Genomic DNA, 60531 nt, shown 5'->3' with positions numbered 1-60531 from the left:
AAATAATCCATTTACAACGGTTGGGTTTCTTGGTAGTAGAATCGTTAAGTGATTTCAACTTGTGAAGACCATTCAAAAAACAAAATATTTCTAGTGGAAAAGTAGAATGACATCTAAATTTCTAACCATATTATAGAGAAAAAATATTATTTACTAATTTTAGAAAAATTATTTACTCTTTTTTGGTTATAAGTTTACAACTACTCAAGTAATCTATTTTGCCTGTTATAAAAAAAAAAAAAAAAAAATTAGAAATTAGGCATTTAATACTTTAAAAATTTATAAAATTATCCTTTTAACATTAATTTTATATTTTATTTACTTTTTGGGTATGCTTAATTAATGTTCCGGGACACTTTTTAACACGACCCATAGTAATTTTATATGTACTAAAATAAATAACATTATAGTTGGTTTAGTGGTAATTGGCGCTGAACTTGGTAGGGAATACCACGGTTCGATCCCCCGCAACTGTATTTGGGAAGAACTGAAATCATTTGATGCCAGAACTCGCCCCGAACTCTGGAATACTAGGACCCCTTCCCCTAAGAACCTGAGGGTGAAAACAAAAATAAAATAAAATAAATAACATTAAGACGATTTCGCAACTAAAAAGGAATGCAGTGACCAATGGTGGTGGTTGATGGTGGTGACCAATATTGGTTTTCAATGGTTGGAGTAGTCGGTGGTGGTGCTAACAGTGGTTTTCAGTGGTAAGAGTATTAGTCAACATTGTTAGGATTGGTAATCAGTGGTGGTTGAAATGGTGGTTGGCGAGGGTTGGTAGTGGCTAAATTGGTGATCAGAGGTCGATGTAGTGGTACACTTTTGTATTTTGAACGTTCTCTTAGTTTTTGCGTTTTATATATTATTTGCCATTAAAAAAAAAGTGATTGATAGTGTGGTAGGAGTAGGAGGAGTGTGTTCACCGTTCAATTTTATCACTTTTAAGGCAAAAACTCATCCAATTCTATTAAAATTACTCGTAGTTCGATTTCAAATTTAGATGGCTAATTAAAAAGATCTGATCCGATCCAATTTTGTGCGGTCTAATTTGGATCGGTAATTAAAAAGCTTTGTAATTTTTTTAATTCAAAATTAATTTTACAAAGAAAGGGTGAAATAATGTGTTAGATGTAAAATATGAAATATAATATATTAAAAATTAATATTTTGAAATGACAATTATCAATAATTAAAACATATGAAATAGTAAAAATAAATATATTAAATTCAGCTTCTAAGTATTATTAAAAAATTAAAAACAACAAATACAATGTTAATGCAATATATATCATTAAAAAAGAAGTTAATTAAGTATAAAAAATATTTATGCAATTTGGACAAAAAGATAAAATCTGATCTAGTGATTTTCACAAAATGTCATATAAACACATGTAAAAATATTTGATTTTTTGCAGTTTCCGATTTTTTTTGGATCGATTTACATTTTTAATTTGCATTGGAAATAATTAATATTTAATTTGAAAAAAATAAATTAAAGTGACTCATTTTTTATATATTTTTTAGTATCGAAGTGACTCATTTTTTATATATTTTTTAGTATCGAAGTGACTCATTTTAATATAGAGGGATTATTTATTTGACTACCAATTTAGTAAATGAAATATTTTGGTCATTATAGCTACTAATTTAGCATAGTGATAGGCAGAAAGAAAATGTTTTCTAATTTTTGAGGAGCCTTGGCTCTGGCTATTTTGTATTCACAATTTTCTATCTTTTTTTCTTGCATTTAGAATTCAATTTCCATTCCTTTTTTCAATAATTCTCTCAACTCTGCTCTGTTCATTGATCCGACCAACTGTACATTCATGCCACCCAAAATGACTGACAAAGTCCTTGCCGTGGAATTATATTGACCGGAATTTAGACGCGGAAGGAAGCATTGTTGGGAGAGATTATTAATGGCTCGCTTGATGAGTAGCCCAGCTTGAGGAATGTTTTTAATTGTGACAATCCCTTAGGAGATTATTTTAAACGTATATCGATCCAAAGAGATTAATTAGTGTTCAACTAACAATGCTCGGCTTGGAAGATCAGACATTCATTGGTTTAATTTCAGGAAGGACTTGACAGAGTTGCTTACTTTTGATAATCTGAAGGAGGATGTTTGGATTATGCGTTCAGAAACTTATTTCAAACATATATTTGAAGAGGTTCTTAATGAACTAACAAAACTAAGCATTCAAACGTATGATTCTAACATAACACTTTCGGTGTATTTTCAGGCTCAATCTCAAATCTGCTAATACTCAGGAACAAATATATGATTAAAAGAAACAAGCTCAAGTTATCAAAGAAGCAAAACAAACAGGTCCAACAGTACAAATGAAGAAGCTGAAATTCATAAACATAAATGAAATAAGCAAAAGATTATCAATCAGAATCACTTTCCTCATCGGAGTAACCTCTGTTGCTCTTCTTCAAAGCAGATTCAAAGATGCTCTCGAGTTCCCTCAAAAAGTCGACAAACACAAATGTTTCTTGATGCTCTTTGTCATCAATCAAATTCTTTCCTTTAATCATTGCAGCATTGATTTTCATTTTATCCGTCGAGCTAAGCATGGAAGTAACACTACCATCCTTCATAACTTTTCTCATGTTATAGAGGTAATCATCCAAAACATTCATGGCTTTAACTTTCTTCTGGAACTTAATATCCTCGTCTTTAAACTTCTCAGCTTCTTGAATCATTCTCTCAATTTCTTCCGTTGATAGTCTACCATTTTCTTTCGTAATTGTAATATCTTTCTTATTGCCACTAGTTTCTTCCTCTGCAGAGACAGTTAATATTCCATCGGCATCTATAGCAAAACATACTTGGATAGGAAGGTGGCGAGGCGCAAGAGGAATTTCAAGTTCAAATAAACCAAGCAAGTTATTCTCAGTTGCAATCATTCTCTCACCCTCGTAAACATCGATTGAGACACCAGGTTGGTCATCTTCACATGTGTGGAATACTTTTTTCGTCTTCACAGGAATGGTAGAATTTCTTGGAATCAATACACTCATGATATCGTCTTTTAACGATATACCAAGTGACAGCGGTGTAACATCTCGCAACACTAAGTTTGGAAAAGACTTTATACCTTTACCCAACAAAGCACCTTGCACTGCCGCACCATACGCCACAGCCTCATCTGGGTTTATGCTCACACACAAATCCTTTCCATTGAAAAAGTCATGTAATAGCTGCTGTACTTTTGGAATCCGAGAAGAACCACCAACAAGTACAACATCATCGACAAGTTTCTTATCGATTTTAGCATCAGTAAGACAACTTTGAACCGTCTCCATACACTTCTCAAAGAGTTCATTGTTAAGTTGCTCAAACTTAGCACGAGTGATTGATGAACAAAAATCATTACCCTCAAATAAAGCATCAATATCAATTGTAACCTCTGTGTCAAATGAAAGAGTCCTCTTTGCCCTCTCACACGCAGTCCTCAACCTCCTAATAGCCTTTGAGTTCCCACTAATATCCTTTTTATGCTTCCTCTTAAACTCTTTAACAAAGTGATTTACCATTCTCTGATCGAAGTCCTCTCCTCCGAGGTGAGTGTCTCCAGCAGTAGCCTTGACATCAAATTCATTATTCTTGATCGTTAAAAGGGATACATCGAAAGTTCCACCACCGAGATCAAAGATGAAAATATTTCTACTTTCAGGACAATTTGATCTCCTTTGTAGACCATATGCAAGAGCAGCAGCAGTAGGTTCATTGATTATCCGTAATACATTTAGGCCGGCAACAACACCAGCATCTTTTGTAGCTTTTCGCTGAGAATCATTGAAATAAGCAGGCACAGTAATCACCGCCTCTTTAACCTTTGACTCCAAAAACTTATCTGCTATATCCTTCATTTTCATGAGAATCATAGATGAAATCTGCTCTGGAACTAAACGCTTTTCCTCGTTCTTAAACTTAACAACGATAACAGGGTTGTCGTCGTTTCCATCAACAACCTTAAAGGGCCACAACCGAAGATCATTTTGAATAACAGAATCACTATATTTCCTTCCAATCAACCTCTTTGCATCTGCAAAATTTTTTTTAAAAAAAAAAAAAAAAAAAACTTGTGTTTTATAATTTAATCTTTTTAATAAAAAGCATTACAGATACTGAAAAAATAGTACTCTACATTCTAAATACTTTACAAACCATGCAGCAAAGAAAAAAGATAAATTATTTACCGAAGATAGTGTTGGTTGGATTTGAAGCAGCTTGATTCTTGGCAGCATCACCAATCAACCTTTGTGAGTCAGTGAAAGCAACAAAAGAAGGTGTGGTGTTGTTTCCTTGTTCATTGTGAATAATCTCTGCTCTGTTGTTTTGCTCATTCCATACAGCAACACATGAATAAGTTGTGCCAAGATCAATTCCAATAGCAGGTCCTTCGTATTTTTTGGCCATTCTGTTTCAATGTGAATGAATAGTGTTTCAAATGAAATTAACACTTATGAGAAGATAAAGAGATACAGTACTAGCTAGCATTAGTAATTATTATCTGTGGTTGGTTTTTATATTCGTGGATTAATTAAGAAAATTAATTAGGTGAATGTGTCCATGTTATTGTTTCAAGAAATAGAGTACTCTCTCCGTCCCAGAATATAAGGACTAATTGACAACTGCACGCACACCAATACTTAATTTTGATTACGAATATTTTTAATTGTGTATTAGAAAAAATTATAGAAATTTGATATTTTGAAAATACTCGTCGAAACAAATCAAACAAGATCTTATATGATAATATTTACATTTATATATTTTTATAAAAATACGGTCAAAACAATACATATGAATAGTACATTTACTTAAATGAATTCTTATAAAATAGAACGGAGGGAGTACAATATATTAATGCTTCGTATGGAAATTTGACAGAAAGAAAAACAACCGTTCAACTTCAAATAGGTAGACGTGCACATTAAGTTTCTTTCATTATGGAAACAAGTGAAGATTTTATTATACTACTCTCTCCCCATTTCTTTTTAAGTGTCATTTTAAATCACTGCACATATGTCAATGTACAACTTTGATCACTAATATCTTTAAGGTCTTGCTAAATAGTACCTCCAGGTCACTCTTTAAGCATTCTCTTTAAAGAAATAATTTATCCAAAAAGTGAAGTATTTCAATTTTCAATGCGTTGACTTCACACTTTTCCATAAAATTTAAACAAAAACTTACTATTTAAGATGTTTAAAGAGTAGCCCAAGGGTACTATTTAGCATTTTCCTATATTTAATTATCTATTAGAAAAAATTATGAAAATTTTATATTTTGAAATACTCGTCGAAACAAATTGAACATTAATATTTTAGTACGCATGATTCTCAAACGACACTTAAAAAATAACGGAGGAAGTATGTTGCACTCACAACTCTTTGGTTCATTGATACTCTTTTTAAGCGTCGTTTTATGATGTCAAAAAGTTAAGACTCTCTTTAGATTGATGGAACATGATGAAATAAAGCGAAATAAAATAAAATAGAATGGAGTACAATGGAATAGAAATTTCATTCCATTGTTGATATTTTAACAATGACCAAATAATGTTTTCATTCTTTATGTTTGGAGAGTGGAACAAGTTATAATTTTTTATTTCATTTTTACGCCTTATTTTCAAAAAAAAATAATGAAAATTATTATCATATGTACCACTAAAATCTTTATCTCCTTGAACAATTGAACCACCAAAACAAAGAACATTCTTTTTATACTAAAAAACACACACTTAAGCAAGAAACATGCAAAAACAAAACAAAAAGAGCTTACAATTGTAAGATATATAAATATTCCGTAAAAATAAAATAAAAATAAACATAAAAGAAAAATAAATGGTCAAAGCAAGAAATGAAAAGTATGTTTATTTCATACATATTTGGACCAAATTAATTGGATTGAAAGAAAATTGAAGGACCGGATGGTATAATTTGAAAGGAAAAAAAGCATTTGAGGATCTTCAAAAAATAGTGTACCAATATTTTCTGATATATTTAGTCAAAAAAAAATAAAAAGAATTCTGATATATAAATATCAAATTATAGGCTCAAAGTCAAAACTAACATAAACACTAATTTTCAACTTAACTAGAAAGAAAGTGGATATGCCAAAATGGAGACCATTATGATATCTCAAAATTAAGATATAATTGAAGAAACTATCGATAATATTTTTCATGCTTTATTTCATTTCATTTGCATCATCTTAAAGTACAAAACTAACAAGGTACGTGAAATTAAAAAACCTAAAAGAAAATTTATTTATTGGGTTACATTAACTAAATAAGAACTCATGGAATGTCCTGGTGTGCGGGTCTGACAATCATATAATCTTCCGAGATCTATAATTATTTTAATACACAAAAACCTTTACGACACCATAATTTTTGAATAGGTATTCCATTCCGGGGTTTTCCAACCACTAAACAATCACGATCACGAATACATGGCATGATAGCTGTAATATAAAAAGAGGGAAAAAAATGTTAATAAAATGGGATAAAGTATTGTTTATGAAGTAAAAAAGGAAATTTAAAAAGGAGATAAAAATGGTTTACGAAATGGCGTTTGCATTGAAAGAGGAAATAGGAAGAGAAGGATTATCATAACATGAACAAATTTGAAAATTTTATCCATATTTTTCACTCTTTTATATATCAAATAGAATTTTATTTTTATCACTTTGCATGTTCTCCTTATATAAATAAAATAGTTTTTAATACTTCTAGTTGTGAAAAGACTTTTATTTTTATAATTATTATATGTCTCTTAAGTACAACAATATGTTAATTTTCCCTTTTAGCACCTTTTAGTAAGGAGGTCAAGTAAAAATTCACAAATGAAATATAATTCATTCTTAATTTTTTAACAAACCTTCATTATTTTATAACCTGTCGTGGTAGAAAGTGGAATATCAGAAAAACAATAATTTTTTTTTTTTGACATGCTAAACCCCCCATAGATATAATAGAAAATGCATGAGGAAACACAACAAATTGGAGCTACGAGGTTGAATTGTGTTGATCGATTTTAAAATTATTTCTTTCTTTCTTTTTTAAAATGAATGAAAAAATAAATATATTAAGTTCTTTAATTATGAAAAGATTATACTGAAGCTGGTATACTTGTTCAATTTCCCTCTCCTAATTAGCTCTTCACTTCTGCTAAAGGAACATATCAGTAAGTACTAACCATACCAAAGGTTTTAGATAACGACGGATCGAACGAACGAATTCGAGCACGAATACAATTGACCGGGCGGCCACCATCTTCTGTCATCCTTAAGGAGAAAAATCAAATTTTCAAACGTCATCAGATAAGTTATGACCTCCTACAAGAATTAAATAGACTAATTTATTACTATTCTCTAACCCACAAGCAAACTTCTCAAGCTTCTCCATCAGAATTAGGGAAAACCATTCATGGGCTGGTTAGGGCAATGACCCGCCCCAGTTTTTTTTTTATTTTTTTTATAGGTGTATATACAGATTTTTGTAAAAGGTTATATGATATATAATTGTCATTGCAACATTTTACCATTAGTATTAAGTGATGCAGCAGTAGAGTTGTGTGCGCCCTCTATGTCATTGGCGTGGGTTCGATACTCCTGGAAGCTGTATTTTAGTTAAAATAATAAGAGTAAAAAATTTCTGTTTGGATTGACTTATTTTTGAGCTTATGCGAAACAAAATATGCAAATAAATAAATAAACTCTTATGTATTATTATAGACTTTTCAAGGTAATTTGTGAAGAAAAAAAACTTATAAATATCCAATTTTTGTTAGCGAATACTTATAAACAAGGTTATCAAAACCGGACCAGACCGGGCGGTTGGACCGTGAACCGATCATGAAAACGGTTCGGTTTTTAGCAAAAAACGGATAGGAAACCGACCGGCAAAAAAACGCGTGAACCGGGGTCGAACCGGGTTGAACCGACAAACTGGCCGGGCGGTTCAAGCGCTTTTGCAGTTTTTTTTTTTTAATAAAAAGAAGGGCAAAACGACGTCGTTTTAATTTCTTTTTTTTTAAAAAAAATCTGAAACAAAACAACGACGTCGTAGGAATATGAAATATTTTTGTTTTTTATCTATTTTTCATTTGGTTTGAATTATAAATTTTATTTTATTTTGACTTGTGATATTTTATCTTTTTAATGTGTGAAATTATGAAATATTTAGCAATTATTTATATATATTTATTTATATATTAATTAAAATATATATTTAATTAAAAACGGTTCGATCCCGATTGAACCCGGTCCGACCAATTGAACCTTGAACCGGTGAGCTCGCCGGTTCGATGACCGGTCCGGTTCTGACAACCTTGCTTATAAATTAACGTCAAATTCAAAGGGGAATAATATATAAGTCAATTTTTTAGTGTTGCCAAATAGACAATATCCTTAATATATTAAAACAAAAAACATGTTTGACGCCTAAAGTAGTACATGTGCCGCCCAACTCAACCAACTCTTCGGCTCCCCTACAATTTCACCTTCTATCTTCTTTTTCTTTTTTTATTTTATTTTCTTTTCCAATCTTTATGTGATTAATGATTTAACTTAAGGAAAATGTTAACTTGTGCCCTTAAGGCACATGTTAAGGAAGCAAAAATAGAAATTATTAAATGTTAATTTGTATATTTTGACTTTTGAAGCATTAAATTTCTTGTATCATTAAATGTTGAATTTCTATTTTGGTATATCTTAACATGTGCCCTTAGAGCACATTTTAACAAGACCCTTAACTTAAAGTAAAATAAGTTTGGGTTAAATGTATTTTCGGTCTTTGTAAAATTACAAATTTTTAAGTTTAGTCCTCAAAAAAAATTATTAACTCTTAGTCCCTATTTTTATTTTAGTTTTAATTGCATATTTAGTCCCTTATATTTATTTTATGTTTCAATTTGGTCTCTTATGTTTAAAATATTTCAAGTTGGTTCCTTATGCTATTGATGTCAACATAAGTTCTTCCTTTTCATTAAATTTTGAGATAATTTTTTCTAACTTTTCGCTAAATTTTGAGTTAATTTTTTCTAAAACTTCCAAATAGTACCCTTCTAAGTTGTCTGCGTACACAAATCTATTAGGAATGTAGATGATTTAAATAAAAATTTGACTAAAAAGACCAACTTGAAACTTTTTAAACATAAGAGACCAAATTGAAACATAAAATAAACACAAGCGACCAAATATGCATTTAAACCTTTATTTTGATTAATTTTTGGGACTGAAAGTATAACTTTGTAAAAAGTTTTCAAAATTTGTATTGTTCTTATAAACTATAATACTATGAAGGATTAAAATTACTATTAAAATTTAATATGGACTAAATTTCAAAGAACGTAATTTTGTATAGGGATTAAAAACATATTTAACCCAATAAATTTTTTGTCTTAAATATATCAAATTTTGTTTTCAGTATCTATAAATTTTGTTAACAAGTTTTGGTGTTTCAAATATTTTTCGTCAAGCCTTTTGGTCTTCAAATATTTTTCGTCACGACTTTTGGTCCTTACTTTTTAGTCAACTCATGCATGACATTCGAAATTTAGAATTTTTTGCGGTCATATTTAGTACATTATAAAAATATCTTTTGCAAAAACTTAATTTTTTTTAACAAGTAATGAATTAAATATGAATTTTTAAGTTTTTGTCACTTAACAAATCATATTTAATTCTTCTTTTTAACAAATAATCTAAATTTTTAAGGGAGAAAGTTTTACAATATCAAAGAAATTATATCAAAATAGCAAAAGAAGTTTGTAGAAAAAGATAACATATGACGATCAAAAGAAAATTATACGGGAGAGAATGTTTCTTTTCAAGGGTCATACCACACATAATTGTTGATCTCCATAATTGCTTCTAATTTAATAATTTGATAGTTTGCTTGAAATAATGTTGATCTCCATTATTTTACAACTTAGTTAGATTTGTTATTAGGTTTTATACTTCCCTTCTCTGTAAGTATCTTTTTTGCAAAATTTTAAATTTTTTTAACGAGAGATAAATTAAATATGAAGTTTGTTTTAATCTTTTTCCACATATAAATTCATAAATAATTTATCTTATGTTAAAAAAAATTAAATTTTTTTCAGAGATGTTCTTAGAATAATATTATAAACATGGATACAAAAAATCATTCAAAAATGTAAAAGTATACAAGAGTTTGATTAAAAGTAAGGACCAAAACAAATCATTGAATTAGGAGAACATGAATTTCGATTTCTGAGAGTAACATTTTTGAATAAAATATTATTTATATCACGGCCGAACTCTAAATTACCAAATTTCTTCTCCTAAAAACGGAGATTAAGAACAAAAAAATTGCCATCAATCTATTAACTTATTAAACATTTTTTTTAATCCATAAACCATATGATTATGATCTTCATAACTAGACTATTTTGAAATAAAAATATTATTTACAAATTCATAAATTTATAATTTCTATAAAAAATAATAATCATATACTTGTAAAAAAAATTATAATATCTATGCATTGCCTCGTGCATCGCACGGGTAGAAGTACTAGTGTATATATATAGCCAGGTTAATCTTGACAAGAATTATCTTAGTACTTGCAAGAATAATTTGCTCATACAATTTTAAAGTAAATAAATAAACAGTATTGCGAGGAAATGAAACGTTTAGCTGATAACTCCAGTTTTTGAAAACTACAATACTATTTATGTTTCACCATTTGCAATGTGAACTTAAAAGGACCATTTTCCTATAATATTGAAGAAAGGGTTTCTTGTTGTGTGTGTGAGGAGAAAAAGAGTTTCATTCAAGCTTCCAACTTCCAAGTGAACGATCATGGCTAGAAAATACGAAGGACATGCTGTGGGTATAGACCTTGGAAACAACTTATTCATGTGTTGCTGTTTGGTTGGATCAAAAAAACAGAGTTGACATTATCCACAATGATGAAGGCAATAAAATCACACCTTCTTTTGTTGCTTTTACTGATGATCAAAGGTTGGTCGGTGATGCCGCTAAGGATCAAGCTGCTATCAACCCAGAGAACACTGTCTTTGGTAAATTTCTATTCTCAAATCTGTGAATATTTACTGTTATTATAGCTAAGTTTTAAATTATGACTAAACTAACGGTTAATGTCGCCTTGCCCTAATGACTGACTTATATATGTATTATGATTACTGCTATTTGTTAGTAGAACAGATGAACGATGCATGAAAAATTTCTATTAATATTTTTTCCAGATGCTAAGAGGTTAATTGGAAGAAAGTTTAATGATCCTGTTGTTCAAAAAGATATGATGTTATGGCCATTTAAGGTTATTTCTGGTGTTAATGAAAAACCTATGGTTACGGTTAAGTACAAGGGTCAGGAGAAGGTTTTTTGTGCCGAGGAAATTTCATCTATTGTGCTCACAAAAATGAAGGAGATTGCAGAGGCTTATTTGAAATCACCTGTTAAAAGTGCAGTAGTCACTGTGCCTGCTTATTTCAATGATGCTCAACGAAAAGCAACCATGGATGCTGGTGCCATTGCTGGCCTTAATGTTATGAGGATCATCAATGAACCAACTGCTGCAGCTATTGCATATGGCCTTGACAATAGAGATAACTACGATGGTGAAAGGAATATTTTTGTCTTTGATCTTGGTGGTGGGACTTTTGATGTGTCCCTCCTCACAATTAAAGGTGATGTCTTTGAAGTTAAAGCCACAGCTGGAAATACTCACCTTGGTGGAGAGGACTTTGATAACCGAATGTTGAACTACTTTGTTGAAGAATTTAGGAGGAAGAACAAAGTAGATATTACTAGGAATCCGAGAGCCTTGAGGAGGTTGAGAACTGCATGTGAAAAGGCAAAACGGACACTTTCTTTCCAATTAGTCACCGCTATTGAGATTGATTATTTATGTGACGGAATTGATTTCTCTTCATCAATCACTCGTGTCAAGTTTGAGGAAATCAATATGGACCTTTTTAACGAGTGTATAGAGACTGTTAAGAGTTGTCTTAATGATTCTAAGATAGAGAAGAGTAGTGTCGATGATATTGTTCTTGTTGGTGGCTCATCTAGGATTCCAAAAGTGCAGGAACTATTCAGTGATTTCTTCATTGGGAAGGATTTGTGCAAGAGCATCAACCCTGATGAGGCTGTTGCTTATGGTGCAGCTGTCCAGGCTGCTGTGTTGTGTGAAGACATTAATAATCTTCCAAAATTTGTGTTGCGAGATGTTACCCCTTTGTCTCTTGGTATCTTTGTGATGGGAGATATCATGGGTGTGGTTGTTCCTAGGAATACTTCCATACCTGTCATGAGGAGTCAAGAATGTTATACTGTTATGGATAACCAACATGAAGCCCGGATTCTGGTTTACGAGGGTGAGAGGGCAAGAGCCACTGAAAACAATTTGCTTGGTACTTTTATTCTTTCTCGTCTTTTAGGTGTCCCTCGTGGTAATCCCATAGAGGTATCTTTTACTATTGACGAAAATGGTATCCTAACTGTTTCTGCAAAGGAAAAATCAACGGGCAATACAAATGAAATCACAATAACCAATGACAAAGAAAGGTTGTCAACAGTTGAAATTAAAAAATTGATTCAAGAAGCAGAGGAGTATCGTGCAGAAGATATGAAATTCCTAAGAAAGGCTAAGCTAATGAATGCATTAGATGACTGCGTTTACAAGTTGAGAAAAACTCTAAACAATAAGGATCTTAAATCAAAGCTTTCCTCTCAAAAAGTTAGAAGGATCAATCGTGCAATTACAGTGGCTACAAATTTGCCTAATAAGAATAACCAGCAGAATGAAGTAGATGTTCTTGAGGATCATGTGAAGGAGCTTGAGAGTATGTTGGCAGACCTTGAAGTCAACACTCCCTAGTTTTCTTTTTCGGTAATTAGATTTTTAAGTGTTGTCTTGCTTTTGAATGTGATGAACGGAAACCTTTACGATGATTATCTATTATATCTATTAGTATTTTGAAGGTTGGATAAAATTTGAAGCGGACATGTTTTCGGAAACTGTTTCTGTTTGTGACCTGTAAACAAACTTTACCATGACTTTTATGCATTCTTGTTACAAGTTCTGCTAATATAAGTTTTATTTGATTGGTTTACAAGTTTCTTTGATTAGTTTACAATGTCAACCTCTTGTCGTGGTCTAGTTATAACCTATTTTATATGCTCTAAAGAATGAAGGATGTTAAATCAAAACTATCATCTCAAAAAGTTGAAAAGATCAATCTTGCAATTACAAAAGCAACAAATTTGCTTGATAAGAACAAGCACCAGAATGAACTATATGTTCTCGAATATCATTTGAAGGAGCTTGAATGTATGTCGCAAGACATTGAAATCAAGTATGACTAGTTTGTTCTTCGGTAGTTAGAATGTTAAGTGTTGTCTTGCTATTTTTGTATGATTTGAATTGAAACTTTGGTGATGTTTATTATCTGTGATATCTGTTAGTATTTTGAAGGTTTGAGACTAACTTTGTAGTTTGCCATATTATTCAGCAAAAGAAATATTCCAGTTCAAATTCTTAACCAGATTTAACATGATCCAATTAATTTAATATCTTCAAAACCACCTCCAATAGTAGTATCTATTTCAATAAAAATAAAAAATAGACTTGTAGTTTTGGTCCCGTATTTTCACCATTTTGTAGAATTAGTCCCTCTATTTTAAAATTGGACAGTTTTAGTCCCCCTAGCTTATATTTTGTATAAAATATGGTGATACAATGTGTTTTAACTTAACTATATGAAGAATTTTTCTTATAATTTCATCAATATTGATATTTTCTCAACATCAGATCAGATGGCACGTCGTTTAAAAGATATCATATCGTTAATTTATAGTTAAAAATTGTGATAGAGGAATCAAAACTGTCGAATTTTAAAATAGAAGGACCAATTTTGCAAAATGATGAAAATAGGGGAGCAAAACTGCAATTAAGCCTAAGAAATAATATCTATTAGTTACTATGCTATCATTGGGAGAAAAAGAGTCCACAAATTCAAGCTCAACTGACAGAAATGTTGAAATTTCTACTGTCGGACGTCAGGATGGGGGTTTGAACCCCGAACACTCTATTTATTGTGTGTGAGTTTTCAATTAATTTGCCATTTCGTCTATCAACAAAAATATTTGTGGTTGTCTGTCTCCCGAGAGGTCACTTGGTTGTGGAGTTGTTCCACTTCCTAGAGGAACTCGGTTCGAGACCTGGCATGGGAGAGAGAAGAAGAGAAAAAAATTTGCGGAACCTAAAGATTAAAAAGTTAAAATATGTGATATAATTTTTTTTTTATATAAGTATCATTATTATTATTATTTTTTATAGTAGATTTGATTTATTTTTTTTTTGATAGAGTATATAAGTATTATTATTTATTTTTTAAACATTTGATATAAGAATTATAATTGATACATGCATATAAAATTATCGGTGGGTCTCATTTAGGGTCTGTTTGATTCTATGAAAAGAAAGTGGGAGGAAAGAAAATTACAACAATCAATAAACTTAGACTACTTTATAGTTAATATTTCATTGATTGATTTTCGTAATTTTTTTTTCTCACACTTTCTTTTCATATAATCAAACAGACCATTAGTAAGTTTCATTGATGTGCGGATTGCTGAGTTGGAGAAATTAAGTATTACTAAAAAAAAAATTACTATATCAAAAAAAAAATTGTACACGTAGATCCACTGTAGAAATTAATTTAGGTTTATTTTTTTTATTATTGTCAAACATGGGCCGGATCAACCCGCCCCAATAAGATAAATACCAAAATCCCGCCCTATTGATCACAGAGAAACAGTTATTCAGTTATTGTTATTCCCAATCATCACTAAGGAAAAAGCCAATAACAAAATTTTGCTATAAGAAACGCTTCATCTTCTTTTTGATTGTTTGAAGGATTAATTGCATGGCGGAAAGGTATGCTGTAGGAATAGACCTTGGAACAACCTATTCTTGTGTTGCTGTTTGGTTGGAGGATAAAAACAGAGTTGAGATAATCCACAACGATGAAGGCAACAAAATCACACCCTCCTTTGTAGCTTTCACTGATCATCAGAGGTTGGTCGGTGGTTCTGCTAAGGATCAAGCTGCCATCAATCCACAAAACACTGTTTTTGGTATATTTCTATTTCTATTCTGCAAAGTACAATCTTTTAATATTTAGTTTTATTATAGACAAAAAGTTTTTAGAATGTGATTAAGGGTGCTCTTGATCTGCTAAAAAATAATAAACTGGATTGACAGTTTCAAACTTTCAATTGTATCATGTTTGTGTGTTAAAAAAGAATTTGGACATACAAACTTTTTGGCAGAAGTTGTTTAAAATAACTAAACCTAATAACCTTTTGTACAACAAATATTGTACCAGACGACACAAAATTTGTGCCATACGTTAACTGTTTGTCCTGTGTTGTTATGTTTACCATTTATCTTTTGCAAATCAAACCGACTCTATGAGCTTTATTCAGAAAAACAGACCCTAGGCTAGTGGTCGTGGTTTCTTTGTGATTCCTTAATAGCAGAAAATTATGCAGCTATTGCGGCCTTAGATAATGTTATGTTGTGCTATAGCTACTAGCGTTTCCATTAAAATAGATGAATGATGCTAATAAACTATTAATATATTTTTTTTCAGATGCAAAGAGGTTAATTGGTAGGAAATTCAGTGACCCTATTGTTCAAAAAGATATATTACTGTGGCCATTTAAGGTTATTTCTGGCGTTAATGACAAACCTATGATTAGTGTTAAGTACAAAGGCCAGGAGAAGCTTCTTTGTGCGGAGGAAATTTCATCTATTGTCCTCACAAATATGAAAGAAATTGCAGAGGCATATTTGGAATCACCGGTTAAAGATGTAGTTGTTACTGTTCCAGCTTATTTCAACGATTCTCAGCGAAAAGCCACCATGGATGCCGGTGCCATTGCTGGCCTTAATGTTATGCGAATTATTAATGAACCCACTGCTGCCGCCATTGCATATGGCCTTGATAAGAGAGCTAACTGTGAAGGTGAAAGGAATATTTTTGTGTTTGATCTTGGTGGTGGAACTTTTGATGTGTCTCTCCTGACAATTAAAGGTGATGTCTTTGAAGTTAAAGCTACTGCTGGAAACACTCACATTGGAGGAGAGGACTTTGACAATAGAATGTTGAACTACTTTGTCGAGGAATTTAAGAGGAAGAACAAAGTGGATATCACTAGGAATCCAAGAGCCTTGAGAAGGTTGAAAACTGCATGTGAAAAGGCAAAAAGGACACTAACATTCAAATCACTCGCCTCTATTGAGATAGATAATTTATTTGAGGGCATTGACTTCTCTTCATCGATCACTCGTGTCAAATTTGAGGAAATTAATATGGACCTTTTTAATGAGTGTATGAAGACTGTTGAGAGTTGTTTTACTGATTCAAAGATGGACAAGAGCAGTGTAGATGATATTGTTCTTGTGGGTGGCTCGTCTAGGATTCCCAAAGTGCAGAAACTGTTGCGTGATTTCTTCAATGGGAAGTATTTGTGCAAGAGCATCAATCCTGATGAGGCTGTTGCTTGTGGGGCAGCAGTTCATGCTGCTTTGCTGAGTGAAGGGCTTAAGAATGTTCCAAACTTGGTGCTGCGAGATGTTACACCCTTGTCACTTGGTATTTCAATAAATCCAGGTATACGTGCCATGGATGTGGTAATTCCTAGGAACACTTCCATCCCTGTCAAGAAAGCAAAAGGATATGGAACACCTAAGGATAGTTGTGGTGTCTCTATTGAGGTTTATGAGGGTGAGAGAGCAAGTGTTGCAGACAACAATCTGCTTGGTTCTTTTATTCTTTTTTGTCCTGGTGTTCCTGGTGACATGCCCGTGGAGGTATGCTTTACTATCGATGAAAATGGTATCTTAACTGTTTCTGCAAAGGAAAAATCTACCGGTAATAAGAACGAGATCACAATAACCAACGACAGAGAAAGGTTATCTACAGAAGAAATTAAAAAATTGATTGAAGAAGCTAGAGAGTATCACGCTGAAGATGAGAGATTCCTAAGAAAGGCTAAGGTAATGAATGAATTAGATGACTGCATTTACAAGCTGACGAATGCTCTAAAGAATGAGGATGTTAAATCAAACCTATCATCTCATAAAATTAAAAAGATCAATCTTGCAATTACTAAGGCTACAAATTTGCTTGATAAGAACAAGCACCAGAATGAACTACATGTTCTCGAAAATCATTTGAAGGGGCTTGAAAGTATTTTGGAAGACATTGAAATCAAGAATGGCTAGTTTTTTTTTTTAGTAGTTCGAATGTTAAGTGTTGTCTTGCTTTTTTAGTATGTTGTGAATTGAAACCTTGGTGATGATTATTATCTGTATTTTTTGCCATATTATCCAATGTTGTTCCTGCTGCTGACTTGTAAGCCTAAACCAACATTACCATGCCAACATTGTGCTAAAAGACCGTAACAATGACTTTGGCATTCTTGATTTGATAACCATTTCAGTTAATATAGATTTATTGAAGTAGTTTACAGGTTTCTAGTTGGAGTAATTTGCAGTATATATCAAGTTGGAGTTTTGATTACTGGCTAGCATGTTTTTAGTAAAAAGGTTCGGTGATTGGATTCTCAAGTATTATTGTGTGGAAAAACATATTGTGAGCCTTAATTTGTTTAAACTTTCAAGTAATGTGTGTTTTGTTTGTGCGCGTCATTTTCATTCGTAAGATTGAGCATTGCCGTTTTTATAAACACTGAGTACTGATTGAAAACCTTTGATTCTATCTCTTAAACTTGTAGTATATATACAAAATGAAGTATTTTGTAGTTTGAATTTCTTAAACTGTAATCTGAAAAATTTCATCGCTTGAATCTTATGTCTGGTTCTCACAACATTGAGTAGAATGTATTAGACTTTCCGAAACCAAACATGGAGTTGTAAGACTGGTTAAAAAGAAAACATAAATTCAAATCTCATGAAACCAAATCTTTTAAAAAAAATTCAAAAATAAAACAAAAATGGCTTAAATGCAGCTTTAACACTCGTAGTTTGATCGAATTTGAATTTTAACCCTCGTATTTTAAAATTCGGAATTTTAGCCCGTCTATTTTGACTAAATTTATATATTACCCTCTATTTTAGAAAACATGTCATCATATCAATACAAAAATACCATATTTTTACTAAAAAATAAAATAAAAGACTAAATAAAATCAAGAAACAAACAAATATATACCAAAAAATTACTTATTTTTCAAGAAAAACATGTTCTTGTTGATGTTTTCCTCAAAAAGAAATAATTATTTGCTAATTTTCTAATATTTATTTTCAAATAACAAATATATATTTTTCTCAACGGGACCCGCCGTCTGACCACCTTTGTCAGGAGGACTTTCGATACAAGGAGTCAGTTCAACCCTTCGTCGAACCAGACTCTGATACCGCTGCTGGGTCACGCGAGGGGGCATCCGGGGGATCATCCACATCTGTATCCTTGTTCATTGTGAATTATCTTGGCTATGTTGTCTGTCTTTGCCATACAGCAACACGGGAGTTGTTCGTGTCAAGTTCGATTCCAATTGCAGGTCCATATATTTTCTGAACATTTTCTCGTTCAAATGAATGAGTACTGTTCTAGAAAGTGATTTACTACTACTATTATAAATTTGGAAAATAAAAAATAGTTGATTGTGACTAGCTAGGTTATTCTTTATTTGATGAAAATGTTACCAAAAATGAATTAAAGAAACTTGATGTATTCGGTTAAAGATTGTATCAAATACGTTCACTTTTGTTGACTAACTTTTGCTTATATTAAAAGTCGATATTTAAAAAATAGATAAATCTATCAATATATTGTATATTTGTCTTTAGAAAAATATAGTCAATGTATGTTATGTGAATAGAGGTGGGAATAGGCTAGGCCGAGCTAGGCTTTGCCAAGCCTGAGCCTGGCCTGTCAAAAAATCGAAGGTCTGAGCCTGGCCTGTGGCCTATCATAGGCTTAAATTCTAGGCCTGAGCCTAGCCTTTTGAAAGTCTGATGTGGTCTGTTAGCCTGTTTAAAAGCTTATTTCATATGAACATATTTAAATAAATAATTATATTTATTTTGAAATATACTTATGAACTAATAAAATAATGTTCCATTTGATATTTTAGAGAATTTGACTATATATGTCATCATATTTCAATTCTAGTTTATAATAATACATTTATATATGTTAAAAACTAATGTAGATTAATAAACTTAAATTACTTAAAAAGTTAATAGATTTATAATTTAATCAAAGTATAAATTTTAATATATAAATAATAATCGTAATAAAAATATTATTCATGTTAACTTAAATAGGCCGGCCTAGTAGGCCTCAAAGGCTTTTTTAATGGCCTGCGGCCTGACCTTTTTAGCTAAATAGGCTTATAAAAAAGTATTGGCCTGCTCTATTTAAAGAAATAGGCTGGCCTGGCCTGAGCCTATGTAGGCTAGGCCTTAAGGCCATGTAGGCCGGCCTGACCTGTTCCCACCTCTAATGTGAATACAGTGCATATAATCAAATTGTGACATTTATTTTGAGACCGAGTGAGTCAAAAATTTCATTTGTTATATAGGTCACGTGTAAGGGTCAGGGATTCTCTTCAATTCTTTTATAACTCCACTTCTCAAAAATTGCGCCCAATGTAATTAAATCTAAGACGCAATTTTTTCTTATATATATTTGGCACAAAAGAGACTAATTCAATTTCAAACAGTTTTAGAGAAGGGTGTACATGTAGTACAACTTAGAAGTCAAAAGGTTTTACATAAAACGGATACTATATACTCTCTCCGTTCCAATTTAATTGACACAGTAGTTTACTATTGTGCACTATTTACATATATTGTTTTGACCTTACTTTTCTACTAATAAACAAAAATAAATATTAACATATAAGATGTTTGATTCGTCTCAATGAGTATTGTCAAAATATCATATTTTTATAATTTTTACTATTATACAATTAAAAATATTATTCGTCAAAGTTATATATCGACATGCTTGAAACAATCAACTGTGTCAATAAAATTTGGACGGTGAGAGTATCAAGAGTTTATGGGGATAATGAAAAGTCATGCTGGGATATAAATAAGTTCAATTTATGGTTTCAAGATACATGCATCATGCATGCACACAATTACTATAAGTAAGTCTTTAAGACTGATTAATGTAGTGACACTCAGATAATTTTCATTTTCCACATTTATAAATTAGAATACCCAAAATATGCAATAACTATTCGCATATATCTCTTTCTCTTTTAAACTCTGCTTTTCCGGTCATATAACTAGAACAGTTTCATTCAAACATAAAGGGAATGGCCAGAAATAATGAGGGACCTGTGATTGGAATTGACCTTGGCACAACCTACTCACGAGTCGCTGTATGGCAGGAGCAAAACAATAGCGCAGTGATTATCCGCGACGAACAAGGCAACATAACCATCCCTTCGTTTGTTGCTTTCACTAATTCTCAAAAGTTGGTTGGTGATGCTGCTAAAGATCAGGTTGCCTCTAACCCATCCAACACCATCTTTGGTAATTTTATCTTTTTTGTTTTTGAATATTACACATAACTGACCGATAAAGAGATCGAAATATTTTGTTCTTGGAATAGTAATCATCATCACCAACATTTTTTATTTTGCAGATGCAAAGAAGTTGATTGGAAGGAAATATAGTGATCCCATAATTCAGAACAATCTAAGGTTATGGCCTTTCAAGGTCATTTCTAGTACAAATGACAAACCTATGATTGTTGTTAAGTACAAAGGTAAGGAAAAACACCTTTTTCCTGAAGAAATATTATCTATAATAATCAAAAAGATGCTAGAGATGGCAGAGAAATTTTTAGAGTCACATGTCAAAACTGTAGTGATCACTGTGCCTGCTTATTTTGACAACTCTCAGCGGGTAGCCATGAAAGATGCTGGTCTCATTGCTGGCCTAAATGTAATGCAGATAATTAACGAACCAATTGCTGCAGCTCTTACATATGGTCTACATACGAGGGCCAATTGTGTTGAAAATAAAAATATTTTTATTTGTGATATCGGTGGTGGAACTTTCGGTGTGTCTCTCATCACACTCAAGGGTGACAAGTATGAAATAAAGGCAACGGCCGAGACACAATTTGGAGGAGAGGATTTTAGTGATAGAATGGTGAACCATTTTGTGAAGGAGTTCAAAAGGAGGCATGGAATTGAGATTAGTGGAAATTCGAGTGCCCTTAGGAGGTTGAGAATTGAGTGTGAGAGGGCAAAAAGGACACTTTCTTATCGCTATGAGGTCATAATTAAAGTTGATGCTATATGTCATGATATTTACTTTGATCGCTCGATCACTCGGGCTAAGTTTGAGCAACTCAACATGGACCTCTTTGAAAAGTTTATGAATATCGTTGAGAGTTGTCTTACTAATGCTAAAATAGGCACGAGTAGTGTAGATGATGTCGTACTTGTTGGTGGCTCGTCAAAGATTCCCAAAATTCAGAATCTTCTAGAAGACTTTTTTAAAAAAGGGGTGAAACTGTTTGATCCTGATGAGGCTAAGGCTGCTGCATATGGTGCAGCAATCCAAGCTGCTTTGTTAAGGGGAGGCCTTAAGAATGTTCCAATGAATGTGCATCAATATCTTACCCGGATGTCTCTTGCAGGGGAACCAATACATGGAAAAATAGAGAAAAATAAAAAAGTAAATGTTACAATTGAAGATAACAAATCCAGTGTTACGATTGATTTTCAAGAGGGTTCTGGAATAACGATTAATATTCCTGGTTCATCTAATATCTCACTTCCTGATCCTGCTTTTGAATTTCCTATTAATGTCTGCTTTGCTGCAGATTCCGATGGTATGTTAAATGTCTCTGCTGAGGTACAAACCGTTTCCAAAGATATCATAATAACCAATGAAAATGTAAGGCTGGAGTTACGAAACCAACATAAAAACCTTTCTTAGTTCTATGCTTCCAACACTACTGCAATCATGAAGGGTGAATGTTTGCTTGATGGCAAATGTGGGACTCAGTATTGCAAGGCAATAGTGGCTCCACAAAGAGTGTGGGATGCTCTTCTCTTGTTTTTTTTTTTTTTTACGTGGGACTTATGTTTATCTATATCTTACTTGAATATTATTTTTTTCATTAATATTCTTTTTATTTGTAACGTATCGAATATTATATTTAAATGTACCACAAACTCAAACGGCAAACCGATTATGCAAACCTTCCTAATACCTAATTCTTTAAAAATTGCAAACTCAATGTTTGAATTCATATCATGTACCAGATCGAATTGCGAATCATGTGACTATGATCAAGCTTTGTCATAACTAATATATAACATACGCTACGCCTACATGGCCATACATTCAACAAAACTTAAACCAACTTATCATAAGTGATGAAGAAAAAACTTCAAGTCTTCAACAGTTGTTTTAAGTGCAAAATATCTAGTCATCAGGGAACAAAACAAACTTCACCTCCATCCTTTGTCTATAGTTCCTTAATAACATAAAATAAAATGATTTTTTTTAATGGCAAATAATATTATATAGAATAAACAAAAAGAACAAGAGAAAATTCAGAATAAAAAGGGGTATCGAAAGTACACCTCGCCAACACCTAACAATCTCTAAAAACCATACACAGCCCTACAAGAAGGCAAACCAAAAGTTAAACACTTCTAACTCGCCATCAAAAGAAGATCCAAGGACCCCTCAGAAAGAAAGGCAAGGATCATCCACCGAAGGACAAACACAAGAGGCCTCCAATCAACCAGAACATCACGAAGACCCAACTCAACACTCCAGCAAACTATATTGGTTCTAGCAAAAAATAGGGTGCACACTCCCTCGTAAAAGGAGTGGGGCAGCCATAATTTTTTCTTGAGATTTATTTTTAAGATGAAAGATTCACCCTATCAATTAGACACTCAGCAGGAAAAGTTTCTTTCGAAAAGAAAAGATCATTACGAGAGTTCCATATAGTATACACAATAGTTTGCCAAATTAACATTCACTGCAATCTAACATTAAAAGCCACATTAGTTGGACACGACACCCATAAACTCAGGATCATTTTCCATTGCTTCCAAAATCTCATAAGGAAGACAAACTTCAAAGTCGATACTACCTTCTTCTGAACCAGGGAACACAGTAATTTCTCCATTTCTTTTATTTGAATCCCCACTTCGAACTGTCAAAGGTTTTCCCCATCCAAAATCACATTCATAAACATTGAACCGCGGAGAACTACTTACTACCAATGAATTACTATTGGCCACACTACCAAGCCTAATAAAACTTGGTGTCTTCAACCAAGACTTATAGTGATTCTTCAACTTCTCATTTGTGTGTGAGACAATCATCTTGTTCATCTTCCAAGCACCCATTCCTAACAGGGGCGGATCCAGTGCATGGTGAGGGTGTGCACCTGCACACCCTGAAATTTGAAAATTTCCACCGGTACCCCTATTTTTTTCTAATTTTGACCACCCTGAATATTTTATTTTGCACCTTGACCCCTTGACAGTTGACACCCAAAGTCTGAAACTCCACTCTCACAATACAATTTCACACTTCTCTCTACACTTCTCTCTAAACTAATATTCTCTCATCTCATGTCAAAACTATTGACACAAACCACTGAAAATCTGATCTGAAGATTCTGAACCGGTGGCGGCGGCGGCGGCGACCACTCCAGCCACCACCACTGTCCATGACCGCACGAGATCTCCTCCTCAGTCTCCTATCTCTGTGCGATTTTTCAGTGCAATTTCTCCATTTTTCTCTGCGATTTTGTTGTGTGAATTTCTCAGATTTTTGTGCGATTTCTCTCCTTATTCATCACCACAACCCTTCCTCACGAAGATTCAGACAACATTAGCAAGGTAATTGATCTTGATTTTAGGGTTTTGTTAATTTTGTTAATTTAGGGTTTTTTGAAAATTATGAATGAATTGAGATTTTAGTATTGGAATTTTGTTAATTTCTCTCCCTAGCGATCTTTTCTTTAGAAGCTTGAATCTTTGTTTTGAGAGTGGATAATTTGGAATCTTTGTTAATTATCCAAAGAGTGCCCCGGGGCACTATTTAGCATTTGCCTAATTTTTTTCTGAGGAATCTTAAAAGATAAAAAAAATAATTTAAAAATGTTATATTAATTAATATATAGATATATATACGTATTTGGGTGAAATTTTATTGCTTGTTTCAACTTGATCTAGTGATTATAGTGTTAAAGCAACCAATGGGACATGTGATCGATCCCATGAGTTGCTGTTTTTGCATTTTAAAATGACTAGTTTCAAGACGTAATGAACAAAATATCAATAATATTTACATTTTTATGTCTCAATATATTTTCGCACACAATAGCTGAGAAACTACAGTCATAATCTTAAACTTTTCACTCATGTCAGCAAATTAATGTTATTTTTTTCTTATTAAGCATATAAACATGATGAACAAACAAAGTCAATTAATTTCTTGATGTTTTCTAGCTCTAGTACGGTTTTATCCACATATCAACTTAAAAAACAGATTATTTGATCAACAGAAGCACCAAAAATGATTAACTATAGAACACCAGAACATGAAAGCGATCTTGATAAGGGAACAAGGTTTTCAAAGATTGTACAAAATCTAAGACAGAAAACAGAAAGAATCTAACTATTATGTTGAAAGAAAACATTATCATAAACTAGCCGGTCTTTGCCAGAAGGTGTTCAAAGATTTAGTACAAAAATTTGGAGTACAAAGATTTTGGACAGAATGTGTAACTTATTATGATTAGGAACTATCTCAATCTGTGTCATTAAAAATATTTCTAAAACTATAAATTGCATACGATTGTTCTTTATGTGTCTGCAATTAAACAAACATGATATAATTTATCTCTTATAATGTTGTGTCAAATAGTCTAATGGCCAAAATTCCATTCATTATAATAAGAGGAGTGCTAGCAACACACTCTTTAACAAACACACTCCAACACACTCTCTATGGGATTTAATATTCGAACTCCAGCTCCTAAACATTACAATGTCCCCTTTTAAATACATTATTTTCACATGAACTTTGTACGGAATATATATATAGTGGAAATGGTAGATTTGAGTGTCTTGTAAAAAAAAGGTAGATTTGAGTGAATAGGTTGGTTAATTAAGCGTTAAAGTAGTCTTGATCGAATTGACAAGTTTAATATTGGTGTAACACTTGAATAACGTAACACCGCTCAATAACTTTAATCCACACAATTTTCAAAGGTGGAGATAATTACAAAGCAGATCTTTTTAAATGCCAACAAATATAGACATTAGACAAATGCCATTTTAAACATCAAAATGCTTATAGAAAAAAGAGAGGGAGACAATGTACAATTTTCTTATAGTAATTTAAAATTTGCACAGGTCCAAATCAATGAAATAAACTCTTCACCGTGAATGTTTCCGTGCAATTCAATGAGTATATATTCTAATGAATTGAATCATATAGCAAATCAGTAAATTTTCTTTTGAATGTGAAATGTAAAATTATACCAAATACAAATATATTTCTCGCAATTTAACATTTTTATGTCTCAATATATTTTCGCACACAATAGCTGAGAAACTACAGTCATAATCTTAAACTTTTCGCTCATGTCAGCAAGTAACTAAAATTCCAAAACTATAAGAGACCAAATTAATGTTATTTTTTTCTTATTAAGCATATAAACATGATGAACAAAGTTAATTAATTTCTTGATGTTTTCTAGCTCTAGTACGGTTTTATCCACATATATCAACCTAAAAAACAGATTATCTGATCAACATAAGCACCAAAAATGATTAACTATAGAACACCAGAACATGAAAGCGATCTTGATAAGGGAACAAGGTTTTCAAAGATTGTACTAAATCTAAGACAGAAAACAGAAAGAATTTAACTATTATGTTGAAAGAAAACATTATCATAAACTAGCCGGTCTTTGCCAGAAGGTGTTTCAACATGCTCTCCAACTCCTTCAGATTATCCTCAAGAACATCTATTTCTTTCTGATGATTATTTTCATCAAGAACATTCATGGCCACATTAATTGCATTGTTGATCTTCTCACTTTCTTGAGGAGAAAGGATTGGATTAACATCCTTCTTCTTTAAAGCATTCTTCATTTCGTAAACACAAGAATCTAATGCATTCATTACCTTGGACTTCCTTAAAAATTTCATATCTTCCGCATGGTATATCTCAGCTTCTTTAATCATTTTCTTAATTTCTAATGTTGACAACCTTTCTTTTTCATTGGTTATGGTTATCTTGTTTGTACTACCTGAAGATATTTCCTTAGCAGAAACAGTTAGGATACCATTTTCATCAATGGCAAAGCAAACATCCAACGGCTGGCCACGAGGAGCACCTGGAAGGCAAGAAACGGTGAACGAACCAAGCAGATTGTTGTCTGCGGCTCTTGCTCTCTCACCTTCATAAACGTTAATTGAGACATCGATAAGGTTATCTTTAGAAGTACCATATTTTCGGGTCTTCTTGACAGGCACAGAAGTGTTCCTAGGAATCACCACACTCATGACACGACCAACATCTGCTTCGATACCAAGTGACAATGGGGTAACATCTCGCAGCACCAAGTTTGGGGCATTCTTAAATCCCTCACTCAAAATTGCAGCCTGAACAGCTGCACCGTAAGCAACAGCTTCATCCGGATTGATACCCTTGCAAAGATCCTTCCCCTTGAAAAAGTCTAGCAATAGTTCCATCACTTTTGGAATCCTTGACGAGCCACCCACAAGAACAACATCATCAATATCACTTTTGTATATCTTTGAATCACCAAGACAACTCTTAACAATTGTCATACATTTCTTAAATAGGTCGATATTAATTTCTTCAAACTTGGCACGAGTAATTGATGAAAAGAAGTCAATTCCTTGAAATAAAGAATCTACTTCAACTGTGGTTACAAAAGCAAAAGAGAGTATCCTTTTTGCTCTTTCGCAAGCAGTTCTCAACCTCCTTAAAGATTTTGGGTTACCACTAATATCGAGTTTATTCTTCTTTTTGAACTCCTCTACAAAGTAGGCCACCATTCTGTTATCAAAGTCTTCTCCCCCAAGGTGAGTGTTTCCACCCGTGGCTTTCACTTCAAAGTCATCTCCGTTGATAGTAAGGATAGACACATCAAAAGTACCACCGCCAAGGTCAAAGACAAAAATATTTCGTTTACCATTATAGTCACTTCTCTTATCAAGACCATATGCAATAGCTGCAGCAGTAGGTTCATTGATTATCCGAATCACATTAAGGCCAGCAATAGAACCAGCATCTACAGTGGCTTTTCGCTGAGAATCATTGAAGTAAGCTGGCACAGTAACAACGGCATTCTTGACGGGAGACTGCAGATATGCCTCTGCAACTTCTCGCATCTTTGTAAGGATCATAGATGATATTTCCTCTGCACGAAATTTCTTTTCTTGACCGGCATACTTAAGGGTAATCACGGGTTTGTCATTAATTCCGGAAATAACCTTGAATGGCCACAACCTTATATCCTTTTGAACAATAGGATCACTAAACTTCCTACCAATTAACCTCTTAACATCTGAAAATAAAAATATTAATAGTAGATTCTCATCAACCATTTGCTCATCAACCATGGTTTTAAATAAAGATTTGCTACAACCATGTTATGGATTTTATGTCATTGCAATAACAACTATCTAGAGAATACATGAACTATTAGAAACCGTAAATTCATAACGATAACACTAAATACATGAAGTATTAGAGAATAGAAATTTACCAAATACCGTGTTTGTTGGGTTGGAGGAAGTTTGATTCTTAGCAGCATCACCAATCAACCTTTGATCATCATTGAAAGCAACAACAGAAGGTGTGGTTCTGTTTCCTTGATCGTTGTGAATAATTTCTGCTCTATTTTGATGATCAAGCCACACAGCAACACATGAATAAGTTGTTCCAAGGTCTATTCCAACAGCACGTCCTTCATATTTTTTTGCCATTAGATTTCAAGTGAAAAAATCAAGTTAAGATTAGGAAGAAGCAGAACGTTTAGGTTTTGTTGATGTATTCAAAAACCCTATAAAAGAGATATAATTTATAGGGAAAAAATTATATCATGCCAACAAATTCGGTGTGTTTGTTTGGCTTTAGTTCGACTCACGGTCCACACCAAGAAATAGTGTTTACTTCTTAGCCAAGAAAAATATCCTTGCCATTAAAAAAAAAACACCTAATCTGGTTTTTTTTCAATACAGTATCCGGCTAAATGGATCCCTAATTTGGATCGGGGGTCGGTCTTTGCACCAAGTGATTTCAGCCCTCTCCCGATCAAAGTTGCGGTGGATCGAACCGTGATTCTCCCTATCAAATTTAACGTTTATTTGTACATCAGTTCATTAAACTAATAGGGAAATGGATTTCCTGCTGTTACATCAGGACGCTGTAACAGCTAAGGACCGTTCGATCTGAATCAGTGGCTGAGATTTAATAGAGAAAGATTAATCACAGACGTTCGATCAAAATTCAGTGGCTGTGATTTAAAACAGTGGGAAACTGTGTTAATATCAACAGCAGCAAATCTGGGTCCAAACTAATAGGTAAGTCAGTATTTTTATTATAAAAAAATAGGTAAATCACTATTTTTTGAACGAAATCTTTTGTCAATCAATTAAAAAAATATAACAACTAAATATTATTTATCAAAACCATAAAAAATATATATAAATTTTGATATTTTGTGTGAATTTTTATTACTTTTTCTTAATGTATTGGATTTTTATTACTTTCTTATTATTAAAATCAGCGAGTCAGGTTCCGCGTCCGCCTGTGTCTAATTTTTTACCAAAAAAACAAGTTATGTCTTATGTTATGGTGAGTTTGTTATGGTGAGTTCGTTAATAAAAGATTTTTGCTGCTACAAAAAAAGTGTTTTTTTTAAATAAAAAAAAATGTGTCTTATGTTATGGTGAATTTGTTAATAAAAGATTTTTCTTGCTACTAAAAAAAATATTATTGGTATTAGAATACTACCGAGATCTAGAGGACGTTTGTTATAACTTATTTTAGGAAAAAATCACTTATTTTATAAAAATAATTACTTTTCAATGTTTATAGATTTTTAAAATAATCAGAATCTAAAAATAATCAAAAAACAGCTAAAAATAAGATGCTGCTAAGAGTAGCTTCTCAAATAGTAATAGTTTTTTTTTAGAGGAGAGAGAAAACAAATATTAAGAGGTGAAACTTATTTTGTAATAAAAAAATCACTTTTACATCTTGTGTCCAAACAAACTAAAAATTATTTTAGTGATTCTTACTATAATAAACAAACACAAAACAAATTCTACTTTTCTATAAAATTTCCAAAATCTAATCTCTAAATTATTAATTTTTTTTTACGAATAATCTCTAAATTATTTGACATCAAAATCACTATTTTTTTAATCTTTGTTTATCAAAATAAAATAAAAACTATTTTTTTAATCCGTATCAAAACCACTCTCAACTAAGAAATTGGTTAAGTCCTCACTTTACCGAGATCTATATCCGAGCTAGTGTGGGAAACCAACAAATTGTGTAGAGAAATTATTAAAACTTTTTTTTTTTGTTATAAAGAGGGCTTAAAGCCCATTAAAACGTTTTTTTATTGATAACTGTTCTTTGTTTTGTTTTGCAGACCTTTTATTTTGGTTCATGGACGGAACTTTTTCATTGATAAAATTCTTTAATTAGAATGCACTTTATTCGCATTAAAAGTAGAACCCTAATCACTTTATTCGCCTTAAAAGTAGAATCCTAATTAGAATGCACTTTATTCGCCTTACAAGTACTAATTATACACACATCTTAAAGAATTGCTTAATACAATGTTATAATTTCATTTTATTTTTTTCAAGTAGCCTACTAGCTAGAATTCAGAACCAATTTATGAAGCAAGCAGGTAAATATATAAACATATAATTAGAAGTCTTTCAAGAAAGGTTGGCTTCATAAATAATAATGAAAAAAACTAGTAAATTAAATGAAATGAAAAAACAAGCATAGAGGTGAATGCCATCTAATTAATGGACACTTTAATTCAAAAATCTAATGAAGTACATAACAATAATAAAGAAAACTCTTACAAAAGCAAGACTACAACATCAATGATCAAAAGAAAACGAAGAAAAAAATGTTTATTTGCTAAACTGAAGAACCAAAAAAGATTATTAACTGTGGAGAACAAGATCCTCCAAGCTGTTAATAAGAGATCTTAAAAAAGAAAATTTGGGCTTCTCAATGCCTGCCTTAACTTTAAGGTGTTTCAACATTTTCTCTAGTTCCTTCAGTTGATACTTATGAACACCTATTTCTTTCTCTTTGTTATTCATATGAAGCAAGTTTGTCGCCACAATGATTGCATTGATAATCTTTTCACTTTCTTTATGGGAGAGCTGTAAACTAACCTCCTTCATCTTTAAAATCTTATTCATATTGTAAACACAAGCTTCCAATTCATTACTTACCTTGGCCATCCTTAAAAATTTCTTGTCTTCGACGCGGTATCTTTTAGCATCTTCAATAATTTTTTTAATTTCGCATGTTGACAATCTTTGTTTTTCATTTGTTATGGTGATCTCGTTTGTATTTCCTGTAGATATTTCCTTGGCAGAAACGGTTAAGATGCCATATTCATTGATAGAAAAGCTTACCTCCAAGGGTGTGCCACGAGGAGCATCCGGAGTAAGGGTAGAGAGGATAAACGAACCAAGCTTATTGTTTTCTTCTGCTCTTGCTCTCTCGCCCTCAAAAACAGTAAATGAGACTTGGCGTTGGTTATCTTGACGGGTAACATATTTTTTTGTCTTTTTGACAGGTATGGCAGTGTTCCTTGGAATAACCACGCTCATGATACGATCCAAATCAGATAAGACACCAAGAGCCAATGGGGTAACATCTTGCAGCACCAAGTTCGGAACATTCTTAAAGCCTTTGCTCAATATAGCAGCCTGAACCGCAGCGCCATATGCAACAGCCTCATCTGGGTTGATACTCTTGCACAAATCCTTCCTCCTGAAAAAGTCTCGCATTAGATCTTGCACTTTGGGAATCCTAGAGGAGCCACCCACAAGAACAACATCATTGATATCACTAATGTCTAACTTTGAATCAGTAACACAATTCTCAACAGTTTTCGTGCACTCATTAAAAAGGTCCATATTAATTTCCTCGAACTTGGCACGAGTGATTGACGAAGAGAAGTCAATTCCTTGAAATAAAGAATCTACCTCGACAGTCGTGACAAAAGCAAAAGAGAGTGTCCTTTTTGCCTTCTCGCAAGCATTTCTCAACCTGTTTAAGGATTTTCGGTTCTCACTAATGTCCACTTTATTCTTCTTTTTGAACTCTTCTACAAAGTATTTCACCATTCGGTTAACAAAGTCTTCTCCCCCTAGGTGTGTGTTTCCGGCAGTGGCTTTTACTTCAAACACATCACCCTTGATTGTAAGAATAGACACATCAAAAGTACCACCACCAAGGTCAAAGACAAAAATATTTCGTTTAACATCACAGTAACTTTTCTTGTCAAAACCATATGCAATAGCTGCAGCAGTGGGTTCATTGATTATCTGAACGACGTTAAGTCCAGCAATGGCACCAGCATCTATGGTGGCTTTTCGCTGCGAATCATTGAAGTATGCAGGTACAGTAACAACAGCATTCTTCACAGGTGTCATTAGATATGTCTCTGCAACTTTTCGCATCGTTGTAAGGACCATAGATGATATTTCCTCAGCACAAAATTGTTTCTCTTGACCCTTGTACTTCACAGTAATCATGGGTTTGTCATTCACATCAGCAGTGACCTTAAATGGCCACAACATTATGTCTTTCTGAACAACCGAATCACTAAACTTTCTACCAATTAACCTCTTAGCATCTGGAAAAAAAAAATTAATAGTAACTTTTCCTCATTCATTTGTTTATATAAAATAACAAAAACATTGTTAGTAGTTGAGGTAGTAGTGATAGTTTAGAAATTAGTTTGATATTGTAGAAGACTTTGATTGATAGTTGAAGGATAGTAACAAGTAGTGTGAAAGCTAATATTGAAGTATTCAGTAACATGGAACAAGAGCTAACACATTAGTAGTAGGAGGAGAGTAGTGGTAGCATGGTGAAGCCTTATTGTTATTGTCATTGCATTTCAAAGGCTTCAATACAATTGTACATAGTTTACCTATTTATAGGTATGAGTGGTATATTCTAGATACTACATTCTAGAATTTTCATGACATTTTCTTAATACATATATGGTATTGATCTATTCTATGATCAACTTCTAAAGTGTTCTAGTTCTAGAAAATTCTAGCATGTGCACCAATGCTAAGTTATTCTATAAACTACTAATGTATTCTAGAAATATCTAGAAATGTGCATCATATTTCAACAAACATAATAATCAGGATTTTGAATAAAGTTTAGTGACCACAACATCAGAGTATAAAATTTTATGTTGTAATCACATTGCATTTGCCATTTACACGGCAACAATTGCATTTGACCGAATATCAAGAATCGTGACACAACTGGTTTAGAGTAGTTTTTCTTGAATATCAAAATCAATTTTTAAATATTGAATATCAAAATCAATTTTCTATTAAGTTTACAAATAAAAATTTACCAAAGACGGAGTTTTCAGGGTTGGTCGTCGATTGATTCTTAGCAGCATCACCAATCAGCTTTTGATCATCAGTGAAAGCAACAACAGAAGGTGTTGTTTTGTTTCCTTGATCATTGTGAATAATCTCAACTCTGTTTTTTTCCTCCAGCCACACAGCAACACATGAATATGTCGTTCCAAGGTCTATTCCTACGGCACGTCCTTTGCATTTTTTCACCATGATGTTTCGATTAAACAAAAAGTTGGAAATAAAAACTCAAGTCTTAATGTGATTGTAAGAGAAGAATACTCAAGTATATATATATATATATATATATATATATATATATATATATATATATATATATATATATATATATATATATATATATATATATATAATTATATTTGCCATTCAAAAAAAAAAAAAGAGTACTCGAGTAGTGTAAGAGTGAGAGTGTGCATGATTTTGAATAAGTCATGCCAAGAAATAGGGATTACTTGTCAGCCAAACTATAGCTATTGCTTTTGTTTTTTGAATTCTTCTCCAATAGGATTTCTTGAATAGGTCACACCAAGAAATAGGGATTACACTTTAGATCTATTTTTTGTTCTAAATAAGTTGGATTACAGACCAATTAAAACGCCAAAAAAACAGGTGAAGACCACATCACTTGTTCATGTGAAGTTATATATCATGAACCTTGTAAGTTCACTCTAAGAATAAAATACACTTATTTTTATTTTTTAAAAATGAAAAAAGTTGGGGTGAGTGGATCATACTCTAGTAATTAGTACATAGATTGACTATAAAATCGGCCAAATTGGTTCGAGTCGGTTCAATGTGATAGTTTAAATGGATACTAATGGATACTAATGGTTTGCAAAATTGTAAAACCGGTGATCAAAAACAGAATTTCTATTGGATGTACATGTGTAAAACTTAAATCACAAAGATTATTAGATAATACTCCAACACAAAGATAATTTGAGTAGCATGTTCCAACACATCATAAAATTTAATAATATTAGATAATAATAATTATAATCAACCTAAAGAGATGTGTTGATCTGCAAAACAGGAAACAGAAACCACTTTGAGTAACTAGAACTAATAATTATAATCAACCTAAAGGTTTGCATTCACTAATTTCGAAAGCAAGACATGACTTCAAATCTTAAAGAAAAATAAAATTATTAGTCTTGGCTATAAGGGGTTTCAACATGCTCTGCAACTCATTCAGATGACCCTCAATAACATCTATTTCTTCCTGTAGGTTATTCTTATCAAGCAAATTCATAGCGAAAGTAATTGCATTGTTGATCTTCTCTATTTCTTGAGGGGCGAGAATAAGATTAACATCCTTCTCCTGTAAAGCAGTCTTCATATTGTATACACAAGAATCCAATGCACTCATTACCTTGGCCTTCTTTAAAAATTTCATGTCTTCCACATGGTATGTCTCAGCTTCTTCAATCTTTCTTTTAATATCAAATCTTGACAACCTTTCTTTGTCATTTGTTATGGTGATCTCATTCATATTTCCAGTAGATATTTCCTTAGCATAAACCGTCATGATGCCATTTTCATTGATAGAAAAGCATACCTCCAACGGGGTGCCACGGGGAGCATTTGGAAGACAAGAAAGAACAAATGAACCTAGCAGATTATTGTCGGGAGCTCGTGCTCTCTCTCCCTCATAAACATTAATAATGGGATTGCGATAAGCATCAAATTTAGAATATCTTTGTGTCTTCTTGACAGGTATGGAACTGTTTCTAGGAATCACCACACTCATGACATCTTGTTGGATACCAATTCCAAGTGACAGTGGGGTAACATCTTGTAGCACCAAATTAGGTACATTCTTAAAGCCTTCACTCAAAATAGCCGCATGAACAGCTGCACCATAAGCAACAGCTTCATCTGGGTTGATACGCATGAACAACTCCTTCCCCTTGAAAAATTCTAGCAATAGATCTTGCACTTTTGGAATCCTAGATGAGCCACCCACAAGAACAACATCATCAATATCACTCTTGCATATCTTTGAATCCCTAAGACAACTATCAACAATTGTCATACAGTCATTGAAAAAGTCCATATTAATTTCCTCAAATTTAGCACGAGTGATTGATGAAGAAAAGTCGATTCCCATACATAAAGAATCCACCTCCACAGTGGTGGCAAAAGCAAAAGAGAGTGTCCTTTTTGCCCTCTCGCAAGCAGTTCTCAACCTCCGTAATGATTTTGGGTTCCCACTAATGTCCACATTATTCTTCTTCTTTTTGAACTCCTCTACAAAGTAGTTCACCATTCTGTTATCAAAGTCCTCTCCCCCAAGGTGAGTGTTTCCAGCTGTGGCTTTTACTTCAAAGACATCGCCCTTAATAGTGAGAATAGATACATCAAAAGTACCACCACCAAGATCAAAGACAAAAATATTTCGTTTACCATCAATTCTCTTGTCAAGGCCATATGCAATAGCTGCCGCAGTAGGTTCATTGATTATCCGGATGACATTAAGGCCAGCAATAGAACCAGCATCTATGGTGGCTTTTCGCTGAGAATCATTGAAATAAGCAGGAACAGTAACAACAGCATTTTTTACAGGAGACCCTATATATGCCTCGGCAACCTCTTTCATCTTTTTCAGAATCATAGATGATATTTCCTCAGCACAAAATTGCTTCTCTTGACCCTTGTACTTAACTGTAATCACAGGTTTGTCATTCACACCCGCAATGACCTTGAATGGCCACAACTTTATGTCATTTTGAACAATAGAATCACTATACCTCCTACCAATTAACCTCTTAGCATCTGGAGAAAAACATTAAAAGTTAATTCTCATCATTCATCTCTCTAGCTTATTTAGAAAATGAATAAAAATCAGTTTTAAATATAGGCTCGCATCTACAACATCAAAGTTTTTCATGTTATCTTAATACATCGCCATAATGATTGACACAAATGCATTAGACTGTGATTCTTATAAAAATATCTAAAATGTGACACAACTACTACATTTGAGTATGTTAAGAAGTCTCAACTCCAAGAGGGTAGTTTCTAATAATTTGCATCGTAATAAACAAAAACACAGAATAAAAGAAGTAGAGAACTAATAACAAACAGACCCTAAATACATGAAGTAGAAATAGAAGTTTACCAAAAACAGTGTTTTGTGCGTTGGTGGCAGCCTGATTCTTAGCAGCATCACCGATCAATCTTTGATCATGAGTGAAAGCAACAACAGAAGGTGTTGTTCTGTTGCCTTGATCATTGTGAATAATCTCTACTCTATTGTGTTCATCAAGCCACACAGCAACACATGAATAAGTTGTTCCAAGATCAATTCCCACAGCACATCCCTCATATTTTTTTGCCATGATCTTTCAAGTTTTAACTAACTAAGCAAAAGATTATGAGAAGAATACTCGAGCGTGATTTTTGATTTCTTACAAATATTGAAGTCTACTACAACAAGAAATAGAGTTTATTTTGAGGCTCGCATCGGGACTATAAAAAAAACTTTATTTTGATCAATAAAAGTAATTATAACTAACAACTACCAATGCCAATAACAATTCTACATTTCTACCAATAAACGGTTCGTTTTCCTATAGACCAATTGTATCATTTAATGTTTTCATTTCCCTCTTTCATTAAACGGTTCGTTTTCCTCGGCTTGATTTTATATCAATGAATAAAAATATAGTATCGAAAATTATATCAATGAAATTACACTCTCTGTCTCATTTTATAAGACTCATTTTCACTAAATGCACTATTTATATATTTTGTTTTGAGCGTATTTTTCTAAAAGTATATAAATGTAAATAGGTTTAAATATGAAAATGGTCCCTGCAATTATGTCTTGTTTTGATTTTAGCCCCTATAAAAATAAAAGTTTGATTTTAGTCGCTGCAAAATCTCAAAACTTATAAAAAGGTCTCTGAGCTAAATATTTTGCTGACATATCAAATTTCTGATGATTTGCCGGATACTGTGTGGACTTTGTTTTTGCTGACGTGGATATTTTAATTAACCTTTCCGTTTAATGTTTTAATTTTCGCATTAAAATTAAATTTTCCTTTTTCATATAAAAACAAAATTAATTAAATCTGCTTAAAATAGAAAGGGAAAAATCAAAACTTAGGGTTTGTTTTCTTCATCTTCTTCAAGTTCCTACTACATATCCCACAATAAATTTCACAATTCATATATAATAGGTTGTTGTGTGTACTCCTCACCTCTGACATTGACGTCCGGGAACCACGGAGCACTGGGATTCATTAAAGAGGTTGTTTATGCTTGGAGTTTTGTGATTTTGTAGAACAAAGCAAAACAATTATGCGTTTCCCATTCCTTTTAACTTTACATTTTTTTTTTACAAAATTCATTTTAACTTCTATTCTGTTTTTTAATTAATTTTGTTTTTATGAAAAATAAAAATTAAATTTTAATGTTAAAAGTTAAATGGAAATATTAATTAAAATATCCACGTCAGCAAATAGATCTACTCAACATCTGCCAAATTATCCAAAATTTGACATGTCAGCAAAAAATCTAGCTGAGGGACTTTTTTAAAAGTTACAAAATTTTGTGGGGACTAAAATAAAACTTTTATTTTTACAGGGGCTAAAATCAAAACAAGACATAATTGCAAGGACCGTTTTCATATTTAAACCATGTAAATATATCATATAAGATTTGTTTGATGTGTTTCAATGAATATTTTCAAAATATCAAAAAATTTAGAATTTTTATTAATAGACAATTAAAGATATTCGTAATCAAAAACATGTATTGATATACGTGCAATGGTTATTACTATTTTGGAACGGAGCAAGTATTATTGATGTTTCTATTTTTTCAATGGGAGGTATAAAAGCTAATTGATTAATGTTTGGAAGGGCTGCATTTCATTGATAATACGTTTTATTAAATTTTAAAGTTAAATAAGTTTTTTTGTTTTATCTCATATTTAATTTTATTTTTTTTAGTAATCATATTTCGTTTTTGGTTCTATAAAAAATTTCAATAAATTTTGATCCTTAAAATTTTCCATCACAATTTTTGGATCTCTGCTTTTAAGTCAACTCACATATATCACAAAGATTATTAGATAATATTACAGTAAGCATGATAATGATAATAATCACAAAGATTATTTGAGTAGCATGTTCCAACACATCATAAAATTTAATAATATTAGATAATAATTATAATCAACCTAAAGGTTTGCATTCACTAATTTCAAAAGCAAGACATGACTTCAAATCTTAAAGAAAAATAAAATTATTAGTCTTGGCTATAAGGGGTTTCAACATGCTCTCCAACTCATTCAGATGACCCTCAATAACATCTATTTCTTCTTGTTGGTTATTCTTATCAAGCAAATTCATAGCAAAAGTAATTGCATTTTTGATCTTCTCAATTTCTTGAGGGGAGAGAATAAGATTAACATCCTTCTTCTTTAAAGCATTCTTCATATTATAAACACAAGAATCCAATGCACTCATTACCTTGGCCGCCTTTAAAAATTTCACATCTTCCTCATGGTATTTCTCAGCTTCTTCAATCTTTCTTTGAATTTCAAATCTTGACAACCTTTCTTTGTCATTGGTTATCGTGATTTCGTTTGTATTGCCTGTAGATATTTCCTTAGCATAAACCGTTAGGATGCCATTTTCATTGATAGAAAAGCATACCTCCAACGGGGTGCCACGGGGAGCATTTGGACGACAAGAAAGAACAAATGAACCTAGCAGATTATTGTCGGGAGCTCGTGCTCTCTCTCCCTCATAAACATTAATAAGGGCATCGCTACAATCAGATGTATGATATATTTGTGTCTTCTTGACAGGTATGGTAGTGTTTCTAGGAATCACCACACTCATGACATTGTTAACATCTTTTCCGGTACCAATTCCAAGTGACAATGGGGTAACATCTTGTAGCACCAAATTAGGTACATTCTTAAAGCCTTCACTCAAAATAGCCGCATGAACAGCTGCACCATAAGCAACAGCTTCATCTGGGTTGATACGCATGAACAACTCCTTCCCCTTGAAAAATTCTAGCAACAGATCTTGCACTTTCGGAATCCTAGATGAGCCACCCACAAGAACAACATCATCAATATCACTCTTGCATATCTTTGAATCCCTAAGACAACTATCAACAATTGCCATACAGTCATTGAAAAAGTCCATATTAATTTCCTCAAATTTAGCACGAGTGATTGATGAAGAAAAGTCGATTCCCATACATAAAGAATCCACCTCCACAGTGGTGGCAAAAGCAAAAGAGAGTGTCCTTTTTGCCCTCTCGCAAGCAGTTCTCAACCTCCGTAATGATTTTGGGTTCCCACTAATGTCCACATTATTCTTCTTTTTGAACTCCTCTACAAAGTAGTTCAACATTCTGTTATCAAAGTCCTCTCCACCAAGATGAGTGTTTCCAGCAGTGGCTTTTACTTCAAAGACATCCCCCTTAATAGAGAGAATAGATACATCAAAAGTACCACCACCAAGATCAAAGACAAAAATATTTCGTTTACCATCACTTCTCTTGTCAAGGCCATATGCAATAGCAGCAGCAGTAGGTTCATTGATTATCCGGATGACATTAAGGCCAGCAATAGAACCAGCATCTATGGTGGCTTTTCGCTGAGAATCATTGAAATAAGCCGGCACAGTAACAACCGCATTTTTTACAGGAGACCCCGTATATGCCTCGGCAATGTCTTTCATCTTTGTCAGAATCATAGATGATATTTCTTCAGCAAAATATTGCTTCTCTTCACCCTTGTACTTAAGGGTAATCACGGGTTTGTCATTCACGCCCGCATTGACCTTGAATGGCCACAACATCATATCCTTTTGAACAATAGAATCACTAAATTTCCTACCAATTAACCTCTTAGCATCTAAAATAAAAAATAAAAAAATATTAAAAGTAAATTCTCATCATTCATTTGTCTATCTAATTTGGCAATTGTGTAAAATCAGTTTTAAACTACAACACCAAAACATAGTTTTTCATTAGAAAGGATCCTCTCTGTTGGAGAAAAAACTTGAGGAAATAATGTGTGTATCTAAACTATTGAATATCAAAATCCATTAAAAAAAAAAAAAACTAGTAACAAACAGAGTAACAAACCCTATTTACATGAAGTAGTAGATAATACAAATAAAAATTTACCAAAGACAGTGTTTTGTGCGTTTGTTGCAGCCTGATTCTTAGCAGCATCACCAATCAACCTTTGATCATGAGTGAAAGCAACAACAGAAGGTGTTGTTCTGTTTCCTTGATCATTGTGAATAATTTCAACTCTATTGTGTTCATCAAGCCATATAGCAACACATGAATAAGTTGTTCCAAGGTCAATTCCCACAGCACATCCCTCATGCTTTTTAGCCATGTTCCTTCAAATAATTAAACAAAAGATTAGAAAGAAGTTTAGGTTTTGTTCGAACTCATCGATAGCACTTTCTTAAATAGGAGAAAGGAAATATTTTGAAACAACTTTTGTTTATGTTTTCAGCGGAAATATATAAGGTCATACAAAAAAAATTAGGGTTAACTTCTCAATAGGGGCGTCTCCGAGTTTTAGGAGGCTCTGTGCAAAATATAAAAGTGACTCATTAATAAATAAAAATAAATAAAAATATTATCGATTCAAATTGCATATAATATAAAAAAACATTATTGTATACATATAAATTATCAATATTAAATTTTGCATACTATATTTACGATATAAATAACTAATATATTGATACTATGATATTTATGAACATTAACAATATATAACTATTATTTTAGAGTCTAAAAATTAATCTATTAATATACATCTGATATTTTATAGGTTAAATAATATATAAATAATATTATAGGACCTCAAAATTTTGAGTTGAGACCCTCAAAATTTTGAGACCATATGCCGTCGCACACCTCGCACATGCCTCCAAGCCGCTCTGCTTCTCAACCCAATCCAAAACATATATTATATTTTTTTGGAAAATGATGTATAGTATGACATAGGCCCCGTTTGCATTAGCTTATTTTTTTTAGCTTATGTAATACTAGTATTAATTAAGTTTTAGGCTTAAATACAGTTTTGGCCCCTCAAGTTTCACAATTGCTTGATTTTGGCCCCCCACATTTCAATTGCTTGATTTTAACCCTCTAAGTTTCACAATTGCTTGATTTTAGCCCTCCAAGTTTCAATTGCTCGATTTTGGCCCCCCAAGTTTACCCCCTTTTGCATTTGCTAGCCCCCCGTTGACTTTTTTTACTATAAATTGCTTGTGTGACATTTAAAAAAAATTAAAAATATGATTTAATTAAAAAATAATAATATTTGCTTTTATAAAAATGTATTAAAAATTGTTTTTTAATAAAAAGTTTAATAATTATTTTTTATTTAAAAAAAAGTTTACAAAGTTTTTAAAAAATAATTCATAAAATGTTTTTTTTTACTTTTTTATATAACAAAATTATTTTACAAACTACATATAATAAAAAAAATATTTTATAATTTATTTTTTAAAAAACAATTTGTAATTTATTTATTTTTAAATACTTATTTAATTTTAAAATGCCACATAACCAATTTTTAATTAAAATATTCAACGGGGGGCTAGCAAATGCAAAAGGGGGTAAACTTAGGGGGCCAAAATCGAGCAATTGAAACTTGGAGGGCTAAAATCAAGCAATTGTAAAACTTAGGGGGTTAAAATCAAGCAATTAAAATGTGGGGGACCAAAATCAAGCAATTGTGAAACTTGGGGGGCCAAAACTGCATTTAAGCCTAAGTTTTATCCTATTTGATAAGTTCACACTAGTGAAAATTGTATTTTTATAAGATATTATATCATAAACTACTTTAACTGATGTAGGAAGGTTGGCCGCGCCAGATCGAAGATCAAGTGGCGTGCAAGAAAGGTTCACTTGAAAAATAGTGAAGATTTAATTTTACTATATTTTAAAAAGATTTAATTTTATATTTCAGCTAAATTAATTATTTTTATATTTTAGCAAGATTTATGATTTTTATTTTAGCTAGATGTGTTATTTTCTTTTACTATCTTTTAGGAGATTTGTTTTTTTATTTTTCACTACTATTTAAACTAAACTATTGTAGACTTGAAAGACAACTTTTTCATTCAATAAAATATAGAGAATTTTCTCAAATTTGGTGGATTTCAAAATATTCTTTCTGGTGGATTTCGGAAATCTAGTGGATTCCAAAACTTTTATCTAATAGGATTAGCGCTTGTTTTTCCTTCACGCTTTCGTACTGCGTCAGTTGATATCAGAGCAGGTTTCTCCTGTTCTTTTCCTAACGTGATCAACCATGGGAGATAAACCGGTAACGAAATTAAGCGCGGCCATCAAAGCTTTGTCAGATCAGATGGCGGTGTTGACGACTAAGTTGAATAACACTTAATAATTCAAATTTCAACCAAATACTACGAATCACTAAAAATTAACAGTATTACAATAAAATATTTAAACATATTAAAATCATAAGTTTTTTTGGTACAAAAAAATAATATATTTAATAATTATATGTATTAAAGGTTAAACGGGAAATAAATATTAAACTTTATAAACTAATAATATTAAAAAATTGAAAGGAAATAATAATAATAATAATAATTGTTAAAATCATACTTTTTTTTAGAAAATACCATATCTTGTTAAAATAATATATTATTAAAATATTTGAATCTTGGTAAAAAAAAAAAGTGAAAATCTAGATTTAAAGATTTAATGTATATTTTGATTTATTGTGGAACACAATTGATTATTATATTTATATGAAGGATGTTTTTGTAAATATTAAAAAGTAGTGTTTAATGAAGAAAATTTAATAAAAAAACAAAATCTGCATTAAATGTTTGTCACATATTAACCACCTCAGCGGTGTACCGGTACACATTCACATAATATATGTACCGAGGAATTCCTCTTTAAAAACTTTGTTTTGTGTCAAAGTTTAAAAACTATGAAGAAAGCTAGCATCGGGACTTTAAAAACTTTAAAAAAAATAAATAAAAAAAAAAACTTTGTTTTGTGTCAAAGTATTTATGACTAACAACTTCTTTAGCAAAAAACAATTCTATTACCAATAAACTCGGGGTGGCAAAGCGGCCGGCCCATGACGATTAAGCTCTTTCTGCTTAAAGCCCGTTTGAAAATGGAGTTGGACGGGATGGGTCAACATAAGTATCTGAGCTCAAATGCCAAGCTCGTCCTATTTATTAACTTAAAAATATATTTACTATTATGTTAGCTTAAAATGGACGGGGCCGGCCTACCAAACAACTTTTTTTTAAAAAAAAAAAATATTTCTACTTATGGATTTACTATATTATTTACTATTTTTTATGAAAAATGATACATTTTTCAACAACGTGTAATTGAAAATAACTTTAAATTAGTTTTTTTAAAACAAGCCAAAATTGTGTGTGTGTCTATATCCTTGTTCTCAGTTACTCATCAAATGACACTCAGTTCATATCTTTAAGTTCGATCATTGACAAGGTTAAAAAGAAAGGGTGGGCCATTGATGAAGAATCGATTCCAAAGCACAATGCTAGCAAGGGTAGCTACTAGGACGAGTTGACGGTATGAAATAGCTCGACCTATAGCGAAAATATAAGAGAGAGAGAGAGAGAGAGAAGAAAGCTAGCTTTTCGCAAATCTCATGTCTTTCTTGGTTGGTAAACCCTACCAGCGATTGATTTACATTACAACAAGTCTTTGCTAACAGAAGGCAAAGATATAAATCAACCAATTTGTCCTTTCAGCACAAGGAGTGCCAAAATAGACTACAAGAGTTTACAGATACAACAATCGAAAAAATAAAACGTGAAAACAAAGTTACATCATGCCCAAACAAGTGAATGGGGCTGACCACCGGCTATGGTAATTGGAGACTACATAAACATTTGTTGTCTTCAACCACCAATAAGAATAAAGTTTGACCTTGTCCAGCAATTGAGGTAAGTATTGTTCTGAGTTTCTGATAATCTGTGATTTTGTTCGTTCCAAATAATCCAGACACAGTCAAATAAGTGACGCGCTCTATAACATATTTTCACTATTGTTTTTAGCATCATAAAATGATAATATCATCATCATATATTTTTCATTAAAAAATTTAATTTTTACTATTTTTAAAAGAATTATATTGTTTAGCACCACTAATAGAAAGTAGTCGAAGAAGGAAGATTCAAAAGAGATGATCCGGTCCATTTACTAACTAATCCGAGGGAATCAATCTCACCGTACATGCAGGGGGGCCATTTAAAGCCAAAGATTTTTTTTTTTCTATGTATGAACTAATCCACCGAAATTGACACCGGAGAGAATAAAATCTGAGACCTTAAGAGGAGAACACTCTAAAGTCTGAAGCCAATACTACTATAAACAAATGTGAAGAGGTGAATGCTTCTAATGAGCATATCAACTATCAAGTACATTGCAGTGTCTCTATTAGCAACAAGGCAAAAGTACAATTTGTAAAATTTTCTTATAATGATTTTAAATTTGCACAGATCTAAATCAATGAAATTAACTCCTAACCCAACCATGAATAAGGTCTAAACGACAGTGTGGCAAAACAGAACTTCAATTGGATGTGCATATGTAAAACATGATTATATGTTGGTTTACAAGACAGGAAACAGAACAATTTTGAGTAAAATGTTCAACAAAAATTTTATCATGAACTTCAACACTAGTATTATATAATAATAATAATTATAAACAACATAAAGTCTTGCATTCACAACTTTCAAAAGCAAGACATGATTTCAAATCTTAAAGAAAAATAAAATTATTAGTCTTGGCTATAACGGGTTTCAACATGCTCTCTAACTCATTCAGATGACCCTCAAGATCATCTATTTCTTCTTGTTGGTTATTCTTATCAAGCAAATTCATAGCGAAAGTAATTGCATTGTTGATCTTCTCTATTTCTTGAGGGGAGAGAATAAGATTAATATCCTTCTTCTTTAAGGTATTCTTCATATCGTAAACCCAAGAATCCAATGAACTCATTACCTTGGCCTTCTTTAAAAATTTCATATCTTCCTCATGGTATTTCTCAGCTTCTTCAATCTTTCTTTTAATTTCAATTTTTGACAACCTTTCTTTGTCATTTGTTATCGTGATTTCGTTCATATTGCCTGTAGATATTTCTTTAGCAGAAACCGTTAGGATACCATTTTCATCAATGGCAAAGCATACCTCCAAGGGATGGCCCCGAGGAGCACCTGGACTGCAAAGAAGGTTAAAAGAACCAAGTAGATTATTTTCACTAGCTTTTTCTCTTTCACCCTCATAAACAGGAAACCGGGCTATTGACTGATTATCTTTAAGGGTAGAAAATTGTTTTGTCATCTTGACAGGCACAGGAGTATTCCTAGGAATCACCACACCCATAACAAGACCAACATTTGTTTCGATACCAAGTGACAATGGGGTAACATCTCGCAGCACCAAGTTCGGGACATTCTTAAAGCCTTCACTCAAAGTAGCAGCATGAATAGCTGCACCATAAGCAACAGCCTCATCTGGATTGATACGCACGAACAAATCCTTCCCCTTGAAAAATTCTTGCAATAGATCTTGCACTTTCGGAATCCTAGACGAGCCACCCACGAGAACAACACCACTAATATTCCTCTTGTGTATCTTTGAATCCCTAAGACAACTATCAACAATTGTCATGCAGTCATTGAATAGATCCATATTAATTTCCTCAAATTTGGCACGAGTGATTAATGAAGAAAAGTCGATTCCCATATATAAAGAATCCACCTCCACAGTGGTATTAAAAGCATAAGAAAGTTGCCTTTTTGCCCTCTCACATGCAGTTCTCAACCTCCGTAATGATTTTGGGTTCCCACTAATGTCCACATTATTCTTCTTTTTGAACTCCTCTACAAAGTAGTTCAACATTCTGTTATCAAAGTCCTCTCCACCAAGATGAGTGTTTCCAGCAGTGGCTTTTACTTCAAAGACATCCCCCTTAATAGAGAGAATAGATACATCAAAAGTACCACCACCAAGATCAAAGACAAAAATATTTCGTTTACCATCACTTCTCTTGTCAAGGCCATATGCAATAGCAGCAGCAGTAGGTTCATTGATTATCCGGATGACGTTAAGGCCAGCAATAGAACCAGCATCTATGGTGGCTTTTCGCTGAGAATCATTGAAATAAGCCGGCACAGTAACAACGGCATTTTTTACAGGAGACTCTAAATATGCCTCGGCAATCTCTTTCATCTTTATAAGAATCATAGATGATATATCCTCGGCACAAAATTGCTTTTCTTCACCCTTGTACTTAAGGGTAATCATAGGTTTTTCATTCACGCCCGCAATGACCTTGAATGGCCACAACATCATATCCTTTTGAACAATAGAATCACTAAACTTCCTACCAATTAACCTCTTAGCATCTGAAAAACAAAAAAAAATTAATTATAAATTCTAATCAAACCCTAAAATCGATTTCTTTTAAAAACACTAATAGTAACAAACAGACCCTACATATATACATGAAGAAGTAGAAGATACAAGTAGAAATTTACCAAAGACGGTGTTTTGTGCGTTGGAGGCAGCTTGATTCTTAGCAGCATCACCAATCAATCTTTGATCATCAGTGAAAGCAACAACAGAAGGTGTTGTTCTGTTTCCTTGATCATTGTGAATAATTTCAACTCTGTTGTGTTCATCAAGCCAAACAGCAACACATGAATAAGTTGTTCCAAGGTCTATTCCCACAGCACATCCCTCATGCTTTTTTGCCATGTTCTTTTTTGCCATGTTCAATAATTAAACAAAAGATTAGAAAGAAGCAGAGAGTAGAGAGAGGAAATATTTTGAAATAACGTTGTTTATGTTTTCGGTGGAAATTTATAGGTCATACAAAAAAAAATAGGGTTAACTTCTCAACCAAGCTAGACTTTTTTTTCTAACAAAATATTCTTTTTTTTTTTGGGTACAATCTAACAAAATATTCTATTTTCAAATATAAAAAAAATAATAATAATTATGCTCATCGATACAAAATATATATTAAAAAAAAATTGTCCAGGCCCGTTTAGATTAGTTTTGTTTTTATTTTAATCCTAATTTGTTTTTGAACTTATCAAATAAATTTTTATATTAAGTTCTCAGTAGTAAAAATTGTATCTTCATAAGAGATTCTACAATATCATTTAATTAATTTAATACTTTTGCAACCGATATATTTTGTAGATATCACTTACGAAGATTCAACTTTTACTAGTGAAAACTTGAGTTAATTTTTTTTTGCTTTCGCTACCAGTTTAATCTGATTCGGAGAACAGTTCTAAAAAAAAGTTGAGTTTTTTTAAAACTAATTAATTTAGAAAAATTAATATTGTTGTATAATATGATTGGATATTTTTCAATAAAAATTATTTTACTTTAATTTAACCGTCATCACTTCTGTCATTTTGTCTCAAAATTATTTCTCCAAATTATTTTTTCTTTCTCTTTTACTTAGACAAATGTAATTTTCATGTATAGTTAGTGGTTGTTTCATATTTTATTTTATTTTTATTTTGTCATTTTTGTGCGACGTCGTTTGATTTGATTTTTTGTTTTTAATTTATGTTGTGTATTTGTTTTTCGTCTTGGCGTGATATTTATTTGTTTTAGATTGAAAGATTAACTTCGATATAATACAGATTAATCAATGACTTTGCTGACATCAATATTACATATCCGAAGACACAAATATTTCAGGCACTTCAATATATGTTTATGCAATTTTCTGTTTGATGCTACTAACATGGATGTTGTGATTCATCTCACTTTAATTTTTAGGATTTTAAATTGTATTGCACGGTTGTAATTTATCGATATGAATAAATGAATATCATTTATTTTTAGTAAAAAATTTTTTTTTTTTTCACCATCAATTTAATCTGGTTCGGGATCAGTTCTGACATCAAGTGGTTTCAGCACCCTTCCGATTAAAGCCTATAAATTAATTTTTTTTAACCACTAGTAGCTTAACTCAATTGGTAAGACGACTTGATGCCGGTAGTGACCCGAATCAGATTAGAAGATCCAGGAAGCCGAATCGCGGTGAAAACAAAAAAAAAATCTTAAAATATAAGGTTTCTTTTTTTTTTTTATTTGTTTAGAAAATACAAAACACGGTATAACCCCTTCTTCTTGTGTACTGTGTCTCTCTATGTCGTTTTCAATCTCGCCGCAAGCCCGTTTCACCATCTCGCAGCTGCCGGAGTTCCTCGTCGTCCGCCGGAAACAGTGAAAAACTCGTATTATTTTAAAGGTTATTTTCTGATTTACTGTTCATATTTATAGAACTAAGTTATTGTTATCGCAAACTTATTTGTGCATTTTGTGTTTATGATTATTTGAATGTAAGTTCGAAATTGAATCATTTTAGGTTATTACAGATAAATTGAGAAGAATTTTGTTATGATGAATCGAAAATTTGGAGGTGGAAAGAAACCTACTGGAACTCCTTCACTGCCTTGGTCTTGTGTTGTTGTTATCTGTTCTCTTCTTGCTGGTGCTTCTGTTGTACACAATATCTATAAACCTAATCTTGTAAGTTTTTCTTACTAATAACTTCTTGTCTGTGGATATATGTCTGCCACTATTAATAGAATTGAGAATTGGTTATATATGTTGCTGTGGAAGCTGGAAATTTTAGCTTTTAGGTAGAGTTGATTTTGGGACTGGAATCAATTTTGACTTGCCCAACCTTGATTCTGGGAGTGTTTGTATATCTCCTAAATTATCCACAATCCCCAAAATGGTAGGCACAGTAAAGTGAGTTTTAGGTGGACCATATTGAAATATAACTATAGAATGTGAGTAATTTGAATTTGATTAGTTAGACAGCAGAATATGGATATTGTATCATTGCCATCAACCTTACCGATCTTGGGTTCATGCTATCCTTGCTACCAATATGGTTGTTGTGTTGATTTGAAATAGCAGGATAAAGTTATAATTGTAATTTTGTGTAGTCTAGGATATGAATGTTAATGAATCTGTCGACATAATTCTATATCTTTGAGAAGATAGTCTTAGTCAGTTTTGGTTGTGGTATTAGAGCACTGTAATTGGTGAATCGAGGGTGGGGAGAGTGATAACTGATAACTTAGATGACTCTACTATAATGTCCTCTATATCAGCATGATCTATATTTGTCGACTTTGTATTCCTTTATCAAAGGTTAAAAGAAACATGAATAAATAAGGTTAAAAGAAACATAAATAAATAAAAGTGTTTTGGTGTTAGACGGAGGGTATGTTTGAATCGAGGATTCTGGAGGGGAGGGCTTATTTTTCAAATTAAGGAAGCTATTCTAACAATGAATTAAGTGTAATTGAAATGTTATATGATCCTTTATTGCTATTGAAATGTTTCGAAGGCCTTCCAAAACCCAACTCCCAAACATGCCCTAAAGGTCCATAATTAAATTAAATTCAATAGTCACATTTTCTATTACTTATTATATTACTCTAACAGTAATAAACTGGAAATTTTAATAGATTTCCATAAGCATAATCCTTATTGTACTTATATAAAAATCGACAACCGCCTTTTCAATGTTATATATGTTATGGTTTGAGTTACAACATTTTTATCAGTAATTGTTATTGCTTCTGCTGCAGTTGTTTATGTCTATAGCTAAAACTGCAGTAAGCTGTTTTAAACTAACAATTAAACACTACAAGGACAGTAAAACTCAACATCTGCTGAATTTCAGAAAGAAATAATTAGTATTTTTATCCAAAAAAATAAAATCCGGCCGCTGCCACTTTGCCCCTTTATATAAGAAACAAATTGGAATCACACTTACTTCAGCTGCCCGGAAAACGCAGTCGGAGTTCCTCGTTGTCTACTGTAACACCCAAACCCATTATTTATATATTTATACCTTTATAGAAATCTTTTTCAAAATAGTACGCAACGGAAAATCACAATTCATTTATAAGATGTTGGTTCAAGGTATTACACTCCTCTTTTACAAAAATAATATTAATGTATTTAGTAAAACCATGTTTATACAAAATAAATCCTCTTTACGAAAAGATACATTTTTCCAAATAAATACAATAAGTCCTAAAGACTATGCACTAAGCACACCCTTTTCCCGTGTCACAATCAGAGCGGAGCTTCGCCGACGTCTCGACATCGATAACCACATAACCTGTGAATCTGGACCCCCAATGGTCCAGCACATAACACAAAGCATGAGAGTTAGATAACATAATCAAATATATAAGTGTAAGTAACGATACTTAAACATTTCATCACAATCCATGCATATTCATAAATCATAAATATACATCATCATATCACGTCAATAATATGCACAAGAGATTGAAACCAATTTCATTTATAATTATCGGACAATCAGCACATTAAGCAAGTCTAACACATATAGACAATTATCAATAAATATCAAACGTAACTGTCACATAACAATTATCACACTTAGCAAAATATGTGTCATATACCAATTATCACATAATGTACACATATCCTAATACAACTAATGCTTCATCTTCATGTTATGTCACCTAGACATATCTAATGCATGTGGTACTATCTTCTTTATTAGAGTATCTCACCTCTAATATCCTTCTTTATCGAATAAATATAATCTGATATACTTCTTTATTGGAATATCCAATATCCTATATAATTCATGAATGCATGTATGTAATTCATGAATTTCACTCACAATTAGTTAGCATATAGCTCTTCATTTATAATGTGGAACACTATCCAACATTCTTCATCATTAAGACAAATCATTCATCTTAATATTCTTCATTTATCATACACATTCAATAAGTAATCCACACACAATGCCAATAATATAAGTAAATCATATTAAGCATTTATTATCTCCAAAAACTAACTCCGGAATCAGAATCTACACGAAAAATCGAGTAAAATAGGTCCCGGGGGCAAAACTGTCAAAGTCAACGAAAGTTGTGCATGATGCGCCCAAAACTGGCGCATGGAGCGCTAGCGGCAGGGGGAAAACAAGGTTTCTGCACATGGTGCGCCAGAAACCTGCGCATGGAGCGCTAGCTCCGGTGGCAAACTCAGTTTCTGCGCATGGTGCGCCAGAAACCTGCGCATGATGCGCTAAAAGCAGATCTGGACCCAGAAATGCGATTTTGGACGCAAAAGCACTTATTTTGACCCCAAAATCACTTATGTTACTTCCAGAACATATACCAAGCATATACTACGTCTATACATGTTCAAAAACACTTATAAGCAACTTATTTCATGGATTTTGACACATTTATGCATAAACTCATAAACACAAAGTTCTCAACCAAAGATTTACAAATTCCCATTTTAAACCCCAACAATTTGTTCATACAACATGGTAAGAGTATAATAAACATGTTATGAAGATTAGATTTCATTTTCTTTAAGAAAAATTCACCCAAACCAAAACGAAAATGGAGTGGAGAAAGTTCGGGTACGGAGAAATCGACATTCTCCCCTTTCTCGTATCACTCACGACTATGGATCTACTCTCATACCTGGATTCGACGAGATCTCGATGATTGCTCTTAAAATCTCTTAGCCAAGCTTGCCCTAGCTCCTTTCCTCTTCTCTTCCTTCTCTCTAACTTCTCAAAAGAACATGAGAAAATGAACTTTCTCTCTCTCTTCCAAGGCTTATATGGGCGCCCCCCACTTGTGTGACAAGGCCCATTGGGCCTCAAGCCCAATTGCTCGGTCCAACTCGCGTTAACTTTCACTAACTCGCTTAATAACTAAAATTCTCGATAAATAACTATTTGCCACTATCTTAATTAAAAGTCATCGCAACAATTTAATTAAACACTTAAATAGCAAATAATAAAAATCGGGTCGTTACATCTACCGGAAACAGTGAGAAACTCGTATTATTTAAAGTTTATAACTAAAACTGCAGTAAGCTGTTTTATCATTAAGCTGTTTTTATCAATAAACTGTTTTATGTGTGTGCCTCCCTTTTCAACATTTTTACCATTAAGCTGTTTTAAGCTTTGTCTATAGCTAAAACTGCGGAACTTTTGTTGTTGAAATGTTATTTAAATCATCCCAGCAAATAGATAACATGTACCAGTTAAATGTAAAAAATGTGCTGAAGTATTTACAATGGAATTTATGTTAACCTACCAATTGCAGAATTCCGGACTTCAACTGTGCTGAAGTATTAGGATTTTTATATAAAAGGAAGAGAGCCACGATTGGTATAGATAGAACTTTTTGAATGAAGATAATTGGAAGAAAAACCTATCAGATACAGTGAAAGAGAATAAATAAAAATTTAAGCAAATTCAGATAGAGTTGTAGTAGGTCTTATTTTTAGATTAAAAAAGCTAGTCTTGTGTTTGCTTTAGACCTAAAGTTAAGTCAGCAGTTGTTTTTTCTTCGTAGAACTAAAGGAAGAGGCTGGGAAAAATGTTAATTTCTGTTGCTGTTTTTGTGAGGCTTTTAACCGCTTCTGTCTATTTAGATTAGTTTAGATTAGATTAGATTAGACATCGGTTTGGTTTGACCATCTGATAGAATTGGAATATGCGCGTAAATCATGGATATTATATACTGAGTGGAACTTGTATAATAATCAACAATACTCTGAGAATACTTTCTGCCGAGTTGGTTACAAGAACAAGGAGAAGTACAAATTAACTGCCAGAACTAACCTAGAAATGTCAGCGGGGCGGGAGTGGGGTGTACTTTTCCCCTCCATTCTCCGCCATTTAAAATGCTCCCCATATTTGTCCCCATTCCCACCTCAGGGAGTTTTCTTTCTCCATCCCCATCCCTGTGAATCCCCACAATTCCCCATCCCCGCAGGGAAATTTTCCCACCTTTTGGCCCCGAGCAGGGCTGGACAGGGATCCTCATTTACAGGTACAAATTGACATCCCTAAACTAACCCAACCTCAAGGAGTTAGAGACCCAACTCTCTCCCAACCTAAACCAACTTAAACCAACTGAGTGCCATCAGTTTCTTGCCCTTTTTTCTATTTAAAACACACAATTAACTTAAATTGGGCCCTGCCAATTGGGCCTGCACCTAACACAAACCCTTGTAATAGGAGGCCTACTAACACCATCTTGACAACATATATCTCAAACATTAAGTGATAGTCTGTTTACCTTGATTTTTAAGTACTCCATCCAAAGTCCAAACATTGTGATGAAGATACCGTACTTGTAAATATACATTTGTATTTTTCGTCAAGTTACTTATCATGTAATCTATTTTCACTCTGAATTTTCATCATATATACATTGCAATGTAGAGACTAAAGTGAAAAGCCATTTGGTGAAAGAATAAACTCTTTATAATAATTTTATACAGTATAATACAAACACTTGGATAACTGGTCATTGATATATTACCAACCACTGAGCTTCCTTAATTTTCTGTCATTATCACTTGCACTTTACTCTGATGAACATAGGCTGTACTTTACAAGATATCTATTTTTAGTACTTTTAATAATGTTATTAACTCATTGTTTTTTATGTAGACATTGCCCCCAATTGATGGAGTTGATGTGACCAAGAATAAACTAGATGAGAAAGAATTACCATCTTCTGGTTAGGAATTATTTTTTAATTTCTTGAAGATAAACAAGTTTTGCGGCCTAAAAATTTACTGTATCTGTAAAATTAAGCCAGAGATGAAGAGGGTTGTTCTTCCCACAGGGTTACTGTTTGTTATATTAGATACTTAGATATAGGATATGAGAATCTTAATTAGTATTATTTTTAAGATTTTGGTTGGTAAGGACTAATGCATGACGAACACTCCTAATAATCATTTTCCATTGGAGATATAAGAGTGGAAGGGAGCAACTTTGCCCCCAACTCCACATTTCTAAAACACCACACATAATTCCAAAAATGTAGTTCCGGACGGAAAAAAACCATGTATTTTGTCATGAAATATACGGATCTGGATTCGGTAAAGTCTCAAATTTGTGAACCGTCTGATTTTGATCGGACGGTTCAGAGATGATGACTGCATATAATCCATTTTCGAAATATACATTCAGATGACAGAAAAAACTGTTTTTTTGTGATGTGCAAATCTGAAGTAACTTGGGGGGTGGGGAAAGTTCCTCCCAAAGGATTATGGACTTATTTGTATGCAAGATTGTTGCCCTAATCTCACTTCACTTGTGACAATGACCATTAGCAATGAAGGATTTATTTGTGTCTTTTTTAGAAGGGGTAACTCTTCAGATTTGGGTAATTTCAAATTGCACTTAACATGTTAATTTTTTTAATTTGGTGCATGATTGTTTATAGGGCAAACCATCGTTTTGGTTTTGATATTTAGATGTGTAATTCGCTGTCATATATGTTTTTAGACAGTTAATTTAGTCATCAAATATTTTTCTCGTTAGTTAATGTAGTCCATAAAATTACTAAAAAATTATGCAATAGAGATGATTTACAATTTCGATAGATTTATGTACTAAAGATAGTGCTTTACACATTTAGAGATCAAAATGGTGATTTCCCATTGTTTATAGCATATATCGATGAAATATTTTGAGGTTTAGAGAAATAAATTCTTCCAAGATGTCTGTCAGTAATATTTAAATTAAGGTGCACTTTTCTTTAATCATTAAGCAAATTTCTTGTGTTCTTAACCTGATAGCACTACCTTGCTGTTTGGAGATTATAAAATATGATGTTGGACCAAAAAACAGAGAATAATCTATTCTATTGTGCCATTTGCTAATTGTTAACAACTATGATATGATGTCACATGATAAATTACTCTTTTATTCAATTTGAACAGTTAGATTATGAAAGTCCATTATATCTTATCATACACTCTCTTCATTAAAAAATTCTCCTTTTTCTCTCTTCCTTTCCTCTCTTTTTTCTTCATCAATTCTCTAGTCTCTACCATTGCAGATTCTTGAAATATCTTGATACCATGCACAATAAAAGAATCCAGGTTTGACTTATTCTTAGAGTTAATTAGATTTAAAATACTAATTTTTGAGTAGCTAGATTTAAAATACTATTGATACCAATATAGTATATTCAATTTTTTTGTATGTGTGCCATACACTAAAGTTTCGATCAACATAGAAATGTAACACACGTATAGCTATATTTTTATATTTGAACTTCTTTAATTATTCCAATAAATCATGTCATATGGATAGCTAGACTCTAAATAAATAATAAACGACGGCTAATCATACAAAAGACAACCTCAACTACTAATATATGTTTATTAACCATTTATTTATAATTTTTATTTTATTTTATTATTTTCTAAACATATGCTTCGCTGCCGATTGTCTTTTGCATTTCAAAACTCGTTTTTGAAAAAGAATTTTTCACCCATAAAAAATATTTGGTTGAGTCGCAGACTAGAGACTCTCTTTAAAACGTTTTATGATGGTTTAAAATTGTGCAAGACAAATAATCAATTACAGCGTGTTTTTTACCAAATCAAACCGCGAACAAATCTGCTCTCAAGTAACTGACCTACAAAATCAGAGAAACAAAACCGAAAGCATATATATGGATTGAAGAAGATCACACCTTCACAATTATAAAAACTACTAATATGTGTGCTCTTTTCAATAAGAGACTTTAGCAATTTTTTCAATTCACACAACACTATCTCTAAATCTTATAACTTAGTGTTTAAATTTCCAACTAACTTCCAACAATAATAGAGGTTTTTTTGTTGAAGTATAATTAGTGATTATATAAGTAGTTTCTTCCTCCTCCTTCTTTCCAATCCCTCTCAAACATTGCTGTCAGTCTTACATTAAGAAGATTTGACAGAGCATATTCAGTTAGGATTCAAGAAATTTATAATGATAGACAACTATTTGTGGTTGGCTAATTACAAAATGAGGGTCCCAAATAATATTAGGTTATATATATTGATTGGAAAGTGTATACTAAATTTGAAAGTTGATCTTAAAAAAGGCTACATATCCTATTGAGATGGTCTACCTAGAAATAGAATCATTCATGGTTGCCACTCCATAATTAGAGGGAAAGGAGTGTTAGAATTAACTTAATAATTTAATCATATACATGCTCTTAATAACAAAGATTAAATCTATAATCTTACTTTAGTGCGGAAGCCAAATAAACACAAGCATGTATATAAAACAGGATCTACGACATGTTGATTTATCAAAGATCATAGTAATAGGAATACCTGGATGACGAATCCATTAGATGAACTAACCGTTATAATCCTGAAACACAAAGAGAGAGACGGACGACGAGCATCCGTTGGCTTGTGGTTCTTCCTCAACCAGGACTCCTTATGCCTTTAGGACTCTTCTGATGGGGAGAAGAGTCAATATGCAGTGTGTCCGGTATATTGGGGACCATAGCCTATATATAGTGTGATGGCCAATTAGGGTTCCCATTATTCCGAAATGGGCCATCCTGACATCCACTCATATTGAGCCCATATCCAATTAATTAATTAATTCTAAATAGAAATCTAATTAGCCTTTTACTTTATTTGATCACTTAATCAATTAAGGCTCCTAATTGATAAATAGCTAATATAATTATATATAAAGATATTTGCCCACATAATATTATTGAAATATTATAAAATATTCCAACAATCTCCCACTTGGGCTACATATCGTTATAATTATATCATTGTTCCTTAGGCGCGCATCCGAATGCTATTTATCTTTAGATTTCAACCTTACAATCTGGTCCATCTCATACACCAATAATGAGACCACCGCGGCTGTCGTCACTGACGTATAACGTGACGGAACCCCGACGACCACCACATCAATGTACTTGACGACATAGATCTGATATGGATGAGTGGCATGGAAATTTCATGCAATGTGATCTCTAAATCATGCCTATTTCCAACTGGTCCAACTGAAAACTTTAGTGAGATCAAACTGAAGTTTGCAAATTCAATATTTGCACCAAAGATACATAACCGGTTATAACAATAATAACCTCAAACTTTATTTCTGCAGAAAACCTTAACAAAACATGTATCTTTATCAATACCAAAGTTAGAACATAACAAATTAGAGACTCCCACTAATCCAAGACATCCTTAGTGACAAAAATAATATGAAAGACATTAGGTGTCACGTCTTTGATTAGTGAGTCAGCTAGCATAAACTTTATCTCTATATGTTCTATCATTCAACAACAACTAAAAAGTCAACAAACTTTATATAATAGTTGTTGAAACATTATCTGACTGATGTGTGTCACAATATAACTTGAGTTGTCTTTCAAAATCTTTTACTTTATGCAACCAAGTGACATAAATACCAATAGTCATTTCTTGAGTTAGAATGTCCATTAAATATAAACATTCTAAAAGGATCGGAGTCGAACATCCTAATGATCTCCAAATTGTTAGATCTCCGATATGTGAGCACAAATTATTGTTCTCTATAACAATCCTTATGGTTGCCTATTTTCAACAAATTCAAATTATGAATTGCTCAAGTATCTGCCAAATGATCTTATTATATAAGTTATTTCCGAATGCATATAAATAAGATCATACATAAGTTTCTCAAAGCTGAAGCATATAGGAAAATACTTTATTTTCTAAATTTCCAGATTTTTCTTTTGAACAATGATTGAGACTAGATAGTCTCCCTTTATAATTAAGGCAATTCCTTAGTTTATTAACTTTCATGTCGAATTTACTTTCAACTTTATTGATACGACTCTTTTGTTATACCCAAATGATACATTGAGAATAATCTCTAAGTATCAAAATGCCTAATACAAAAGAGATGTGCCCAAGATCTTTTGTCACTAAACTTTTGTTAGTGATTTCTTGGTTTCACACAATAATCATATATCATTATTGACTAAATGAAATAAATTCGACACATTAAATTTAGAATATAAACATACTCCCACTGAACCTGTATAATCCACAATTCTCCATAATATACATCTCAAAACCAAATGAGACAGTCACCTTATGAGACTTTTGTGGTATCAATAATGAGACAACTTTCTTAACAAATAAATGAATTTATTTTGTTTGCACATTATCTACTTTGTGTCTATTGACATAAAGTTTCATCTGATTGCACTTTATTGTGTTTCTTTATGTTGCCATCAAGAAACACTATCTTGATATCCATCTTATTTAGCTCCAAAAAATCATAATAATAAGTAATAAGTGTCGTGACTGTCCTAATAGAGTTTTCAAAACAAAACGAACATGAATTCTCTTTTCAGTCAATACTTTTATGACACTTCATACTTTAATTCTTGAAGGTATTGAGTTTGATCTTCATGAATTAATCTCTTAACTTAATTGAGAGAAAGAACACTAATGTCCTTATGAGGATCCAAATTCACTATATAAATAGTAACTATATGAATTGATTTATAACCAATTCTTCCCCACTCAATTTTGTTCTTTTACCATATCTCTCCCCCAAACTCAATATCTTCAAGAGACTTTGCAATTTCCGTCTCATAATGTTCATTAACATGGGACCAAAGTTTATATTTCTCAAAATTTTCAACAATTTTAGATTGTCACAAGTAATAACTGAATTGCCCATAATAATATTTGTATTTAAAAAACAAATTGAATCTCTAGTTTAAAATAATAATAAAGAATTTATAACATTAAAACAAAACTTAATTCATATGATGATTCACCAAATTGTCTCTTAAATACAAATATAACTCAATAACAAAAATCTAACAAATAGTTGAAAAACCATCAATCTTCACCGACTTATTTCCCCGCCAGATTAATGTGTCTTTCAACATCATTGGAAATTTGTCAGTTTAGATCAAATTTTCTTATTATTCTTTATTTGCCTTTATCCTTTGAGGTATTTACATAATGAGCACTATTTTATTTTCTCTTGCTTCAACTGTTTCTTTATTGCACACTTTATGAAATGATTCTATTAAAGAATCATTTCTAACTTTAATAGTTATAAGACTAATTGTGCAAATAGAACACTATATGCTAAATTTTTGACAAAGTAACTTGATTGTCAAAATTACATCGCTTTATCAAGATTAAATAGTTACCTAATGTGCTCTTGAGATTTTCTTTGCTTAATAATCCGAATGAAATATTATCTCTCCGACGAGAGCTTATTTTTCGCTTTATTGCTTTAGAAACACTTTAATTTAAGCAAAGAAAATATGACAAAAAATTGTGTCATCTTAAATAATACCTCAAATGTCTCTGGGATTCAAAATTTTATGATCATGACATATGTCATTCGGAGTATACTCGCCTTTTATACTTGAGTCTCACTTTAAAGTTACCGAATAGTGAGAGAATTTGAGTTTCTCCATCTTGACATAAGTTTAGATCCAAGAACACAATGTTCTTCCTTTATTTCTAAGCGCTAGAATTTTAAGAATTTAAAATTCTAAAATAATTTTGCAGATACATAAACTATATTAGTTTATAGAGAACTAAAAAATTACTCACCAAAATACCTAATACACCATTGATGTCAAGCCCTTAAAAAAAAACATCAATTGCTAGTGGTATTTCATGACAATGATCAAACACTGACGATCAATATTAAAAAATAATAAATCCTTATAATCGTCACATGTTTACCGTTATAAGTGTGAATGCAATCCACTAAATACTTATATGGATTTACACTAACACGTCTTTATTAGGCACATCAATAAATTATGATAGAGACATGCTCAGCTTTATTTGTAAATTATAAGACAAACAAGATACCAAACGCACCATCAATCCCCAATCTTTGATTGTAAGAATTAACTGCAAGCGGTACTCTCAACGTAATGATCAAATGTTGGTAATAAGTCCTGTCAGATAATGTGCGCCTTTGACACCAACCATTACCCACATGGATAAACTTAATAATTACCACACATTTACCATCACAGGTATGTATATTATTCGGCCAAACTGCACGTCTTCCTTTTGGCCGACTGTAACAGCTCGCATGAATAATCTCATACTACATCTTTTATAATTTCAATTGAATATAGTCTACGCACCGGAGGTTGCTTTAGGCAACTTTTTGCTTCGACAAACTCAATCAAAATTACTAGACAATTTAATAAATTGAATATATATGTATGTAATTATTCGACCGAACTGTGTCTACCTTATGGTAGACCAAAATAGTTTGCATGAATAATTTTATACATCCTTATGTGATTCTAACTGAATCAAATCTACGCAACAGAGGTTACTTTTGCAACTTGTTGTTTCAACCAAGACAGTCAAAATCACCTGACAATTTATTAAATCAAATGAGAAAAGTCTTAAATTTACAAGACACTACTCACAAAATGTAGGCCATTTTCCTTATGATGTCACCTGATAATCACAAGATTAAACGACATCCCTTAATGTGAGAACAAACTCACAAGCAACCTAAATTAGCATGAAATATATCCGAAGAGCATGATAAAAGAAAATTATTGTAGAAACTTAATAACAATTAACTCAAACATCATAATCATGCTATAAACCAAATATTTAATTTTAAATAAAATTAATCTTTATATATACCAAAGAATTTCATGCCACAATTCAATGATTCTTTAAATAAAGAAACAAATAATTTTAGAATGATATTTCTAAAATAAAAAGGAAGCAAAAACTTTATATTCTATAATGATATTTTCCAAAATAGAAGTAAACAAGACTGTATATTCTATAAATAAATAAATAATTATAGAATCTATATT

The 60531-nt window shown here is 32.2% G+C and overlaps 8 protein-coding genes, 2 long non-coding RNA genes and 1 pseudogene across 10 annotated transcripts; 4 read left to right on the top strand and 7 right to left on the bottom strand.

Moving 5' to 3' along the window:
* Nucleotides 1–2286: 2286 nt before the first annotated feature.
* On the bottom strand, nt 2287–4530 carry LOC123891461 (heat shock cognate 70 kDa protein-like). Its single transcript, XM_045941334.1, has 2 exons — nt 4216–4530; nt 2287–4061 (listed from the first exon to the last, which is right to left on the bottom strand). The coding sequence occupies exons 1-2, from the start codon at nt 4433–4435 to the stop codon at nt 2398–2400; spliced, it is 1884 nt and encodes a 627-aa protein (XP_045797290.1). The 5' UTR covers nt 4436–4530; the 3' UTR covers nt 2287–2397.
* A 1649-nt stretch (nt 4531–6179) lies between these two features.
* On the bottom strand, nt 6180–6774 carry LOC123891471. Its single transcript, XR_006803128.1, has 2 exons — nt 6588–6774; nt 6180–6487 (listed from the first exon to the last, which is right to left on the bottom strand). It is a non-coding gene; the product is annotated as an uncharacterized LOC123891471 (long non-coding RNA).
* A 4078-nt stretch (nt 6775–10852) lies between these two features.
* On the top strand, nt 10853–12970 carry LOC123891467 (annotated as a pseudogene).
* Nucleotides 12971–14946: 1976 nt separating this feature from the next.
* LOC123891468 (heat shock cognate 70 kDa protein-like) lies at nt 14947–17312 on the top strand. The gene is made up of 2 exons (XM_045941337.1): nt 14947–15157; nt 15676–17312. Exons 1-2 carry the CDS (start codon nt 14947–14949, stop codon nt 17310–17312), a joined length of 1848 nt encoding a protein of 615 aa, XP_045797293.1.
* Nucleotides 17313–20155: 2843 nt separating this feature from the next.
* Nucleotides 20156–22071, top strand: LOC123891470 (heat shock cognate 70 kDa protein-like). The gene is made up of 2 exons (XM_045941339.1): nt 20156–20600; nt 20713–22071. Exons 1-2 carry the CDS (start codon nt 20381–20383, stop codon nt 22017–22019), a joined length of 1527 nt encoding a protein of 508 aa, XP_045797295.1. The 5' UTR covers nt 20156–20380; the 3' UTR covers nt 22020–22071.
* A 1033-nt stretch (nt 22072–23104) lies between these two features.
* LOC123892091 (uncharacterized acetyltransferase At3g50280-like) lies at nt 23105–23452 on the bottom strand. Its single transcript, XM_045941937.1, has one exon. The coding sequence runs from the start codon at nt 23450–23452 to the stop codon at nt 23105–23107; it is 348 nt and encodes a 115-aa protein (XP_045797893.1).
* A 2568-nt stretch (nt 23453–26020) lies between these two features.
* LOC123891466 (heat shock cognate 70 kDa protein-like) lies at nt 26021–28081 on the bottom strand. The gene is made up of 2 exons (XM_045941336.1): nt 27862–28081; nt 26021–27660 (listed from the first exon to the last, which is right to left on the bottom strand). The coding sequence occupies exons 1-2, from the start codon at nt 28079–28081 to the stop codon at nt 26021–26023; spliced, it is 1860 nt and encodes a 619-aa protein (XP_045797292.1).
* Nucleotides 28082–30275: 2194 nt separating this feature from the next.
* Nucleotides 30276–36114, bottom strand: LOC123892090 (heat shock 70 kDa protein 18-like). The gene is made up of 6 exons (XM_045941936.1): nt 35895–36114; nt 33923–35548; nt 32746–32946; nt 31790–32001; nt 31712–31741; nt 30276–30772 (listed from the first exon to the last, which is right to left on the bottom strand). The coding sequence occupies exons 1-6, from the start codon at nt 36112–36114 to the stop codon at nt 30290–30292; spliced, it is 2772 nt and encodes a 923-aa protein (XP_045797892.1). The 3' UTR covers nt 30276–30289.
* A 1896-nt stretch (nt 36115–38010) lies between these two features.
* LOC123891459 (heat shock cognate 70 kDa protein-like) lies at nt 38011–40154 on the bottom strand. Its single transcript, XM_045941332.1, has 2 exons — nt 39935–40154; nt 38011–39659 (listed from the first exon to the last, which is right to left on the bottom strand). The coding sequence occupies exons 1-2, from the start codon at nt 40152–40154 to the stop codon at nt 38011–38013; spliced, it is 1869 nt and encodes a 622-aa protein (XP_045797288.1).
* Nucleotides 40155–44566: 4412 nt separating this feature from the next.
* On the bottom strand, nt 44567–46591 carry LOC123891458 (heat shock cognate 70 kDa protein-like). Its single transcript, XM_045941331.1, has 2 exons — nt 46348–46591; nt 44567–46215 (listed from the first exon to the last, which is right to left on the bottom strand). The coding sequence occupies exons 1-2, from the start codon at nt 46580–46582 to the stop codon at nt 44567–44569; spliced, it is 1884 nt and encodes a 627-aa protein (XP_045797287.1). The 5' UTR covers nt 46583–46591.
* Nucleotides 46592–47942: 1351 nt separating this feature from the next.
* LOC123891457 lies at nt 47943–53673 on the top strand. Its single transcript, XR_006803127.1, has 3 exons — nt 47943–48086; nt 48214–48367; nt 53334–53673. It is a non-coding gene; the product is annotated as an uncharacterized LOC123891457 (long non-coding RNA).
* Nucleotides 53674–60531: the final 6858 nt, after the last annotated feature.

This window comes from Trifolium pratense, linkage group LG6 (genome assembly GCF_020283565.1).
Source record: "Trifolium pratense cultivar HEN17-A07 linkage group LG6, ARS_RC_1.1, whole genome shotgun sequence".
NCBI classification, from domain to species: domain Eukaryota; kingdom Viridiplantae; phylum Streptophyta; class Magnoliopsida; order Fabales; family Fabaceae; genus Trifolium; species Trifolium pratense.
This window is presented reverse-complemented; position numbering and strand designations above follow the sequence as displayed.

What these genes read in the sequence shown, in the direction of transcription:
- LOC123891461 (XM_045941334.1), bottom strand. Translation starts at nt 4,435, where the DNA reads ATGGCCAAAAAATACGAAGGACCTGCTATTGGAATTGATCTTGGCACA. An exon ending in TCCAACCAACACTATCTTCG is followed by an intron (nt 4,062 to 4,215) that starts GTAAATAATTTA and finishes AAAATTTTGCAG; the next exon opens with ATGCAAAGAGGTTGATTGGA.
- LOC123891468 (XM_045941337.1), top strand. Translation starts at nt 14,947, where the DNA reads ATGGCGGAAAGGTATGCTGTAGGAATAGACCTTGGAACAACCTATTCT. An exon ending in TCCACAAAACACTGTTTTTG is followed by an intron (nt 15,158 to 15,675) that starts GTATATTTCTAT and finishes ATTTTTTTTCAG; the next exon opens with ATGCAAAGAGGTTAATTGGT.
- LOC123891470 (XM_045941339.1), top strand. Translation starts at nt 20,381, where the DNA reads ATGGCCAGAAATAATGAGGGACCTGTGATTGGAATTGACCTTGGCACA. An exon ending in CCCATCCAACACCATCTTTG is followed by an intron (nt 20,601 to 20,712) that starts GTAATTTTATCT and finishes TTTATTTTGCAG; the next exon opens with ATGCAAAGAAGTTGATTGGA.
- LOC123892091 (XM_045941937.1), bottom strand. Translation starts at nt 23,452, where the DNA reads ATGGGTGCTTGGAAGATGAACAAGATGATTGTCTCACACACAAATGAG.
- LOC123891466 (XM_045941336.1), bottom strand. Translation starts at nt 28,081, where the DNA reads ATGGCAAAAAAATATGAAGGACGTGCTGTTGGAATAGACCTTGGAACA. An exon ending in CCCAACAAACACGGTATTTG is followed by an intron (nt 27,661 to 27,861) that starts GTAAATTTCTAT and finishes TTTTATTTTCAG; the next exon opens with ATGTTAAGAGGTTAATTGGT.
- LOC123892090 (XM_045941936.1), bottom strand. Translation starts at nt 36,114, where the DNA reads ATGGCAAAAAAATATGAGGGATGTGCTGTGGGAATTGATCTTGGAACA. An exon ending in ACCCCTTATAGCCAAGACTA is followed by an intron (nt 32,947 to 33,922) that starts ATAATTTTATTT and finishes AAAAATGCAAAG; the next exon opens with GACGTGCCGTAGGAATAGAC. An exon ending in CCCTGAAAACTCCGTCTTTG is followed by an intron (nt 32,002 to 32,745) that starts GTAAATTTTTAT and finishes TTTTTTTTCCAG; the next exon opens with ATGCTAAGAGGTTAATTGGT.
- LOC123891459 (XM_045941332.1), bottom strand. Translation starts at nt 40,154, where the DNA reads ATGGCTAAAAAGCATGAGGGATGTGCTGTGGGAATTGACCTTGGAACA. An exon ending in CGCACAAAACACTGTCTTTG is followed by an intron (nt 39,660 to 39,934) that starts GTAAATTTTTAT and finishes TTTTTATTTTAG; the next exon opens with ATGCTAAGAGGTTAATTGGT.
- LOC123891458 (XM_045941331.1), bottom strand. Translation starts at nt 46,582, where the DNA reads ATGGCAAAAAAGAACATGGCAAAAAAGCATGAGGGATGTGCTGTGGGA. An exon ending in CGCACAAAACACCGTCTTTG is followed by an intron (nt 46,216 to 46,347) that starts GTAAATTTCTAC and finishes TTTGTTTTTCAG; the next exon opens with ATGCTAAGAGGTTAATTGGT.